At 44.6% G+C, this 58511-nt stretch overlaps 1 protein-coding gene and 2 pseudogenes across 3 annotated transcripts; 1 reads left to right on the plus strand and 2 right to left on the minus strand.

Annotated features, from left to right (window-relative positions):
• Positions 1–2141: 2141 nt before the first annotated feature.
• Positions 2142–2343, minus strand: LOC124076617 (small nucleolar RNA U3; annotated as a pseudogene).
• Positions 2344–12879: 10536 nt separating this feature from the next.
• Igf2bp1 (insulin like growth factor 2 mRNA binding protein 1) lies at positions 12880–51197 on the minus strand. Of its 3 annotated transcripts, none has more exons than XM_046420544.1 (15): positions 51023–51197; positions 49798–49858; positions 26398–26446; positions 25913–25964; positions 23604–23667; positions 21180–21461; positions 20222–20356; positions 19327–19449; positions 18688–18823; positions 17527–17649; positions 17013–17129; positions 15962–16036; positions 15095–15226; positions 14474–14587; positions 12880–13135 (listed from the first exon to the last, which is right to left on the minus strand). In XM_046420544.1, the coding sequence occupies exons 1-15, from the start codon at positions 51195–51197 to the stop codon at positions 13043–13045; spliced, it is 1731 nt and encodes a 576-aa protein (XP_046276500.1). In that variant the 3' UTR covers positions 12880–13042. The 3 variants fall into 3 exon arrangements, with proteins under 3 accessions (XP_046276500.1, XP_046276499.1, XP_046276502.1); XM_046420543.1 differs by having other exon boundaries at positions 17013–17132; XM_046420546.1 differs by lacking the exons at positions 20222–20356; positions 21180–21461 and having other exon boundaries at positions 17013–17132.
• Positions 44401–44515, plus strand: LOC124076619 (U4 spliceosomal RNA; annotated as a pseudogene).
• Positions 51198–58511: the final 7314 nt, after the last annotated feature.

Below are 58511 nucleotides of genomic sequence, written 5' to 3' on the forward strand. Positions count from 1 at the left end.
TGATGAGGGACATGGAATGACTCTTGGATTCCTTATTGGACTGCTCAGATTGTATATTTTCGTGATACTGGAGATTGAATCCAGGGGCACTCTATCACTGAGCCACATTTCAGACCCATTTTAAGTTTCTGAGGTTGGCCTCTTTCTGAGGCTGATCTTCCTACTTTGCCTCCAGAGTCATTGTTATAACAGGCATATGCCACCACTCCCAGCCTTCCTGTCTTTTGTCTTTAATTCTGTTTCCCTAGAGAACTATAAATTCACTAGATGTTTATAATACTTTATTGTTCATTTTAATATTACATTTTTAGCTCCTCAATAATTATTAAGATGCTTTCTTGGTTACATTTTCCAGAATTCACCAATTTGCTGCAATTTTCTTCTTCAAAGCATTAGTTCTTGGATTTATTTGTTAATACTATTGTCTTTCAGTTTCCTTCTTTTTTTTTTTTTTTTTTTTTTTGGTGGTGCTGGGGATTGAACCCAGGCCTTTGGGCATGCAAGGCAAGCACTCTACCAACTGAGCTATATCCCCAGCCGTCAGTTCCCTTCTTTTGCAAGGAGTGGAGGTAGAGGTGGAGCTAGGGGAGTTGGACAATAGGCCTCGTGCTTGCCAGGCAAACCCTCAACCACTGAGCAGCTTTCTCAAGCCCCTTATGGTTTTATCTTTAACATTTTTTTTTACCTTATTTCCCATAGACCAAATTCATCAAGTCAAATGACCAAAGTTGAATGCTTGTACCTTATTTTTCTTTAACAAAAGCATTTTAAAGTTACAAAGCTAGGAAGGAAGTCTTATGCAGAATGTTTTAATTATGTGTCTTCAGTTATTGTTATTGATTTGTTGGGGGTTGGGGGATGTTGTTGTTGTTGTTTTGGTACTGGAGATTGAACCCAGGGGTGCTTTATCACTAAGCTACATCCCCAACACTTTTTATTTTTTTATTTTGCCAAGTTAGTGAGGCTGGCCTTGAACTTGTGATTCTCCTGTCTCCAGCTCTAAGATTACAGGTGTAGGTCACTGCACCTGGTTTGGTTTGCATATTAAAGATAAAACTCAATGCTGTAAGAAAGGAAATAAGAAGTATGCTTCAGGGATGGGGGTGGTATTGAGGCCATTTGTAAAATGGGTTTGTTCTGGAGATGAAATGAGTTAATGCATGAAAACTTCTAGAACAATTACCGGCACTTAGTAAAATACACTTGGGAATTCAGTTCCCATTTTTCATGAGCCTCTTCATCTGTGTGTTCAAAATTGAACCCATTAGAGCTGTGGTTGTGGCTCAGTGATAGAGCGCTTGCCTAGCCTGTGGGAGGCACTGGGCTCAACCCTGAGGTCCTAAGCCATGCTCTTCCTCCAGGCTCTCTCCTCTGGCCAGCCACAGCACACTGCTCACTGGTCCCTAGGTACCTTTCTTTCAATGCATGCACCTCCTCCACCTTCAGACTCTGTGCTAAATTCCGCCATTACAGAGACAAATCCCTGCCTTCTACTTCTAAAACGCTGCCCACTTCCAGCTCTCACAGCCCACCGGCCCACGTGGTGAGCCACTCCCCCCTTTCTGTGCAGCTTGGCACAGGCAAAGGTTTCCTTGGCTGCTTTTCCCTGAGACTCCCAGCTCCTCGTTGCCTCACGAACCACATCTCTGGGATGGCATCCACTGCTTGGCGCATTAGGTCTTCAAACCATATCAGAGGAAGGCCAGAAGGAAGAGAAGACAGAGCAAAAGCAACTTAGGAAGGCTGTTCCCTGGTGCTGATGTTCACAAGGTAGGAGACAGTCAGGCTAAGCTGCTGCTGTGGCAGGGTAAGGACAGATGCCAGCATCAACAAATGGGCTTCTTCTGGTCCCTGGAGGGCTTTCCCCACTGCATGGCAGCCAGTGACATTGTTGACTTCTTCCTGGCCCACACCAAGTGGCTGATTCCAGTAAGGAAATTGGGGCACAACGGGATCCTTTTTTTTTTATTCATTATTGCTGGGGGTTTTTTTGGTTTTTTTTTGAGAAACAATACCTTTATTTTATTTATTTATTCTTATGTAGTGCTGAGGATCCAACCTGGGGCCTCAGGACCTCGCATGTGCTAGACAAGTGCTCTACTGCCCAGCCCCTCATTATTGCTGTCTTTTATAATAGAGGGACCACTCAGGAAATTCTCTCCCTCTTTTTCTTCCAAAGTGTGGAGAACCATTGATGTCTGTTGTGACAAAGAAACACCAAGAGCCAGCTTCATGCTCTGGAGGGAACACTTCACTTCCTCCGGAGAGTTTTCCAGAACTCTACGTGACCAAAGAAACCTCTCTAGTAACAAACTATGGAAATGATCCCTATATAATCAGCTGGGTCACTTTATCAGCCACTGCTCGGGGCTTCCTCTATTTCCAGAGCACATTCATGAATCACTTATCTTGATAAAGAAGTTTACTGGTCTGGTGACTGACCTTCCCTATAATACTCTCCACTTTAGTCATTCTCCAATTTCTTGGGAACAGGGGAGGATGTTTCCCTCTAGTCTCTGTTGAGATCGTCCCTTGTCCACCCTCAAGGTAAAACAGTCTGCCAAGAGTTGGGAGCACATCTTGCCCTTGTTTATCTTAGGACCCACACAAATGACTCAAGGACAGACAACGACCCATACTCCCTCCTATGACCTTTATAGGACAATCACAAGTCCCCTTCTCATTTCTCTTCCCTTTGCAGACTATTTCACCGGATGACAAAACCTACCAGTGGGGTCAAGCTCCAATGGGAAATTAGGTCATCAGACTGAATCTAGCCGCAGGACCTGACCAGGAAGCCCTGGACAAAGCATTCCACAGCTTCCAGAACAGACTGCACCATTTTCAGATCAGGTTTAAGCTGACTCTCCTTGTTCAACACCTGAAGCCTCAGTCTCACAGTTAAAGGATTGAAAAACCATAGAAAGGAGCGATAGGTAATGAACCCCAGGAAGTAGCCCAGGCAGTAGAAACAAAACCAAACAAAAGTAATAACATTAAAAAATAAAGGATGTTTCAAGTGGTACTGCGTATAATGACAAAGTGATAGAGGGAACAACCTGTGGGAAGAACAAATAAAACAGGACAGCGACCAATGGGTGAACTGGAACTTGGCTGTTGGAAGCTGGGACCTGGAGCAGGGGTATGTGGAACTGGAAGTTCCCCTTGTTGGTGAAAGGAGGATTTCAGATCCTGCGAGAACGTCCTTGCCAGATTTAAATGTAAACAGTGAAGGATGAACATTATAAGTGGGATGAGCTGAATTAGGATCACAGCCTTAGCCACCCAGGGGAGAATATACGAAGAAGGCAGCTGGGGAGCCAAAAAGTAGTCCCTCAGGATCAAGTTGGCAGAAGGCAGAGCCATAGGACACTTAGCAAGTCCCCAGTTCAGCCCAAGTCCCATAACGTAGGGCTTAGGTCCACTTCCTCCTCCCTGTTGACTACATTCTGTCATCTTCATGGTGACTACTGAATTGAGGCTAGAAGACAGGTTGATCTCATTCACCAAGGATGGTTCTGGGATCCCCAATAGAAGTACACATACCTGGGTGTTATGTCTGAACTTCATTTCCTGAATAATAAACCTACAGCAGAAACTGGGAGTTTGAAATCCTGTCTCACATAACACCAATGAAGCTTTCTCTTGCAGAGACACTGGCTAGATGAACTGTTACAGGTATAAGTTCTAGAATCTAAGTATGTGACTTTGGTAACATAATCTCTCTAACCATCAACTCCTGTCTACAAAAAGGGGATAGTTGTGTGGGACTGATAATTTTATGGCACTGTAAGTGCCTGGCATGTGTGAGGCCTGGGTTTGGTCCCCAGCACCACAGGGAGAAAATATTTAAGACTGTCGAGGATTAAATAAATAACCCATCCTGAAAGCTCTTACACATGAGTGTGGGGCACAAATATTTGTCTTGATCAGTACTGGCTGCCATCAGGGAAGCAATGCAAGGTTCCATTCTCAAATTTAAGACATCATAATTATTTTCGTTTGGAGGCGGGGTACCAGGGTTTGAACTCTGGGGCACTCAGCCATTGAACCACATCCGCAGTCCTATTTTGTATTTTATTTAGAGACAGGGTCTCACTGAGTTGCTTAGCACCTCATTGTTGCTGAGGCTGGCTTTGACCTGCGATCCTCCTGTCTCAGCCTCCTGAACCACTGGGATTACAGGTGTGCACCACTGTGCCTGGCCCATCTTAAATTATTTCTTAAACAAGGCAGGAAATAAGTGTTCATCACCTACACAAAGAGATCAAGAGATGTAAATCAGTCAGATGCCTCTGGGCACACCTGTAATCCCAGTGACTCTGGAAGCTGAGGCAGGAGGATCATGAGTTCAAAGCCAGCCTCAGCAACTTAGTGAGGTCCCATCTCAAAATAAAATATAGAAAAGGGGGAGAAGGGATATGGCTCAGTGGTAAAGTGCCCTTGGTTTAAATCCCCAGTACAAACAACAACAAAAAAGAGGTGGAAGTCTATGACCCAGCTATAGCATTTCTTGGTATTTACCCTGAAGAATTAAAGTTATCCTGCTACAGTGACCCATGCATACCCATGCTTACAGCAGCACAATCCACAATAGCCAAATGATGGAACTGGCCTAAGTGACCATCAATGGAAAATGTGTTATATATACACAATGGAGTTTTATTCAGCCATTAAAAAAAAAATGAAATTATGGCATTTGCAGGAAAATGGAACAAAATAAGTCCAACTCAGGGTTAAGGGTGGTATGCTTTCTCTCATTTGTGGAAGCTGGAGAGGAAAATGAAAAAACAAAGGTGGAGGTAAATTTAAAAATAAAAAGGGAGATCAGTAGAGGAGAGGGACTAAGGGTTGGGAGATAGGGAGGGAGGAGGAAGTGCAGAGGGAGTGACATTGGTCAAGTTCTATAGCTATATTGAGTGCATGTAACAAACCCCATCAATATGTACACCTATAATGCACCCATAAAAATGTGGAGAAAAAAAATGTAAGTCATTTGCAACTCCAAGTCTAATCCATGATCTTAATACATGCACATTCACATTCAAACTTCTCAAACAAGCTCAGTGGCAAAGCACATGCTTACCACACAAGGTCATGGGTTTGATCCCCAGGACCAGAGGATAATCTTTTTAAAAAACAAAACTAGGGTTAAGGAGCAGGGGAGCAGGGGAAAAGAGAAGAAACAAGAAAAAGACAAACTGTATATTGCCATTGCAGCAAATATTTTCCACTGTTCCCTGTGGAAAGATTTTCACAGGTCTGCCTAATATCCAGGGCTGCCACAAAAACCTACACAAGAGACATAGTTCTTAAACTGTCCGGCATGCTTAGTCCACCAATAGATAACCTGGAACGTCTCTTTAAGCATGCCATTGCCTAGCATTATCTGGTCATTTATTAAAAGACAGATGTCCTATAAAGACTGAATGGGGGGGGCCCTGGGGATGTGGCTCAAGCGGTAGCGCGCTCGCCTGGCATGCGTGCGGCCGGGTTCGATCCTCAGCACCACATACAAAGATGTTGTGTCTGCCGAAACCTAAAAAATTCTCTTATTAAAAAAAAAAAAAAAGACTGAATCGGGTGAGCCAAGTGGGAATCCAGGTTATCACACGATGCTCTTTTTTCACCAACCTGACCTTCAAAGAGTTGGCATGATCAGAATACATCATTCCCTTTCCTGGATTATAAGGAAAACAAGATCGTTTGCACAGTTCTTATTAGTGGAAGTCCAGATAGTGGTCTCTTCACTTCCAGAGAGGTGACTGATCTGCACAGCAGCTTTACAACATCTTTTCCTCGTGGAGTCCTTATTTTGAACATCTGACCTTCCAATATGCAGAGCAAGATTAAAGCCAGGGAACCATTTACAACCCACTCGCTCCTTGCTGGACACAGTAGTGCACATCCATAACTCCAGTGACTCAGGAGGCTGAAAAAGGAGAATCACAAGTCCACACCAGCCTCAACAATTGAGAGATGGTTTCAAAAACTTAAAAAGGATCGAAGAAAGGCTGGTCTTGGTGGTGCACGCCTGTAATCCCAGTGGCTCAGGAGGCTGAGACAGGAAGATCAAGTTCAAAGCCAGCCTTAGTGATTCAGCAAGGCCCTAATCAACTCAGTGAGACCCTGTCTCTAAATAAAATTGTGTGAAGCACTAGGTTTGATCCTCGGCACATAAATAAAGTCATTGTGTCCATCCACATCTAAAAATGTTAGCTGGAAGATATAGCTCATTGGAGAGTGCCCCCCCTGTTCAATCCAAAGTACTGCAGAAATAAAAACACTTGTCTCCCTTGTCCTGCAAATGTAAGAAAAAAAACACCTGCCTTTCATCTGGGAACCTCAGACACCTGTGAAGTTGACCCTTGAAGGTCTGAGCATCTCAGATCCCGGACCCAGAAACCCTCCCTGAGACACAGACACACTTGGCTTTCAATATAAGTTTCCTTTTATTTTGAAATTGAAACAGCGGAATAAATTGGGTTGTGGCTAAAACAACCTTCACGGGGGAAGAAAACTGGAGCGCTTATCCATCAAAAGAACAAACTCCAGAAGTCTGAAGCCAGCTGCCTCCCCCCACCCCCCACAGAGTGAGGAACAGAGATTATGGGGTGGGAGGAAGGGTACAATCAAATTCAAGGTGGTGATGGCTGGCAGAGTTCCAGTAAAGTACAATTTTCAAAGTCGCCACAATTACAGAATAAGGTAGCACTCATTTACAAAAAAAAAAAAGTCACAAGCAGTAGCCCTCCAGCACCTCCCCTGATTTGCATTCATTCAATTTCAGTTTTCTACATAATGTCTCAGGACTGTATACCAATCCACTGTCTCAGCACAGGGGGTGCAATGTTTTCTGATTTGGGGGACCAGGATAAAGATTCTGGAGAAAGGGGAGAACCCAAAGGGTAGTAGAGGATGTTTGTTATGCTAACTCATAATCTAGTGAAATTCATTTCAAATATCATTAGGTAGCAGTAGCTTACATAAAATTAGAGAAATGTTACAAGTAGTACCCAAGCCCTGGTAAGGGAAAATAATGAGACTAAGACTTGAGTACCCCAACACAGGGGCTTTTGATTGGGGGCGGGGGTAAAGTCAATTGGCCGGGGAGGGTAGTAAGAACACAGGTAAGTGTCATTGGCAGGAACAGATGAGGGATGCAGCAAGCCCAAGGGTAGGCTGGAAAGCTGTACCTGTGAATCAGCTAAATCAGTGAAGAAGATTGCCAAAGAGTGAAATTTATGAGGGAAAAAAGGAGAAAAAAAGCTTGGCAAGTTAAAACAATCCAGAAGTCACTGGAAAATGTCCCCTCTTAAAATTTTTTTTTTAATTTTTTATTTTTTGGAAAGTATTTTTAAGGTAATATTTTTGTTTTCCTTTGGAAAAAGAAATCTTCCCCCCCCCCCTAACCTAAGCAAGTGGAGTTGCCACTACCTACTTTCTCTATTGTTTTGCTAAGAGGTAGATAAAACAAAAGTGAAACGGGGCTTCTATGAGGAGGTCCATTAGAGGGTGGGGAGGGGCTGGGTCGCCCAGAGGAGCTCCCAGACTACGAAACGGGAGTCCAGTGGACCAGGCCTTCAGACTCTCCCGGGGGTGAGGGGTCCTGCTCCACCTCAACTCCTTCCAGAGCCAAGTATCCCCTTGAAGATGGAGAAGGGGGGTCCACGGAGGTGGGAAAGTCTCAAAGAAACCCTGTGGAAGGGGTCTCAGCTCTGGCTTCCCCAGGCGTCGTGACGGACAGGTTGCCAGGCCAAGCCTGAGCTCACCTCCAGCCAGCCCCCTGTGGAGGAGTCCCTCACCATCTGGTCCAACAAAGCGAATGCAGGTGAGAGGAACAAGCTGGAGGAAAGGGGTGAAGCACCAGCAAGGAAGGCAGAAAGCGGGGACCTAATGGCCAGCCCTGCCAACCCGACCAATGAGTGGGGATGCTGGCAGGCCTGCCTGACCCCCAAGACCAACTTTGTGGCACAAGCCTCAACTCACTTGGGCTGGGACTCATACCCTCATGCACGAGTCCCTGCCCTTAGTTCCAATCTTACTGTAAAGGATTGAGGTAGTTAATCCATTTATACTCGTAGCATTCATCACCTGTGATCACTCAGAACACGCTCACGAAGAGCTTCCTGCTATTTCACTTAAGGAAAAAAAAAATTCTTTCTTTTGTCTTGTCAGTCCGGATTCAACCATACTAAGACACCAGTACTGGTGCCATCACACTGTGACCCAAGGAGGTCCACAGGGCGAGATTCAGGGCTGGGGCTGTTGCCCACCCCTCAACCCATCTCAGGCCATGAGGCCTTTTCTCTGCCCTGTACCCCCACTGAGTCAGTGTCCAAAGGAAAGAAACGGAAGTTTCAGCTGGTGTTAACTCTACGTCTGAATATAAGGAACATTCTGCATCTAAACCATCGAGTATTTGGAAGAGAAATGGCTTTTTACGTCCCCTGGCATCAGTGAGGATTTTTTTTTTTCTTTTCTTCAATCTTCCTGCAATCATGTGTCAGGCTGTGCGGTTTTTCCTTCTATTAGTTTTCAACAGGCAAAACAGTCGCATGGTTTGAATGGCAGAGCCAGGAGGATCTCCCCGCGAACACTTCAGGGGAAAGAAAGGGGGAGACCCCGCCCCGAGAGGTGGCAGGAAGGGTGGCCTAGAGGTGCTGGCTTCCTCAGCTCCCTCTGGGCTCGGTGAGGTAGTTTGTAGCACTGCTGGTTCCCAGATTGGCAGGTTATTTTATGTCTGGGGTGGGAGGAGGGGAAGGCACCCTGGAGAGCTAACTGAGGCCCCTCCTCACTGCCAGTCTGCCAGGCCTGACGGGAACTCCACGGTGCTATCTCTGCAGTGGGGACAGGGGACGAGAGCAGTCCCACAAACAGGAGCCCTAAACATCCCTTTTCCCCAAAGTGCAACCAGGAGCCAAAGAACCCCCTTTCTCAGCTCCCTACCCCTTGGCAAGCACCACTCCCAAGTCCCCTCAGAAGGGAGGGGACTCTGTCTTTAGCTCACACAGTTTCCAGGCCCCTCCCCCTCAGACAGCACGGGGAGATGTCGAAAGATGGCTACTGCTTTGATTCAGAAATGGCCTCTCTCAGCCTGTCTGTCTGTCTTTGGCACAGAGGAAAATGGACATAGAACCAACTGGAGCCCCCACGCTCCAGCGTCCTCTGGGTTTCACCTGTGTGGTCTTTTCTGCCAACAGCAAGGCATAAATAAGAGAATGGCTCCCAACTTCCCCCCAGAAGCGTGGAGCTCAGGAAAAAAGGGAAAAAAAGAAAAACATGGAGAAGGACTGGGAGGAGGGGAGCAAATAGTAAACGGGGGCTATAACTCCCTGTCCCAAAGAATGGCTCTCTCCTACCCAGACCCCTCCTAGGAGCCAAGTTCACAACCCAAACTACAAAAGGCAACGGGACCCTAGAGGGGATTAAAGCCATCAGCATGTAACTGGCAGATGCAGCTTCAAAGTTAAGTCAGTGAATCAAACCATTTTGGTTTTCTATGTTTTTCAAAGAATTTAAAAAATATATCCTAAAGAGATGGTCCTTTCATAAAAATATACATGTTGCGCACACACAAGTTAGAGCACAGAAACGTCTTTTTAAAAAGTCGCTTTTTCTCAAAACCATCCAGATATCCCGAGTGCTTCTCAGGATAGCTTGTTGTCTTCCCAAGGATTGGGGGAAAGGAGGTGCCCTAAGACCTGATCTTCAGGTCACAGAAGGGCACGCCAAGATGCTGCCTCCAGCGAAACCTCAACCCCCTAGCCAAATTCCTTTTGCTTTCTGGTAGCCTAACTTCCACAATTTTCCTGCTGGGCAAACATCAGCGATGAGTGGAGGCTTGCCTAATCCAAGTAAGTTTTCTGGTCCCCTGCCACACTTCCTGGTCTCTTCTGGGAGCTCAACCAGCCAAGCCAAAGGAAAAGGACTCGAACTTCCAAGGTATGAAGGGAGCAGGCCCCCCCAAGGAACTGAACACTGCAACAATCACATTTCAGGTACTGTGGGATTTTTTCTTTTTCCTGATGATCATTTGAACCAGATATCAAAGCATGCTTGCTGCTAGAAATCAGCTTTAAATCACTAAATGGCCGAAGTCTGAATCTTATCTGCTTCATTTGGGGACAAAGAATACAGAGCCAGAGATGGAAAGCTGGGAGACCCTTTTTGTGGTTGGGACAGGTGGGAGGCTTAATTCTGTAATCCTGATCTCATCCCTAAATGCTTTCTTGCTTCTCTTCTTTGGGCCTAGAGTTCTGGGGGCTATGAAAGGATTTCATGTTGACAAAGTGATCAGACCTTAGCAAGGCAGAAAATTGTTCCAATCACCTGTGTCCGTTTCCCCTGTCTCTCTTGGCTACCCACCACCCTAAATCAAGTATTCCCTAAGTATATGGGTCCACTTTTTGAATCAATCAGATCAATCTAAAGATAGGGAGTGGGGGTGGGATAGCCATCTGAGGATCTGTTTGCCCCTTGGTCTATGAACATACTCTAAGAAGAATAGCAAGTTGGGATGGAAATGAATCAACAATCAAAAAAAAAAAAATTAAAAAAAAATTGTATATGACAAACCAGGTGGACCTCTCTGAGGGTGAGAGGGTGGCCTTGTCTTTCTCCCATGAACGGAATCTTGGCTCCCATATTTTTAGACAGAGAAATATAGATTTTTTTAAAAGGGTTTTTTTTTTCGTTTTTTTAATCTTTTTCTCTTTTTTTTTTCTTTTTTTTTTAAGTTATTTTTCTCTCCTCGATAAAACGGAGGCAATATTTTAAAATATCACAACAGTACCACAGGTGGGAAAACCGGCTGGGAGGCTGTCTAACCGAAGGCAGGAAGAGAGGAGCCCAAAGGCTTGCAGGTAGGTGGAAACTGCTGTTTTGCCCCAAGGGACCCAGGGCTCTTCGAGGCCTTTGAATCCTGTCAGGCAGGATATTTCAGCAGGGGATCCCAAGTCAGAGATCAGAGCTGGGCAAGGCTCTGGACTCTGCTCCTTGGGGCTGTCCAACCAGGGCCCTTCCGTCTCCACTCCCAGCCTCCTACCAAGGGTCCAGTCCCTGCCGCCTTTCCCACAGGGCCTGTTCTCCATAGGGAGTTGCTAAAGGTTACTGGCTCATGTTGTAAGAAATTATGAAACATAACTTTCTCATTTTTCTCTTTCATTAAAAAAATAAAATATTCAAGACTATCAGCTTCTCTTTTGCTTTGCTTTTCTTTTTTATATAAAATATCAGCAAGCCGCAAAGAAAAAAAATCAAAAAAATAATTAAAAAATGGGGTTCAGGGGAACAAAAAGGAAAATAATTGCTGAGGTAACTTCATACCTTGAGGTAGTTTACTTCGCACACGGCATTGCCTGACTCCACCCACGCGTCATGGTTGTCCTGTTGTCACTGTTGTTGCAATGTCGGAAGGAGGGAAACTCCGTGCACGGAATTCTCCACATGCAGAGAGGCCTTCCTTCCTTCCCAGCACACTTGATAGTATTGTCCAGGGTAGCTAAAGTGCATCACCTGGCTAATCTGAACTGACAATCAATATAGTATTTCGAGGGGAGGCCTAACCTCATTCAACTGATGGCTGCTGTTCTCCAAAAGGGCTAAACTTCCAACGGGATCTTTTTGAGCCTGGTAAATTAATAAATTATGCTTATTTATCCCTTTTGTAAATTATGCTGCTGGTATTCTGAATTTTGTTTTTAGGCACACCTTTCATCATAATAATTCATGGAGTCAGAAGCCGTCAGTTAAATACTCCTCTAGAATAAAACAGAAGCAAATAATCTCCAATTTCCTGATTTTACCAGATGATGGACTTTAACTTTTATCGGGAGCTCAAGGTTGGGTTCCAAGTCCCACCACCATCACTAAGGAAAGAGTGCTGTGGTGGGCAGTGTCCCACAACCCTTGCCTCTGGGAACCAGCCCTTATGGGAGCACATAGGCTGGGGTGAGGGCACCTTTGGGCCACTCAAGTCCTCCATGAAACTGAGACTTTATCAAGGGGAGTTCATGTCCCCTTCCCAGTGCTCATATCCAATCATTAAAATAGACTTTAAAAAAATATATAAAAATCCGCCTGAGAGTGATGGGAATCAGGGACAGTGGTAAGGCGCTACCCTGCTGAGTGTTCAGTGCCACCCATGTGCACCTGGACATGATGGGGGACCCATAGGGTTTGGAGGATGTAAATGTGGGGGAGGCCCAACAGCCTGAGGGGGAATTTCAATTGTGCCAAATTTTTAAGATGGTGATCTGGAATAGACCAGTCACAAGAGAATTTTTCTTTTTTTTCCTTTCATTATGGTACCGGGGATGGAACTACACAGGCTAGGCAACTGCTCTACCATTGAGCTGCATCCCCAGCCCAAGGGTACTTCCTTTTAAACGTGGATTACTATGTTTTTAATAATCTCTTTCCCTGCCCCTACCCCTTCTTTAATTCTTTGCTGTTCCCTATTGGTTGGTTAGGGAGGGTTTGGAATCAAGCTACAGATGAAGATGTGTCTTCTCTACAGTCAATACAAAGTAATGCATTAGTTCCCATTTTCCTGGTAGTAGTTAAAACAGTGTAACTATAGGAAGAGGTGGTGTAAGGGCATGAGAATGGAAGTATATTTTAATCAATTAACCAAGAAGGGGAAAGAAAGAAAGATTTTTGGGTCAAGAAACAAACCATCCTTTGAGGTTTTTATAAACCTGCAGGAAACTTTATTTCTCTTCCCCACTGGAGACTGAACCATCCTCTTGGTGGGATTTGTAGAACTTCCTTAAACAATCCACGTTTAAAAGCACCCTGAGCTAGAATTTGAATGGTGACACCCCAAGGTGTGGTGGGCCTGGCTGGGCTGGTCAGTCAGGGGTTTGGGACGGAGAGATCAGGATTCCTCCACAGAACATCCTTTTCAAGCAAGTGGGCAAACCTGATCTCCAGCCCAGCCCCGAGGTCCCTGATTCCCACTCATTCTCAGGCCTGCCGGGAGAGTGCACTCCCCAGTTCTGCCCGGCATCCTGAAGCAAACGGGATTGGAAGGCGCTGGTCACTTCCTCCGTGCTTGGGCTTGGTTGCTCTGTCCCTTCTGGTGCTGTTGCTTAACTTGGGCCAGGATGTCTCGGATCTTCCGCTGAGCCATCTGCAGCAAGAACAGGCAAGCGAGTGTGATGAGGATCAATAAGGGGAGAAGTTCCAGGACTTATTAGAATATGTATAAGAAGACTGAGGATCTAGGTAACCTTAAGTTTCTCTGCCTCCAAGTGAACCTCCTCTGGGCAAAACAGAAAGTAAGCGGGGACAGAGAGGGTGAGCACAGAAGGGAGCAGAGACACAGCAGAAATCTATTAATCGGAATTTAGAACTTGACAAAGTTAACACTTTGTCATGATATTGAACCTAGAAATGGAACAACTTGAGCTTCGACCCAGAAGTACATTCCTGGTGTCCAGAGTCATAAATTAGCAGACACCATCACAAATCCAATAGTCATATAATGCCAGAGGGAGCGGACATAGTGCCCAGCTGTGGCTTAATAAAAAAAAAAAAAAAAGTCAAATAAATACACTCCATTGTGAACTGGACTGGATTGAAATACCAAAGGATTTCCCCTACCTTTAGTGTATCCTACTTATAAGTTTCCTCCTTTAGAATAAAGTTTTGCAAGAGAAATCTACTGCAAGATGGAATTCATGTCTACAAATGTATCAGAATGTTTCCTTTCCATAAATTGAGTGCTTGGTTTCTTGGTTAAGAGAAAAAAATGTGGAATTCACTAGTAAATTCAGATTCAGAGTTCAGATTCCATCAGGCTTGGCCTCAAGCAGATCAACTGAAACTGCTATAATATTTAATACACCCTGGTGGTATACATCCTTAGATCTACCCTCATTTCCTTGTTGGTAAAATCAAACTGTTAAAGGGATTAAATCAGTCAATATACAAAAACCATGATACAATGCTGGGTGTGTATCATAAGTACCCACAAATTTTAGCTATTATTCCTGTGGTCCTTACCAATACTTCTCCCAGGATTATAACAGAGTAGGCTGCTAATCCAGGTAACAGAGCAGAGAGGCTATGTGGGGCCTGAACTCGGTTTTCAGTGCTGCACCAACTATGCTCAGAGGTAAGGGGACAGTTTTGCCTTGGATTGTGACAACCTGCTGGAACTGTGTTCAGTGGTCTCAGAGTCCTTACTCTTAGGGCTAACACACAGAGCATTTCAGATTTTTTGAACTACGCTGTCAGTCACCCTTTCCTTGCCTTGTTGAGGCCCCAGTTTGAAGTTTGAAGCTGAGATTGGCCTTGTTTCTAGGCTCTGATGTCAACCCCAGACCAGGGAAGAGCAGGGATGAGGAGCTCCAAGAAAAGGATGGGAGGGTGGAAGATCAGGAACCAGGGAGGAAGGGGTCATGGCCATCATTTCTCTGGTTCCGGCCCCTGCAGCCCTTCGGAGATCGGGGAGCACCGGATGTACCTGGCTGGCATAGAAATGCCCGATGATCTTAACAATAACTTGATCATTTTCATCAGGCGTCTGGTCCCTCGGCACTACCACCTCAGCAGCTGTCAGATTCTGCAACTCATTCACCTGGGGGTGGCCAGAAAAGAGCTCAGGATGCTATCAAGAAAGCATGAGTGGGGAGCTGGGGTGTAGTTCAGAGATAGAGGACTTGCCTAGCATGCACAAGACCCTGGGTTCCATCACCAGCACCATACACACATAAAAGCATGGGTGGGACTGGAGCAAGACTACCACCAGGGAGTCAGGCATTGAACTTGGGGAAATAGAACTGGAGCAAGAGATAAGAGATATGGGCTGAGGTTGTGGCTCAGCCACAGAGCGCTCGCCTAGTGCGTGAGAGACCCTGGGTTCGATCCTCAGCACCACATAAAAAAAAGGTATTGAGAACTACAACTAAAAAATAAATATTCAAAAAGAGATAAGAGGTACTAACAGGGAGTCAGGCATAGAACTTCAAGCAGAAGGGCAAGTGGGCATCCTGCAATTGAGCAAAACGGGAATAGGAGGCCAGAGAGGCCCTGTTGGATTTGGACTCCAAAGCCCAAAGCCTTCAACATGGCCCTAAGGGCTCACCGTTTTGCCGCCTTTGCCAATGACACGGCCAGCGGCCGAGGCTGGCACCCGGATATGTGTCTCCAGCTTTACTTCTTCCTTAGGACCAAAGAAGTTTTCTTCCTTGAGTTTTCCATATATTCTCCCCTGAGCCTGGGGAGAGGAGGTCATTGTTAATCAGCAGGTCATATATCTGTGACTAAAGTGAAGAGTGGTAAACACCGAATTTAACCCCACATTCCACTCCAGTCCGTCCTTTTCCGCTCTTTTGGCAGGTGGTGTGAAAGGCCCCATTCGGAAACCAGTCAAGGTCCCCTCCGCCTAGCTCCAACACTGCAGGTCCTGGAGCATTATTACGAATTGTGAGTAACTGAATAAATGTCTAGGAGGATTATAACTCACCAGCTCCAAAGCAGACCTATAAGACCTGGGAGGACTGCATTTATTTGGATGTGGCAAGACTAGCACATCAAGGCCTTTAATGGCAAATCATCAAGTCAAGCAGAGGGCAGCCCTTCCTGGCCCTAGAAAGCTGTCCCAGTTCTCCATCCTCATGTAGGTCAGGTTAAGCTATCTGGCCTTCTGATCACAAGCTCAACAACCTACAGATATGGTGGACACTAGGGAATTGGCATCGAATGCCAAGACCTCAGATTTCGTTCTCTATAATTCCTGTATGAACCTGCAGGAACTGGAGGGGAAGTAGAAGTCGACATGAAAAAGAAGTTCAATTCCACTTTGAAAGAGGCATCCTGCTGGAAAGAGTGAAAGATGTGACAAGAATATGACAGCTATCAGAAGCTGCACCAGGCTTTCTCCTGCACACATCAGGTTCCCAACCTCAATTCCCCCTGTAAATCAGTTTGGAAAAACAATATAAATCCAAACCTTGAATTGGGCCTCTGGGGGTCCGGTGATGATAACCATTCGAACTTTGGAGTCAGGTGTTTCCGGTGGAGCGATCTAAAAAACCAAATAGCAAAGAGAGACTTTCTAGAGGGAGACTCCTACCATCTCTACATCCTCCCGATCCCTTCCCTACCACACTCACTTCCACTGTCCATGCTGAGAACTGGGAAAGGGAAGAACCTGAAGCCCAAGTCACTGCCCAGGTGCACCCAAACTGTGACAAGGACACAGGTGGTCAGTTACAAGGTCCTGCTCGGTGACATTTTCTCATTAAGTTTTCCTGGCCCTCCCCACTCAGCCTGTAGTGGAGTTTCACTGTAAACTGCTGAGGCAGAGACACAAGGTGAGATGACCAATGGCAGAAGGGCAGTGACTGCACCTCCACAGGGGAACAATCACAGCTTCTCCCCAAAGATTCAAAGACCACTCATCACTTGGAATTTGGGCTTGTGAAATTAACAGCACCTTTGCTTCATGAGGACACATTCTCCTTCTCTCCCCTCTACTCCAGATCCAAGGAAGGTAAAAGACAAATAAAATTCACTTAGTGTTACTGTAGCACAGAGTGAGCCGGGGGTTCTAACTGTATGGTTTCCTTGTGTACTGATGAGAAAAGGGAGGCTCCCTGTGGGGCTACTTCCACACTGAAGTCCTGCTCCTATCCAGTCTGAAAACCCAGAAGCACTGAATGCAGGCCACAAAGGACACAGCAAGTAATGAAAACTGTGGGAGGTTGTGGCTCAGTGGAAGAGCGCTCGCCTGGCATGCATGAGGCACTGGGTTCGATCCTCAGCACCACATAAAAATAAAACAAAATAAAGACATGCTGTCCAGATACAACTACAAAAAATAAAAATAAAAAAATAAAGTTATTGTGTCCATCTACAACTAAAAAAAAATGCAAAGAAGATTGCAGTGGGGGGAGGGGGGCTGGCAGCACAGGTCCCTAACTAGAGATGCAGATTTCTCCAAAGCATATGGGAATCTGGAACAAACATCCCAGGAACTGGAGGAACACAGAGCAAATCACCTTGATGGAGGCACTGGCAAATCTGGAAAGTTGCTTGATGTGCTGTCCCTTCTTGCCGATGATGGCACCCACCGCCTGGGCAGGAATGAACACCTGCACCATCTCCTGCTCTGGAGCCTGCTGTAGGACAAGGACTTCTTACCAAGGGCCTGAGGGAAGGACCCAGGGGGTTCCTCCATTCCTCTGCCTTGCAGCCTCAAGGAAGAGGAAGTGCAGGTACCCAGCAGTACCCCTATGTTGCTGATGCATGCATGAGCTTTTAGCTCATCCTAAGCCCAGCAGGCCCAAAGGTAAGAGGCTGAGTAAGAGTGAGGAAAAGTGTTGAGCATCCGGGTAGCAAGCTCTGCTGGGCTTGGCACAGTTAGCATTCTGGAGTCAGAGCCCAAGGCTGGGAGCAATGCAGAGGAGGGCCATCTCAGAGACCTCCCATCCTTCTCCTGAGCACAGGGAGTTGGGCCTCTTAAGGTAGACCACCCACAAGACTGGGATCCCTGAGATAAGACCTTCCACTTACCATAAAGGAGCTGTAGGGAGCAGCACCAGTAACACTGCTGGGAGGTGGTGGGACTGCACTGGACGAGGCTGGGAAAAGCCCGACGGCAGCCAAGTTAAGGCCAGGGATGAGGTGAGACTGCAGCTGGGGAAAGAAGGTAGGGAGCAGGTCAGCTGAGAGAGCCCAGTGGTCCCTTGCCTGTGGCCCTGGCTGGTAAAGGTCAAACAACCCCAGAGGAAGTGGGCCAAAACCTTGAGAACTACATGCTTTTACATAAAAACCTGCCTGGCCTCGTGGTTTTCCTGTATTCTCACACTACACAGCTGTGGAATTGTTATTGAGGTCATGTCCTCACTGGACTAAGAGCCAGCACCTCCAACCTGAAGAGCCAACCAGCCCTGGATGTCAGTGGCCCTTCCTCTATGGTGGGTTCATCCACTCTAGTGGAAGACAGACCAGACTCATAATGCAGTAATCTAATGTTCAGCAGGGCAACAGAGCTCCCTCTGACTTCTAGAACTCAGTGGTTCCATCATATACCACTTCCACCCACATTTTCTTTTTTCTCTGTACTGGGGATTTAACCCAGGGGCAATGAACCACAAAGCTACATTCTCCGCCTCTTTTTAAAATTTTGACAAGTAGAGCATCCCTAAGTTGCTGAGGCTGCTCTTGAACTTGTGATCCTCCTGACTCAGCATCCCAAGTCACTGGGACTATAGGCCACTGCACCTGCCTGCACTCTCCTTTTGAAAATCAGATGAAAAATATAAAACCCTCTCTCCACTAAAGTGCACATAACCACAAAGTTTATAGGAGGTTCACAGCCACTCAGCCCAAGACTGAATCTCAACTATAGGAATCTATAACACTCAAGACTGGATTCTCCACACAAATCGAGGAAACAGATGAAAAGTCCCTGTTAATTAAATGTGGTGAAGTTATTTCTGAGGCTGAAAATGTTGCTCAGTGGTAGAGTGCTTGCTTCAGGTTCTGCCTTTCCTCGCCTGGATTTCATTCCCAGCATTGCAGGGGGGAAAAAAAAAGCCATTTCTGATGAGTTCATGTCCAAAAAACAGAAAAGTGATGCTCCAAGGCCTTACAGCACAGGGTGCATGTGACTATCACCTTCCTGTCCATGGCCAGGAAAGGGAACACAAAGGAGCAAGACCTAATACTCACGCTCATGGCGGCCACGTCATTCTCATAAGCCTCCCGAACTTTCTTCATGATTTCCTGCTCAGCCCTGCAGCAGTTCTCAATGGCCCCCTTCACGGTGATGGTTCTCTCCGGGTTGTAGAGGGTGAGGTCCTGCAGCCTGGAGAAAAAACAGGGTGGTCTCAGGCTTTCACTAGCAGCCCAGGACCTGGCAAGGGATGAGACCCAGAGACCATCCAAGTCCCAGGTCCCCCACTTCTGTAATCGGTGTGACTTATGGCAAGTAATTCTCCATTTCCAGCCTTTGGGGCCCTGATTTTGTAGCCAGGTCAGAGACAGAGGTACAGAGAGATGAGATTGCTCCACTGATACCCTTCTGCCAGAGTGGAGCCAATCCTGGGCAGGTTCCAGTCACCAGCCAACCCCAGCCAAGCCTAGAACCTGGCCCCAACCTATTAAGTCTCCAACATGGCTGGAGGCAATGGTTTTTTAGAAGATAGCAGTTACACTGCCCACAGGCTAGTAACTGAAGGAATGAGGAGACTTGGTACTTGCATAAAGGTAATCCACCCCTTAACTTGTTCTTCCAGGGAGGCTGCCCACCACAACTTCTTATGGGGACAGCAAGCCTCCCCATAAACAGGAAAGTGGGGGCTGCCTTACGAGGAGATGGTGATTTTCGTCTCTGTGTCCTGCTCCACCTTCTTCAGGTTCCGCCCTTCCTTGCCAATGAGACGTCCCACAAAGTTATTATGGGCCAGGATCTTTAGTGGGACTTCATCAGCCCTGGGGAAGAAACAGAGGACAAGAGTTCTTTTGGTGGTGGTCATCATGCCATCCCCAATATGGGGCTTATAGGACAAGCCACAAGACAAAAAGTGTTGGAAGGTTATAAAAATCAGCAGGTCAGTGGTTGCTTAGGAATAGAGAATTGGAAGAGGAGGACAGAGCGCAAAGGAACTTGGGGGCAAAGGCTTTATGTTAACTGTGATGATGGTTTTAATTGGTATAATACATATAAATAATAAAACTCAAAACTGTATACTTTAAAAATAGATAATATCATTAAGTGCTAGAGTTGGCTCAGCGGTAGAGTGCTTGCCTAGCATGTGCACGACACTGGGTTCGATCCTCAGCACCGCATAAAAATAGATAAATAAAATTTATAAAGCAGGGCTGGAGGCTGGCATGGTGGCACACACCTGTAATCCCAGCAATGCAGGAGGCTGAGAGGCAGGAGGATCAAAGCCAGCCTCAGCAATTCAGCAAGGCTCTTAACAACTCAGAGAGACCCTATCTCTAAATAAAATATAAAATAGGGCTGAGGATGTGGCTCAGTGGTGGAGTGCCCCTAAATTCAATACACAGTACAAAAAAAAAGTGTTGCTGGAAACTGAAGATTTGGACTCAGTGACAGAGCACTTGTCTGACATGTGTGAGGAGGCCTCCTTGGGTTCTAACCATAGTACCACCAAAAAGAAAGTTACGGGGACAAGAAAGTGTGTGTGAGCAGGAGTAAGTTAGCATTCTCTGAAGGCAAGAAAAGCTGGAGCCTTACGTTTTGGTGTCCTTTGCCTCCTTATGCATGATCTCCAAAATCATCTTACAGGCTGAGGAGCAGCCTTCGGGGGTTGAGTGGACGCTGATGGCCTTTTCCGCTGCACCTGCATTCTCCTTCCTATGCACATCAATCCTGAGGACCACAAGGACAAAGCCAGTTAGTTTTCCCCAGTGACAGTGGTCCTTAGGCTTCCCCACCTCAATCCACCAAAAGCAAAGAACATGCTCTTCTTCCAACAAGGCCAGTCAGGTACAGAACTGAGAAGGGCCAGGGAAATGGTCAGGCTGTTATTCTGACTCTCTCAGCAGGTGGCGAGGGACAAGTATGTCATCTACAACACTGATGCCAGGGTAGGGTTATCAGGCCAGGCTTGTAAAGCTGCATTTCCCCTTGAATTCTGTATGTCCCCCTTGAAGCAATGATAAGATACATTGTACCAACAAAAAGTAAGGAAAAACAGGATTTATTATGATTAAGGGAATAATGTGACCTTTTCTTTCCCACAGAGCACACCGATCAGCTATAAAAACTAGAGAAAGGTGGTAATTTATGGGTATGTGAGATGGGGAATAATTATAGCCCATATCATATGGCTCTATCTTTAGCCAGGTTTGACTAAGCCTGTGGCCACCAAGTGGTCATGAAAGCATAAGCATCAAAGAGCTACTGACTCATTACACTGGCATTTGTTTGAGACTTTCTGTGAAACTATATAGAACCCCTTCTTACTAAGAGTACAGGGCCCAGTCACTACCACCAGTGGTATACCCCAGATCCCTTGTCCCCTGCCATCTGCCCACCGCAACCCAGGAGGCAGAAGTGGAAGCAAGTGACCCCTAAGTATCCCAAGCAACTTTAAGAGTAAAATGTTGATGCCCCAGGGTGCTTCCAGGAGGTCTCCCAAGGAAAGAGGGAGTTCCCGCACCTAGCCTCTGTCCCCAGCAAACAGACTCACTTAGACTGCGTTTGTTTTGTGATGTTACGGATAGTGGCACCCTCCTTGCCGATGATGGCACCCACATATTGGGTGGGCACCAGGAGCCGAAGGGGGATGTCCACCTGCTGCTGCTTGGCTGGGGCCCCTGTTGCCACAGGAGAGCCCTGGCGGGGCTGACCACGGGAGCCAAAGCCTCCTCGGCGCCCATTCTCAGGACCCTGAGCTATCTGCTCATCAGGAATGTAGGAGACCTTCAAGGCATGATTCTCCAATTGGTGGCCGTTCAGCTTCATGATGGCTCTGGGAACAGAGGGGAAATCCACTGGTCACTCCAACCTATTGCCAATCACACTAGGAGCCTTCCTTGTTCAATAGCATTCTACCCAGTTACAACATGGAACACAGCGAGGAAAGGGAGGTAACCACCTCCTACCACCCCCATCTACTGTTTAAGAAAGCCTTCAGCTTACATGGTAGAAGACATCAAAAGAATAAATATAGAGATGCCTAATGACATTTGATGGGATGGCCTTCCATTTATATCATCAGAGAAGTGGCTTCCAGTACAAGGGAACATACAGTCTTAGGAGGAAAACCAAGTCATAGGTCTAAAAAAGAACCACATATGTGAAGTGACTTGACAAAGCTGACACCCGCAGTTTCTGGATGGGACTCCTACCAGAGGATGAAGAAACCAAGTACTAACTACTACAAAACCTTGTTATTATAGATGATGAAGCCAAGGCTTAAAAATGTGTTAATCCTGTCCTGGCTTATCCCAATGATAAGTGAAGATACTCAAATGAGTTAAGACACTACTGGTTTGTGCACTAGGTAATTTCTAACCTAGTCCACACCCTACCTAGTCTAGACCTAAGTCTCATCAGCTGCAAAGTGGAGGTTGTTGCCTGCCCTGTCTATCTTATAACTGTGATGCATTCAGAGTTAATTTGTATATAAAGTGCAAGCGATGGTCCAAATTCGTCTTTTTGTCTATGTATATCAAATTACCCTGGTACCATTCTTTATAAAGACTATTTTCCCACTGAATTTTTATAGCATCTCTTTTTTAAAAAAGTGACTGGTTGATTCTCAACCTAAATGTTTATTTCTAGATTCCACTGATCTATGTCTGTTCTCCTGCACATAACTCATTGATTTGATTATTGCAGCTTTGAAGTAAGTTTTAAAATGTGTAAGTTCAAGCTCAAGACTGCCATGGTTATTTTGGGTCTCTTGCTCAATTTAATATCAGCTTTTCAATTTCAGTCAAAATGATATGTCTTACAGGATGCATGTGAGAATCACATGTGAAAGCACATGATAAAATAAGAGGCTTTTTTTTACACCAAGTCTGCCACCTTCCGTAGTTAAGAAAATTTGGTGTAAAACCCAGTAGTAGAAATCACATTTTGGGGGCTGGGGATGTGGCTCAAGCGGTAGCGCACTCGCCTGGCATGCATGCGGCCCGGGTTCGATCCTCAGCACCACATACAAAGATGTTGTGTCTGCCGAGAACTAAAAAATAAATATTAAAAAATTCTCTCTCTCTCTCTTTCTTAAAAAAAAAAAATCTCCCTCTCTCTCTCACACTTTCTGTAAAAAAAAAAAAAAAAAAAGAAATCACATTTTGATGTCAATCTATGATGAAGATGCTTTTCTTAAGTATATTAACAGTATAGAATATTTGTGATTTTCTGGTAAAAGGTAACCCAAGACACAGGTCTTACTGAGTTGCTTAGAACCTTGCTATGTTGCTGAAGCTGACTTTGAACCCACGATTCTCCTGCTTCAGCCTCCCAAGTTGCTGGGATTATATAGAAGTGTGCCACCACACCCAGATGTGATACCACCATCCTGACACACAAAACCTCAGCTTGTTAGCAGTTTAAAAAAAAAATGAGATCTGTAACAATGGTTACAGAGAAGCGTAACTGCTCAACCATGCTAAGGAGTTAGAAATTGTGGTTGTGAAGGGACTGAAAAAATTCTACAAAAAAGCTTTAAGGAGGCAGCCTCCTGACCATCAGGACAATCAAATGTGAGGTAGGATATCACTGTCACAATCTTTTGAGTCCAGCATTTCCCCTATTCACCACTTGGTGACGCCTCCAACACAAAGAATCCCACATTTCCCTGGAAACCAGTAACCTAATCAGAGCCAAGGGCTTCTCCCAGACTGCCCACCTTTCCTGGAGGGCTTTAGGTTCCTTCCTTCTATGTATTTTTGTGATCAATCCTAAAGACTGCCTGAACCTTTGAGATCCCTGAGGAGGTAATCTGAAGTCAATATTGAGAAACACAACGAAGACCCTAGCCTGCCTGGGATTTCCCACATAGCTAGCTGAACACTTTACCCAGACCTGTTGAACTGTCTAGTCAGAGGGATCAGATAACCACTGGCCCACAAAGACACCCCAGTCCCACTGCCAGGGCACTTACTGCCTGGTCTGCTCCCGGTTGGAATAGGTTACGTTCACCACTGCTGTCTCACTCTCAGTGTTCACTGCAAAGACAACAGGACAGGGTTATCAAGGTGATATCTGCAATCCCTACAGATAAACCCCCCCAGCCCAGTTTACCAGGTTTTGAGGTCAAGAAAACATCCAGCTAGCTACTGGAGGTTATGAAAGACTCCACTAAATGGTCAAGTTTCTGCCTGAGGCCCCTTCCACCAGAAATACTGGAAAGTTCAAACTAACTTTCTTGCATTCCTCCTCTCCGAAAAGCAGGAATACAAAGGGTCTGGCCCCCACATCTGTAGCTATATAGAATGGCAAACCTCCACCCCCAACATACACTCACACCTGGATCTGGGAGACAGATTTACCCGTGGAAAGTTAAACTAGTTAAAAATCAACGCAGAGAGTGAGATTAGCAATTCAAAGAAGTAAACATCCCAAGGTCTCTTAAGATATGGTTGGGGAACACCCAAATCCATTCTAGAATCCTACAAATCCCCAAGGACACACTCGAGGTATGAATATACAGCTACATGGATGAACAGGAGTGGATGTTGTAGGGTTTAGAAGAAAATCTGTCTGCATCTTTTCCAGGAGAAGATCTCCTGCCTGGAGTATTCTAATATCTTAGCAGTGAACTAGACACAGCGGGTCATCATAGCCTCAGAACACTGGCCATGAATCCCATCAAAGTCAATCTTTTGGCTTTCCTTTTCCCCCCATGCTTTTTTAACCTTCTGTCTTTTACACCAGTGCCTGTAACTTTGGTTCTTCTAAGGCCAGCTCATCCCAGTGTGGGGTACTGACTAGATAAATGAAGCCTCTGCCCTCTGGACCCTGATAAGGTCACAAAAGATCAGTGCAAATCCCTCTAAACCCCTCTGGCCTTCAGCAATGCTTTCCCAACTCAATGGTGAGTGACATTCTGACTTGACAAACAGAAAGGAACCTCTGCGTTCATGGAGTATACATTCCAGAGAGGCAAACAACAGTTATAATATAAACTAAGTGATTATAACCAGTTATAATCACTTTTAGCTTGCCCCTTTCCACAAAGAATACGGAAATCAATATTTAAATCTCAAAGTGACCAAAACCAGTATTTCTCTATCTAAACACCTCAAGATGCTGAATACGGTGGCACAAGCCTGCAATCCCAGTGACTTGGCATTTAAAAATCTACTTGGAAGGCTGGGACTGTGGCTCAGTGGTAGTGTACTTGCCTTGCATGTGTGAGGCTCTGGGTTCGATTCTCAGCACCAAGTATAAATAAATAAAATAAAGATCTTTCAACAACTAAGGGAAAAATATTTTTAAGGGGCTGGGATTGTGGCTCAGTGGTAGAGTGCTCGCCTAGCACGAGCAGGACCCGGGTTCGATCCTCAGCACCACATAAATATAAAGGCATTGTGTTGTGTCCATCTACACCTAAAAAATAAATATTAAAAAATATTTTTTAAAAATCTACTTGGAGCCAAGCACATGCCTGAACAGATATATATGAGATGAAAATGACCAAAGACATGTAGCTATAAGAGCTTCTGAAGAGAAATGACCAATTAACAATTTCAGCCATAACCCAAAAATGGAGAAAACTACAAAATAAACGTGGGGGGTGAGGGGTAGGGAGGTACTGGGCATTGTGGTAAGGACACTTTACCACTGAGCCTCATCCCCAGCCCTTTTTATTTTTCATTTTGAGACAGGGTCTCACTAAGGTGCTTAGAGCCTCACTAAACTGCAGAGAATGCCCTGAAACTTGTGATCCTCCTGCTTCAGCCTCCCAACAAGAAGCTGGAATTACAGGCATGGGCCACCTGTGAAAGTTAAAAAAAAACTTTTAAAATAAAAAGGCTGCAAGCCAGGCAAGGTGGTACACTTTTATAACCCCAGAAACTCAGGAGGCTAGGCAGATGATCACAAGTTTGAGACCAGCCTCAGAAACTCAGCAAGATCCAATCTCAAAATAAAAATTAAACAAGACCCAGTCTCAAAAATTAAAAAGAGGTATAGCTGGGTAGTAAAGTGCCCTTGGGTTCAATCCCAAAAAACCCCAGCAGAAAATAGATTAGATAAATAGAAGACAGAAGAGACAGAAGAAAAAACCTGGGTCCAGGAATAAACGGTAGAGCTAAAAGGGGGCTTGGTGTCTAGTCCCCATGCCAGCCAATCTCCCTCTACATCCCATTCTATCTGGATCTTCCTGGTGTCCTTATTTTATCACGGAATGGCAATCAGAGCAGGTCCCCAACTCCTCAGACACCCACCTCTCACCCTGACCCATCTTACCTTGCTCACAGTTCTCTACTGTTCCATACTGAGCCAGCAGACTATCCAGTACCTAGGAACATGGAGAAGGTGAGAAGACACAGAGAAGGGTGAGAATCCAAGTCAGGATCCCACTCTCCCCAAAACGCCAGGGCACAGGCAGAGCCACAGACAAGGACTGGGTATTACTGCCTTGTAGACTAACAATGATGGTGGCAGAGAGTATCTTTGAAGAGTTGTACTGAAGCTCTGCCTTGAAAGCTTTTTTGGGAAGCACATCCAGCTACCTGGGGCCCTATCAACTCCTACCATCACCAAGTTTAAAGAACACCCTTCCCACCTTCTTAATGTCTCTAGCCTTAGAAATAGCCCAAAGGTTGGAATCCAAGATGAAGGAGACCCAACCAACCCCAGACCCAGGAGACTCCTCCTTTCAATTCAAGCCAACCCAGACATGCCACCACCTGACCCCACCTCATTCCACCAACAGCTTTCCAACCACTTACTTCCCATCGGAGCTGAGGTGGAATATTTCGTATCTGGATTTTTCGACTCCTGAAATAAAACAGAAATGAGTCAGAGAAAGCTCTGGGAAAGACCCTGTGAACTAGTAGTAGTTTCTAATCTTTGTCCTAGTTTTTAACCTCGCTCCTTCTGGTCACCAAAATGAAATCTTACAGTAACTTTTCAGTAATGCAGCTTTGGAGATGGGGTTGTCTCAAATTAGACCAAATTACACCACAGACAGCCTGGGAACAGTGGTGCATTCCTGTACTCCCAGGGGCTCAGGAGGCTGAGGCAGAAGGATCACAGGTTCAAGTCTAACCTCAGCAATTTAGTGAGACCATCAGCAAACTTAGCAAGTCCCGTTCTCAAAATAAAAAATAAAAAGTTTGAGGATGTGTTCACTGGTTAAGTGTCCCTGATGCAGAATCAAATGCTGGGAGCAGTTAGGTAACAAAATTCCCTAAAAAGTCACAACTGTTTTGTTACTACTTAGTGTTCTCACTCCATTCTTGTCACCACAACCAGCTACTACAATGCCATGCTAAATAAGACAAATTTAATTAATCTAACAACTCTCTAAATGGTACCTACTTCATGCTCTATTTTATTCAAGAGGCTTGGGGCACAGAAATGAACCAAACACAAAATGCTTGGCCTGAGGTGCTCACCAGGTTCTAGGGGAGACAATATATGCAAACAAATTACAGCAGATAATAACCAGGTTAAGCCCTTGGCAAGGATATGGATTTAAACCACTTATTAGCACTGATGTTGAAAAGATTATTTAACTTCTTTGAGGCCCAGTTTCCTCCCCTGTAAAGCAGGGATAATACCTATTCACAGGTGGTAGGTGGTGTTAGATATTTGTAAAGAGCTTAGCAAAAGGTTTGAAGTAAGCACTTATGCTGTAACAATAGATGCATCTGTGAATACTAAGGTGGCTGCGCTGCCAGGCCTTAGTACCACCTTCCCCCTTCTCCCAGTTCCCTCTCCTAAACAATGGTTCCCCCTCCATCACATCTTTCAAATTCCTCTTTAAAATGTCCATTTTCCCTGAGGAAAGCTTTCAGGTTCAGGGTTGAATCCCAGGGCAATTGCTCACCACTCAAATCAATACCCTAATCTCTGAGTTTGAGACATTTAAATTGGCTTGATGTGTTAGTCAATTGTCATTTAGGTCTTTGGATATCATCGATCATAAAGTCTTAGTTCAAGAACAAGGTCCAACAAAATAGTCGCAGTTTGGAGGAAAGCTGGACTAGAAAGCCAGAGTCCAGTTCAAGCCCCTAAACTGACTCCATTGGGATGTTGGTTGACTCAGCCTCAAGCCCCGGTATCCTGCAGGATGTGCAATGGGGGCCAGCTCTTGTTCAGCTGAGAAAGGGATGCTAAAATTCTAATTGTAAATTGTGTCCACTTTGGCTATCCTGGTCCTGCTTACACCATTCACCAGTCTCCCCAGATACAAAGTGCAAACAGAAGGCTCTCTTCTCTAAGATCCCTTCTAACTCTGCAATTCTGATAGGAAATTTTTATCCACAAAATATACTAATGAACATCCCTTTCTGAAATGAAATAACTTGTGGAAATAGAAGAGATTCTTTGTGGCATTCTACTTTGGTTAGTTCATGAACTTGACTTAATTACAGCAAGACAAAACAGTGAAGATCAGAAACAAATGCGGTTCCATATTCTCAGATTCTATCAGGCCAACCTGTGATTCAATCCATTGGCCAAGAGGAAGCCCCACATCTGCCCAAGTGAGCAATTTCCAGTAAGTCTTTGGATGACCAGATGGACAGACTATTTTCAAGCTGTCAAGAGAACTGGATAAATAAAATGACTACACCATTTTAGGATGGAGAGAACTGATTTAGCTTAACAAAATAACAGGGACATCCCAGACCCATGATGCCTCTCTTAACAGTATAGACTCCGGGATGAAGGGCAAGGAGTTGAGGACTGCCTGCCTGGGTGTTCAAGCCAATAAGGACCTAATGTAACCCAACTGCAGGAGCCTAATTTGAAGTAAGCTCTTTCAAGACTGTCCCTTGCTATAAGCTAAGGCCAAAGGTCAACACTTCCCTCTTCAAACTGTTTTAGAAACTTTTTTTTTTCAGGGCAGGGAGGGGGAACAGGAGGGGTGGTAGTAGTGAAATCAAATCTCTTCTGGGATGTTAATCCATATCCTGAAAGCAATGGCAGGCAGTTTGTCTGGAATGTCTGGAATGTTCCAGGAGAGGGAGGGGGAGGAGGGCAGGGCCACCCAGCCAATGAAAGAAAAGATATCCTGGCAGCCCTCCCCCACCCCTCTAGGGCACATACCCCACCCACCCTGGGAACCCACTCCAGGCCCCCCCCAGGCCTCTTTTCAGCAAAGCCCCCAGCCCCATACAACACAGCTAGGAGGGCCTGGAAGAGCTGAGGCCATGAAGAAACTTTATCTTCTGGGCCCTTTGCCTGGTTTCTATTAAGTTTGATGCTACCTAATTTATTTCAGCCCCAAAGCTCATGGGGCAATGCTGAAAGTTGTAACCTGCATTCCCTTGCACTGGACCTTTTAGGTGACTCATTCATTCCAGAAACAAGTACAGAAGCCCCAGGATAGACTGGGTCAAAGCAGGGTGCTGAGGGCCTGGGGGATCCTCATGGTGGAAAAGAAGCACCATAAGTCACTTTTTCACTCCACCTGCGTTTTCTCCTGTAGAAACACTGGCAAGGCCTTTGTAAGGACTAAATAGAGAAAACTGAATGAAGCAGGGTGCTCATCCATATTCCAGTCCCCAGATGGCTACAGGTATCCAGACCAGAATGGAAAAGGGTCAGCAAGTAGTGCTGACAAAGAGTTAATGGTTGAGAGGGATGACAACCATTGATTAAAAAAAAAAAAAAAAAAACAACTTCTGAAATGATGGGAAAATAGTGGAAAACACTACTGCCTAAAGCCCCACTCCTGCTCCTCCACCTCCCAGGCCAATGGACCCCTCCCTCTCCAGGAACCAGTATCTGCCAGGGCAAGATGAGCTCCTTCTATACTAGAGAGATAACAGGCCCCCTACCCGGAGAACCATCTCTGTACCTGGAGTGCCTAAACTGCAACACCCATTATTCAACAAAAGAAAACTCCCGACGGTTCATCAACTGCACCAACCACCAGGAGCTGAAAATCTGTTGAATGAAAGAATGAAGCTTCCTGTCCCAAGAAGGCAGAAGACTGCACCAGCCCAAAGGCTGAACTGCATGCCCACAGCCTGCCACTTGCAGTGCCCTCCGCCTGCCCTGCCCATCAGGACACTTAAAAGGCCCTAGAGGGCTATTCACCAAATACATAGCAATTAGAGAACCCACTTCTCAAATGCTACTGGGCCACCATGACACAGTGGTCCTTCTTTTTGGAAAACACAGAGACAATAGAGAATGTCACTGCAACATATGGCTACATAGGAAAGCAAGGGATTTGGGAAGCTCAGGAGCCGGTGCCCAGGAAGGGAATGTAAGTGGGAGCTCTACTATCACTCATCTAGTTATCACTCATCTAGTATCACTCATCTGGACTTCAGGGAAAGGGTCACAATTAGGGAAGAGCCTGATTAAATTTTATAACAGAGATCTAACATTTGAGAAGCACTTACCACCTGCCAGACCCTAAGATTATATATTATATAATCCTCCCACTACCCATGAAGGTGGTACCAGTGCTTCTGTTTGAGAGACCAGGGCCAAGATTAAGAGGCTGAATATTTCAACCAAGTCGCACAGCCACTAAAAGAGCCAGGATTTGAACCCCACATCTGTCTGTTCCAGGCTCTTTGCACTGACCCTGTGCTACATTTTTGATGGCATAAAAGAAACAAAAAGCCTTTTGCTATAGTTCCATCATGTTAGGCTTGAAGACCAATTATTAATACTAAGAGTTCACACACTGAAAAGTAGGGCAGCCACAAGGGTGCTGTTTTCCAATAAACCAAAATATCCCACCTAAGACTCATTAAGCTGTTAACTTCTTTTCCCAGCTGTGTATTTCCACACTTTATTGAAAAGTGATTTAATGGCATATCCTAAGCTTATTAGTTCGGTGACATGTTATTCTCTAAAATCACATTATGATTTGGGAAGTTCTTTGTCTCTGCCAACCTGTTCCTACCTCTTTATACCCCCCCCATCTCACAGGGTAAGGTGCCACCTGCTGTGTGATGGCCTGCCCTTCCTAGTCTGAGGAGCTCCTTGAAACCAGGGTGGCAACAGCAGGTTTTAGAATCCTATCAAGTTTGCGCCCCAATTCCCAGAAGCCCTTGTTCTGAGTCAAGCCTGGACTTTCATCTCCCATGGGGAAGTAGGATTAAACTGGGATATTCAGATTAGATCCTTCACCTCCACCTTCCACAAGGCCATGCTTCTGCCTCAACATATGGTCTTGGGCAAGTCAAGCCTTCAACTCACTGAACCTCAGTTTCTTACATCTAGAAAACAAGGAATAGAATTATTCTATCTCCCGAGGTCTTCTGTCCCTCGGCAAGTATCAACCCTGTCTATCAACAGGAGAACTTTCCTGGGGTTGTGGCTGAGTGGTAGAGCACTGCCTAGCACGGGTGAGGCACTGGGTCTGATCCTCAGCACCACATAAAGATAAATAAAGGTATTGTGTCCACATACAACTAAAAATATATTTAAAAAAAAAAAAAAAACATGCTGGGGATGTGGCTCAAGCCGTAGCGCGCTCACCTGGCATGCGAGCAGCCCTGAGTTCGATCCTCAGCACCACATACAAATAAAAAAAATAAAGATGCTGTGTCCGCCAAAAACTAAAAACAATAAATATTTTAAAAATAAATAAATAAATAAATTTAAATTAAAAAAAACAGGAGAACTTTCTCAATTTGAGATTATCTGTGCCTTAATGGTCTGAATAATTAATTGACTGTTCACTTTCTTTCTTTTGTCACCAGGGATTGAACCCAGGGTTGCATAGCCATTGAGTCACATGCCCAGCCCATTTTTAAAAAATAAACAATTTATTTACTGCTTTGGTTACTTGGATTGAACTCGGGGTACTCGACCACTAAGCAATATCCCCAGCCCTTTTTTTTTTATATATTTTATTTAGAGGCAAGGTCTCATTGATTTGCTTAGTGCCTCGCTGTTGCTGAGGCTGGCTTTGAACTCGTGATCCTCCTGCCTCAGCCTCTGGCCACTAGGACTGCAGGCATGCGCCACCACCTCCACTCTTTTCACTCCCACCAGAAAAATTAAAACCATTTTCACATAATTTCAAGACTTTAAGGGTTAATGAAAACCTTGGGATCCATCCAAGGTTAAGACACACATTCACACCTACAGGTAGGGCTTCGTGTAAATGATGTCCAAGTCTCAGACAAGCCTTATAGTGAGGGAGGATGTAAGAGGCAATTAAAAAATAATAAAGGTGAGGAGGCCTTGGGTATGGCTCAGTGGCAGAGCTCTTGCCTAGCACGCAACAGTCTAGAGTACCACAAATAGTAGTAGTAATAATAATAATAATAAAAGCTACACTGTGAGTAAGTTTGGTGTTACACTAGGATGTTGCAAGAGTGAGAAAAAAAAAAAAAAGATGTTCCAAAACTGCAGGAACACACCACTCACCTACCTAACCGGTACCAATTTCTATTGGGTCAAGAAGCTGGCTACCATGGCTTCTCTCCCAGTCTCTGGAACAAGTCCAGCTGCTGGGGCTATCCATTCCACAGAGGTTATCTTGGTATCTACCACACTCCAGGCCTATGCTATCCATCATGGTAGCCACTAACCACATGTGGCCTTGGAGCACTTACAATGTGGCTAGTTTAACTGAAGAACAATTTTAAATTTTATGTCAAGAATTTATACAATTTTTTCAATTGTGAATTTTATGTATCTCCAATAAAACACTTTGATTTTGTGATGGGCTAAGTGTAAAAAAAATACACACTGGATTCCTAAAACTTGAATACTCCCCTCCCAAGATAAAGAAAAAAAAATCTCGTTAGCCACTATTTATATTGGTTGTATTTTGAGGGTACTAGGGTTTTAATCCAGGGGTGCTTTACCACCTGGGTACATCCCCAGGCTTTTTTGAGACATGACAGTATCTCATCAAGTTAGTGGGGGTCTGAGTGTCTGCTAATTTGCAGACATGGGCCTCTAACTTAGGACCCTCTTCATCACCCTGGATTACAGGTTTGTGCCATAGTGGCCAGCAGAAATAATTTTTCGATATGCTGTCTTTAAAATTTCTTCAAGAGTAATTTCAGCCAAGTGCGGTGGCCACATGTCTGTAATGCCAGTGGCTCAGGAGTCTGAGGCAGGAGGATCAAGAGTTCAAAGCCAGGTCTGGGGATATAGCTCAGTTGGTAGAGTGCTTGACTCATATGCACAAGGCCCTGGGTTCAATCCACACTACCACAAAAAAAAAAAAAAAAAAAAAAACAAGAATTCAAAACCAGCCCTCGGTAAGTTAGCTAGGCTCTCAGCAACTCAGCAAGACACTGTCTCAAAACAAAAAAGTCTGGGGATGTGACTTAGCGGTTAAGTTCCCCTGAGTTCAATCCCTGGAACCAAAGAAGTATTTTCACCTGTTTCATTTTCAGTATGACTGGAAATTAAAACTCATGTGCGAGGGCTAGGGATACAACTCAGTTGATAGAGTGCTTGCTGCACATCCACAAGACTCTGGGTTGGATCCCTAGCAACACACACACACACACATACAAAAAAAAAAACCACCTCTGTGTGGCTCATGTGTACTGCACAGTGCTGGGCACTGTCTGCATGCTGAGCACAGAGCGACAAGGATCCTGCTTCCCTGCAGTTTCAGTCCCATAGGAACCCCAGTGTGAACAGGGAGGGATAAAACAAGGCTGACTGGGAGAGGGCTGTCCATTGGGTGCCTGCCCTCAGAAACAGTGATTCTGCAGGCTCTTCCAACAAAAGGGTCCCAGTGAGGTTGATGTGGGCGTGGAAGGGTCCTCACAAAGCTGGAGCCCTTCAGGCTGCATCTCCAAGCTGGAAGTTGTCCTAAAGGACCCAGCTCTGCTTTTTTCTAAAGATCACCACTGCACTGACTCAGTCCTTCCTCCCCACCCTTCCCATCCCTATATACAGGATGGAGAAGTGGCACACACAAACAACAAAAAGAACTTGCCCAGGAAAACTTCTGAAGGGGGCGAGCCTGGCACGCTCCAGGCAGGGCTCTAGTTGAGAAAGGGGGCGGGGCTGCGGAGGGAGGAGAAGCTGGCCCCATGCCCAGGGCTCTGTGCCAGGCTGATCCAGAGGCAGGGCAGCCAGACAGGCGGGGACGGCGGATGGCTGGCGCTAAGGGCTAGAAGTTGGAAAACAGGGACCTACTAGGTGATGTGGGACTAACAGATTAGGTTCTGACACTAGGAAGAACATCAGTATGGAGGGACTGGAAGGCAGGGACACCACTGGAATGTAACTGTGGCACTGAGCATGTGGTCCTTTTAAATGAAGGGTGGCATATCCAGAGTCTCACATGTCCCCTGATTCCTGTACTAACTCTGGGAAAAAGAAAGTAGGAAAAGCACATCTCCAGGACCTCCTCTGGGTCTCTTTCGGAGGGGTCTTCTAACAGTGTGTAATAATATTTCAAAGGAGAAAGGGAGATTGCCCAGCTTCTTACATGACCACAGACACACCACACACACTACCCCTTCACCTATCACCAAGAATTTCCAGTTGAAAAGAATCAGATTCATAGTTTGAGGCTGGAAAGCAGGAAGCCCACACGCCTGATCTAAAGTCATCCTTTATTTCATGGGAGAAAAGGAGCCTGAGAAAAGGAAAAAAGCTTTGCCAATTTGGAAGTAGAACTAGAACTCACTCTCCAGGCTCGTCTGTGTTCATTTTACCAAAGCACACTGCTTTCCCTCGGAAGAGGAGGAGTGTTGATACAGCAGAAGCTCATAGAGCCTGACGTCAGGAGCAGGAAAAATGCCCATATTCTGTATGGCTAAATGCGTGCCAACTGGCATTTACTGCATGCGGCTCTAATTTGGGCAAAAGATTTAATTTGCAGAAGAGCTAACTACCCTATAATACGGCTGGATGGCTGTCAGAGATCTGTTAAGAGGGGAAAAGGGTAGTCACCAGAAGTTCTTATCTTGCACACAATGCCAGCTAGGTCTAAGGTAGACAAGGAAGCCAAGGAGTAGGCTGAGGGAGAGGTGCTAAGGTGTTGACTAGGGTAGAGAGCAAGCGGCAGCCATGAATACTTAGCTCAATTCACTCATCTCAGGAATAAATGGGTTGACAAGAAAGCCTGAAGACTTTTTTTTTTCCTTGCCCATCTGGGCAGTGCCAGAGGAAGCCAAAACAGAAGCTCTGGGACAACCGATCTGTTTCCAGACAAATCCTGAGTCTGCCTGGGCCAACTGGTGTCCCCTCCCCCTCTTCCTCTCTGCCTAGAATCTTACTCTTTAACCTCAGAGCAGCTCCTGCAGGGGACTGGCCGTGTGGAGTTACACAGTGGGAAGAGGGAACCAAGAGAATGAAAAATCTGAGGTGTGATAAATGTGCGGGAGAAACCATCAGGGGGGAAAGAAACTTAAGTATGTGGACATGGCGAAAAAGAGGTGACCAGTGTAGCCAGGCCTTTCTGGTGGAGGCAGAAATGGTGCCCTGGAGGATGCTGCTCCCCATCCTTCTCAGACTGGCAGTGGGGAGTATCCGGGATTTTCCCTGGGGGTAGGGAAGCTTAATAAGCTGAGAAAGGGAAAGACCACATCACCAGAGATGCTGGGTGAGCTCTCATCCCAGTGCAGATGTCAGCATCTCCCCAGGAAGCCGAAGAGCCAAATGGTCAGGCAGTCTGGGGCCCAGAGACCTGTCTAAGGATGGAGCTGCCACTGAGTGGATGGTGACATGGGAGATGCCTTGGAAATGGAGAGGAGGAATCTCTCCTCAGGAAGAGCAGCACGTGTGGAGAGCACAGCTCATGGTGAGGAATTTGAGGGGAAATCAGAAGAAAGGAAAAGGAAACCAGCTCACTTTTTGCAACTGGTGACTTGGGCCTGCCAAAAAGACCCTCTTAAGAATGAACTTCGTGTTTGGAAGAAGTGTTCCCTGTATGTGGATGGGAGTGTGTCCTGGTGTACATTAAATAGTAACAATTTAATTCATCCTATTAGTGGAAGGGAGCTCTGGTTGCCTCCCCTCCAGGTGCCAACAGAGACCTGTAGCTGGTGGGACACTTCAGGTAGCCAGGTGTCTGTTTCTTCCTGGTGGAGCAGTTCTGGCAGGGATGTACATCTGATTTCTGCCTGGCTTGGGGTAGGAGGAAATTTTTTTTTTTTTGCTTTTCTTCCTGGTTCAGGGTTCTGAGCGGCAGGTTTGACAACGCCTTCCAAGATGGTTCTCAACGCCCTCGGCCAGGAGAAGGCGCAGGGCTCCCGCAGCCTGAAGGACCTGGGCCCGACCCAGCCTTCCCCGAGGGTTGGAAAGCCCAGCAGTCTGGGCCACGAAGAGAAAGAGGTGCCTGGGAAGGGCGGCAGCAGCTGAGGGTGGGGGAGGGCTGGCAGCAGCTGGGGGGGAGGAGGGGAGTCCTGAGAGCCCGCAATTGAGAAGGTCTGAGCAGCTGAGAGGCCAGGCCTGTGCCCCATGGGGGCGGACCCTCCCCCAGCCCCTCTCACCTAACCAGGGAAAGCTGAGCGCTCACTCTCCCACCCCAGCCTCTGGGTGGGCTTCAGCTGCGGAGCGCCATGAGGAGGCAAAGGATGTCCCCCAAACGCCCCGCCCCCCCCCCCCGTTAATCTAGAATGTTCTCCAGCCAAATCACCCTCGGTGTCCGAGAAGCTCCAAGCTGGTCCGGCGGGCCCCGCGGGCCCTAGGCTACCAGCGCAGGGCCCAGAGGGGGAGGGGACCTGCGCCAGGGGCTGCTGGGTGGGGGTGGGGACCAGGACTTTGCCCTTTGTGTGTGTCGGTCTCTCTCTCCCTCTCTCTCCCCACCGGCAGAAATCCGACCCCATCGGTGAGCCAGGCAGCCAGCGAGGGACAGGCTCCCCCTCCGGGGTCCTTTAGTAAATCCAGACCCGACCTCCCTGTGGTCAGGGCTGTGACTGAGGTGGTCCTGTGGGGGGAGGGGGCTTTCCGCCTGCAAACAGGCCTGCAAGCATTTAAGTGGGAACCGGTTGGGGGTAGGGAGCCGGGAAGAGGCTGGAAGTGGGGCCGCAGAAGCTGGAGGGGAGAAAATGGCCCGGGAGGCGGCATTCCTTAGAGACCTCGGCTGGGCTGCGGGAGGAGGCAAGACCCGGCTGGGGAGGCCTCCCACTGAGAAGGCAGGAACCGGGGCCTGGGAGTGGGATAGGGAGGAGTGCTGAACTTAGGGGCCTTCCAGGAGAGGCCAGGTCCCCATGGCCAACCGGGAAGGCTCCCAAGCAGAGTAGATAGAATAACCTTATCTGCCAGCCCTTTTGGAGTGTCATCAATTCATAATGTTATTTAATAACGCACCTAGGCATGGTACTTCAAAGTTAACAAAGTGCCTCTTTACCAGTTCTTTCTTTCTATGAACCTGGATCAACAAAAAGATGCTGGTCTGAGGCTCTCAAGCACCAAGGACGGCAGAATATTTATTTATTATTTCAATTCTGCAGGTCCAAAAGAGGTCAAGTGACTAGCCCGAGGTGACACTAGCCAGCAAGTGTCATTACATTGTGCAGCCTACTCCTGCTTGCCAGAGAATATTTTAAGTGAGTTATTGCTCAACATGTATCTCCAAGCCGCTCTGGAGGCTGAGGCAGGAGCCTGGTGAGTTCAATGCCAGCCTTAGCAACTCAGTGAGGCCCTAAGAAACTTAGGGAGACCTTGTCTCAAAATAAAATATACAAAAAGGGGGCTGGGGATGTGGCTCAAGCGGTAGCGTGCTCGCCTGGTGTGCCTGCGGCCCGGGTTCGATCCTCAGCGCCACATACAAACAAAGATGTTGTGTCCGCCAAAAACTAAAATAAATAAATAAATAAATATTAAAAAAAAAATATATACAAAAAGGGTGGGCATGTGGCTCAGTCCTTAAGTGCCCTTGTATTAAATCTAGGTACAAAAAAAAAAAAGATACGGTATCAACTATGACTTGTGATTCTGCAATCCCTGTAACAAATGTCACCTCTTTGTCCCTGCAGGGGGGCAGGGGAGAAGAGAGGGAAGCCATCTCAATCCTGGCCCTCTTCTCCAAGCTCCTATTTCCCCCTGAGTTGAAACCAAACAAAACAGGAGAGGCAGGAATTAGCCAAAAGTTCCAGCCTTGGTGCCTTGTGAAGTGTGAAGGTTCTTTCTTAGAACCCAAAATACTCATTCAGCTTATTTCGTGAGGTTTCTGGAGATGGCAAGGATCCAGGTGAAGAAACAGAAACCTGGGAAAAAACAATGACAATAGATCCACAAAGGACACGGCTGGGGGGAGAGAGGGCTGGGCTGAGACTGACATCTGCCCGTACAACCCACTCAGGTCTTTCCCTCCACTTGCTTCAGCTCCCTCTCTGTGGCTCTCACACTCCAATATAGAATCCCCTTTCCAATTTTAGGGGCCCAGACAAGGGGAGAGAATTCTTGGATCCATTATCTCACTTGAGATGCCCTAAAAATCCCAACAGGGATGCAATGCAAAGCCAGTGTTCCACGACTGAGAAGGAAAGGAAGCACAGAGCAAGCAGTCGTGTGATTTCATGTGGGTTTGTATTTATATTTGCAAAGCTTATGGCCCCCCAACAATGTCAAAGTAAACCTTGTGAGGACCACCTGGCCCCACCCCTAAGAGAGCTCAGCCTTAAAGACAGAAATGCCAAAGTTGAATCTAGCCCTACTCATTCTTGTACCACTAGGCTTCATATTATTCTATATTATGAAAATAATGCCTTTGGGGTTCTTGTATGGCTTCAATGAAATAAGAGTTCTTAGAGTAGATAATATAAGTTTCCTATAATTATAGAAAGACCATCTTTTGACCTTCCTTGCTTCTCATAGTGCTTAGGAGCAAAGCAGATAGATTGATATTCAATGAAGGAAATTAACAGGGTGACTGCCCTACCTACCTACCTATAACTTATCCCTGAGATAAGTTACTGAATGCTGCCCCACCCTCATAAATTATTTTTGCCACAAATCCCACCCTCTCCATTTGTCCATCAAGCTCTCCTTAATTCAATCCTCTTTTCTGCCTATGCTCCAAAACCTAGTTTAGCTACCACCTCCCTCTCCTCTTAGTCCTGAGATGGCATACTCCTATTATTATAATCCCCCAGGCCTCCATGCTGTCCCACAGCTTTCCTGGATCTAAACTGGTAACACTGGAGGGCAGGAAGGCTCTCTCTTAACCCCCATGCCTGCCTTCTCCACCCAAAACAGGAGATATAATACTACTAAATATAAATTAAATAATTGAAATATTCAATTCAGGGGAGGGTGTCAGGTAAATATTCCCACATTGCATGAGCATGGTGGCACACATCTATAATCCCAGCAGCTCGGGAGGCAGAGGCAGGAGGATCATAAATTCACAGGCAGCCTCAGGACCTTAGTAAGGCCCTAAGCAACTCAGTGAGACCCTGTCTCTACATAAAATATAAAATAGGGCTGGGGATGTGGCTCAGTGGTTGAGTGCCCCTGAGTGCAATCCCTAGTACCAAAAAAAAAAAAAAAAGCTGAGGATGTGGCTCAGGGGTTAAGTGCCCTGGGTTCAAGCCTTGGTACCAAAAACACTGTCTAGGATGAAGTGTCGCTTCCATGTGGGTAAAAGCAAAACCAGCAATGGTTTTGAAACAGTGATTTGTTTGTGAGGTGCAATGATGCAAGCCTGTTGTCCCAGCTACTAGAGACTGAGGCTGAAGGATCACCTGAGCCCAAGAGTTCAAGACCAATGTGGGTAAGTAACATTGCAAGATTCCCATATTTCAAGAGAAAAAAATGGCAAAGAAAAAAAGAGTACTTGATAAATTATAGTTCTTTTCATATCCATTGTAAGACCAAGGTCTTCACTTATTCCCCGTGTATTTCTAGTTTGTAGCAAAGGGAATGCCGTACATAGTAGATTCCAAATAGATAAGCATTGGATAAATGCATATGCTCGTGGATGATTAGAGGTTCCAATATTTGCAGCAATTCGCAAGCCATCACAAAGTACCATCTTCGAGGATGCCTGCAGGTTTGTTTTCTGTGGGGTTTTGTTTTTATTGTTTGGTATAGGAATTGAACCCAAGGGCATTTAACCACTCAGCCACATCCCTCCAGCCCTTTTAAAAAATATATTTTATTTAGAGACAGGGTCTTACTATGCCATGTCTTGCTGAACCTGGCTTTGAACTCATGATCCTCCTTACTCAGCTACCTTAGAATTGACTTCTGAGTTTGCACCACTGCGCCTCACAAGTCACTACCATCTTGCTAAATATTTTCTCACATGCATTTTTTAAAGTATTAGTTGTAGATGGTTTATCTATTTTTTATGTGGGGCTGAGCATTGAACCCAGTGCCTCACACGTGCCAGGCAAGTACTCTACCACTGAGCTACAACCCCAGCCCTCACGTGGATTTTTGTTGTAATTTTTTTAATATTATTTAATGGCCAATGGTTGAGTAGCAAATGCACTCCGCAGACCCCGATCAGGCAAAAGATGCTGACTTTTTTTTTTCTTAGAAGAGGAGAGAAGGAGCTTGAACTAGATAGGTGGCATTCCTCTTCTAGTCAGAGGTTGAAAGGAAACTACTCATTTAAGATGGCCAGAGAAAAAGGCAAGGGTAGAAAGTGAAACAAAGATCATCTCTCCGAGATACGGGTTTGTGAAGATCATTCTCCCTGGCCTCCAGAGCTCAGGACTCCCTCCACTCCAAAAAGCCAGCAGCAGCAAAATGGTAATAAACAGAGGAAAAGCCTCTAGATAAGTTAGCTTCTGACGGCTAGATCTTCCTTTTTTTCATGTGAAATAAAAAGTTGCTGAATGGACACCTAAGAGTGAATACTGGCTTGGTGCCGCGGCCCAGACCTGCAATACCACTCGGGAAGCTGAGACTGGAGATCACAAGTTCAAGGCCAACTGGGACAACCTAGCAAGACCCTCTCTCAAAATAAGAAATAAAAAGAGCCAGGGATGTAGCTGAGTGGTAGAGTGCTTGCCTAGCACATGCAAGATGCTGGTATAACAAGTGTGCACAAACACAGGGCACAGGGCACCCCTTCCTGCTGCCTCCAGTCACCATCCTAGTACAGCCAGTCCTTGCTCAGAATACACTGGCTGCAGACACCAGCAGCCACAGCTCTGTGAAGAACATCTTTGCCCTTTAATTTAGGGCTCCATCTCCAAATCCTGCCCAAACAACTGGTGTCTATTACATTTGGACTTCTCCTCCCAACCAACTTAGAGACCTCGAAAAGGAAGAATAAATATTCTAACGTTGAATAGACAAGCCTCAAAAGGTTTCTTTTACCCAGCAACCCCCATTTCAGTTCCTGTCTCCCCTCATTTTCTCCTTCTCAACAGAAACTAATGGGAAGTAGATGAGCCCCAAGCAATCTCAAATGCAACATACATCACTCTGCATAAACTAATTGTAAAACCCTTTATAGTAACTGATTAAAGTCACAAGCCTGTTAAAGGGCCAGAAACCACATCCGTATTGGAGACCATTCCCCTTCTCCATCCCAAGTAAGAGAAGATTCGATTAATCCCTGGCTGGGTCCTGGGCATCAGTATGAACACATGCATATTCCCACAATGTCCAGGGTATGGTGTGTGTGTTTTGAGGAGGGCTGATTGAAAAGAGGAAGTGGTCACAAAGTTGGGTTCTGAATACGTCTTTGGGAGCTGTTTCCAGACTAGCATAGCAGACCTGGGAGAAAGGAAAAACCTCTACAAAGGCAAAGGAAGGAAGGAACTCACCTCCTGGGCCTCCAAGAATCCAATATATTCATCTCCCACCTGGTATCCTCTCAAACCCCAAAAGGACTCAATTCTTAATACACTTTCCACATTTGCAGATCCAGGTGGACTCCCACAGTGTCCCTTTTCTAATGCATCTGTGATAGTGGTTGAAAAGGTGAAATTTCAGCTAGGAACCTGGCCCAGGTTCAGAGAATCAACAATCAAAAAGGCTCATTTCTCCTAATGAAGAACCTAGGATTCCCACCATGCTTGCCCCATCTCCCCAAGCCTGTCTCAGATTGATGGGCAACAGTACTGACAGGTTCATGATCCAGAGGTTTCTCTAGTGAGCTTCCTCTCTCTCCCCAAAGATAGCTTTTGCTTTTCCTTTCAGCACAGGGGCAGAGTTTTAAAGGAACCCTACACAGATCCCCTTCAACATGTTACTAAAATATACTCCAAATGCACATAAATATACTTAAACACCCCAACACAGTGCCTGATATGTACCACACACTGCCACACTCTCATGAACCATTTTCAAATGTCAATATAATTGATCATTTCTGATTCTCTTGGAATTACCCTCAGCTCTACAAGGCAGAGCAGAGAACTGCAAAGCTTGAGGACAAAGACTGGACAAAACAGGAGACAATGAAGTCAACATCCAAAGCAAAAGAATATGATCATTATAATAGCTATTGCATATTACTGTTAGGATCACTTATAGAAGTAGAGCTCTAGCTTTTAAAAAACTATATCCTGGGACTAAGAACAGATAGAGTGGTAGAGCACTGGTTTCCGAGCAACCACGAGGGCTAAGTAACACCAAATAAACAACAAAAACAACTTTATATACAGGTATCCTGGGAGAAAAAACCTGTACAGGTATGGAGGATGAAAGATCTAAGATGGCCCTAAGTCTCTGATATTATAGAGCTTCCTCCCTCCTTGAGCCTTAAGAATTTAATGGTGGCACATGCCTGTAATCCCAGTAGCTTGGGAGGCTGAGGCAGGAGGAGCTCAAATTCAAAGCCAGCCTCAAAATATTGGGGAGAACCTGTCTCAAAAATAAATTTTAAAAAATGGGTTTGGAATGTGGCTCAGTGGTTAAGCATCCCTGGGTTCAATCCCTAATATCCCACTCAAAAAAAAAAAAAAAAAAAGAATTACTATCCAATCAAATTTTCATTTATTTCCCACTTAAAGTGGCTAAAATAACCGCGGTGAAGAGCTGGCCTACTGAGGGGAGCTTGCTCTGGGCTGGAGGCAGTGACCTTAGAGCTCCCACTGGTTGAGCCAGGTCTGCCCTGGAGGTCTCCCTCTCTCTCTAACCCACAGGGGTGTGGTGTTGGCCATTGATATCTGTGTTTCTGAACCCTGCCTGTGCTGATTAACACACACTGGCCCACTCAGGTAGAGGTGGCATCATTCATGCAGGAAATAAGCAAATTAAAGCTCACAGGTTCTTTATATTTTAAAAAATAAAAAAAAAATTAAGTGGCCAAAATATCTTGATAGTTTGTAACTTAATTTGCAATGAAAAAAAATTGAAAATTCCCCTTAACCCTCTTAAGACAATGTGGAAGATTAACTACAATGCATAGAATCAACATGGTAGAAGAAAAGAACACTGAAATATTCACCCACTTCTAGTGCCTCTGCTGTTATTTTCTTCTCCCACAACCCTAGTCCAAACTGAGCAAAATTCCCAGCCATCTCTTATCAGACCGTCCCTTTTATGCCTTCCAGTTACCAAAATGCCCCTTGTCTAATAAGATTTGTCCCAAGGAGTCTTGATATCTGGACAATCCAGCCAAAAATTCGTTTAATCATCCTGCTGTTTGCTCTGTATTTCATTCAAAAGCAGTTTACTAATGACTAGCACACTGCTGCTGGGAGCTGGACTTCTGCAACAGGACTGCATTTCTCATGGTGTTTGTCTGCATAGTTAGATCTCAGGGTAGAGCAATGAGGTTTTTTACTATATTAAAATCATATAGTCCAGGGCACACTCCTGTAACCCCAGCAACTTGTGAAGCTGGGGTAGGAGGATTTCAAATTCAAGGTCAGCCTCAGCAATTTAGTGAGACCCTGTCTCAAAATCAGAAATAAAAAAAAAGGGCTGTAATGAGCTGGGCATGGTGACACATGCATGTAATCCTAGCGGCTAAGGATGCTGAGGCAGGACGATCCTGAGTTCAAAGCCAACCTCAGCAACAGCAAGGTGCTAAGCAACTCAGTGAGACCCTGTCTCTAAAAAAAAATATAATAGGGCTTGGGGGGGGGGGTCTCAGTGGTCCAGTGCCCCTAAATTCAATCTCCAGTACCAAAAAAAAAGAAAAATAACCTCCTACTTTTCATCATGATTTAACCATAACCAACATTTATAATTTTTTTAGTTGTAGATGGACATAATACCTTTATTTTGTTTATTTTTTGTAGTGCTGAGGATCCCAGCGCCTCACAGGTGTGAGGCAAGCGCTCTGCTGCTGAGCCCCTACCTCAGCTCCATTACCAATATTTTGTTATCAGCGGTTTGTGTTTAGAGTAATAGCTCATTCTAGGCTGTTCTATTTACTGAAAATCTACTGTAGTTAGGTAGAAAACAAAGTCTTACAAAGCTGGCTATATAACACTTCAAAACCAGAACACCCTTTCTCACCTACTAACAAGTAAATATTCCCCCTTGATCAAAGCCTCAAAAATCAATTTTTTTTACTAGAAAGAACAGTTATTGAACATCTTCCTGATGGCAGTCCATACATGTTCACTTATAGGATCATTTCTAACCAAATCAAGCTTCATCAATAACCAATCAGGTGTGCATTTTCTTGGGTGTATGTTTTTTTGAAATTCCTTTCTTTGGGAGAAAAAGTGGAAGTGGGTGAGGAGCAAGTTTTTTTCTAATAACATGAAGTCCAACATGAGTTTGAGAATGGGGCTGAGACACCAAGTAAAATCCTCAAAGCCTCACCCGTGGCCAACTGGAGGACAGGCATTGCAATCATGTTTTCTCCAATTTCTAGATGATGAGGTCCAGGACAACTTTTCCCCCTGATTTGTTCAAAATCCACACACATTTTATATAAGCAGTGCTTAAGGTTAAAACTCACTCTAAGCTTTGTGCAGTGGCAGTATCATAGCTGATGATGTTTATCCCAGGCATGATTATTACTAATCAAAAACTCTTCCCAATACCCAGCCATGACAGCTTGAAATACAGTCAGTACTGACCAAAAACAAAAAACAAACTTGCTCTACCCTAACATGTTAACCACACTTTGAACTGTTACACAAAACTTCTCATTACTATTACTCCCTATATTATTGCTTCCTATCAGTGTTCAGGACAGATTATCTGCCTGCAGACTTGGGAGGCTGAGGCAAGAGAATCACAAGTTCAAAGCCAGCCTCAGCAACTTATGGAAACCCTGTCTTGAAAAAGTAAGAAAGGGCTGGGAATATAGTTCAGCAGTAAAGCACTCTTGGGTTCAATCCCCAGTACCAGAAATAATATTTTTAAAAAAAAAAATATTAAATTATTTGAATTGACAACTGTTAACTCTTAAAAGTTTGATTCCCCAGATCTAGAGACCTCTCTGGTACCCAGACACAACAGCAACTACCTTCATCTCCATTTTCTTCCACTTTTGTGCTCCTTTACCCACTCAATTCCTCTGTCCTCTGCCTCTATTTCACTTCACAATGAAGCTCCTGGCCTCTTGCCTTAGAATGAAAGAAAAGTCTCCGAAGGGGTCTATACCCCTGCAGCAGGACTTGGGGAAGTCACGGCAAAGGCTAAGGCACGCTGGAGCCTGGCGGGCCGTGGGAAGCAAGTCCTCAAAGATGCACGCCGCGGATGTCCTCTGCCCGCGGATGTCCTCTGCCCGGGAGGAAGGCAAGGCGGGAGGCCCCTCAGCCAAGCCGACCGCGATTGCGGGGCTGGGGCAGTTGCTGGGATGGGCGGAGAAGGGTTAGGGCACGGGAGCGCGGGCGGCGGGAGATCTCCAGGAAGCCCTCCAGCGCCGCTGCCACTATCCTCTCCCTCTGTTTTTTATTTTAAAGGGGAAGGGAAAGCAGTCAACCCCAAAAGCAAAAAGCCTTTCCCTGCGCTAAATCAATCAACCACGGTCTCCTGAACCTGGTGTCTGGGAGCCTCCAGCAGCTCCTCTGGAGGCGAGGGGGTAATCCACCCCATCCTCAGTGTCTGCCAGGCAGTAGGTCTGTCTATTTCTTTCTCCAGTTCCCACCCCTACAACACCCCATCACAAAATTTAATTTTGAATTTTGGAGAAGTCATTAGCCACATTTAAAAATTTTTTTAAAAGGATGGGGAGTAAAAAAGACTGAATTTTAATTTAATTTTAAATTCTAACAGTTGGAAAAATGAGTTCCTCAAACTTTTCCTTTGGTTCATTTATTTATTCTAAGACACCACCACTAACACAGAGATGATCAATAATTTCTTCAACTCAAAAATCTCTAAAATTTCTAAAAATATCATTTGCTTTGTCTCCCCCTTTGCACTCAATAAAATGAAATCTAAAATTAAAAAAAAATTTAAAGCCTATACTCACTAGCCTACCTCAATACTATCTTTGTCAACTAGCTCTTACCCATTAAAATATAGAATAACCTTTTAAGTCTTAAAAGAACCCACACACATAGAACAGATTAAAATGATATATATTAAAGTAATTTTAGAAGATTAGAACGCTCAGAAACTTTGAATCAAGATTCTTCCCATTGCTAATGTTATATTTAATCTCTGAAACATGATTATAAGAAAGAATGTTTTACTTTTTCCACCAAGAGCTATGTCATACCTACACATTTGGAATAGTTAACTCTGAATAAGTTAATAATGGGAATTGCAATTCTTTCCCTTCATTACTACAGTCCTCCATCTGAGAAACCATCAGAGTAAAATATCATCTTTCTAATTTGGGTCAGAAAATCAGGGGTTATGGAAACTTCCAAGAGACAATCAAATACCACTGCTCTTAGGAATGTCTCATCTTGAAATACTGAGCAACTAACACACTAAGGATTTTTCTAGCAAAGAAAAACTACACATTCATAAACTGAGTTAATTTCTAGGAGGAAATTAAAAATGAGGGCGAACCCAATTCCCACCTTTACTCCAGTAGTGCAGGAAAATTTAAGACTCATTTCTCATTTATTTAAAGAAAGAAAACCAGAACCTAATCGGAAACCTTTTTACTAAAAGAATCAAATTGTTTCAGTTTTAAACTTGTTGAATATTAGCCACGTGTATTTTTCCCCTATAAGTTGTTAACTTTCTTTTTGATTTGAAGGCTAACTCACATTACAATCATTAAAGCAAAAGTGAATGGAATAAAAATTTAATCCAGCTCTTGTATCTTGCAAACTCCTTTCATTTTAGCCCCTAACTACAAGTTGTCATGTTGTTATTGTTTTAATTTTATTAAATGTGAAACTATTCCTAAAGGTAAAAATTTTAGTTTGAGACCATTCAGCGACCCAAGTATTTCTTCAGAGCCTCTAAAATTCATTAAATAAATTGAATTTTTTTTCAATATACAAGACAACCCTTCAGATTTTTAAACCTGTAACATCAGAAAATTCAGCTGTAAAATAGGAAACAAGTTAGAACACATTGAGGGTTACCATGCTTTTATGAATGGGTATGAGACTAATATTCATTTTAATAGTTAAAAATGAGGAAAGAAACATTAACCTGACTAAAGAAACCAAATTAGGACTATTTAACTTCAATATATTTCACCTTGAAAAAACACTTGTGCATCTTTTTTTTTAACAGTAACACCTTTTATTTTGATGACACCCGTTGACAGTAAATATGCCATCCTTAGGTCACAGTCCTATAGGAAAAGGCATATAAATAGTGGCAAGAACAAAAGTTGAATTCCCTCAAAAAATAATTTCCTGAAGTAAACAAGTCTCATTAAAATTGTAGCCCTTCACCTCAACTTCTTTCATGTCTCTCAAAAGAAAACACATACACAAACTCTCCACAACTATTTTTTAAATGTCTTGAGTTTTTCTATTTTTGTACCAACATTTGACAGCAAATATATATCAAAATTCAACAAAAAGCCAAAATTGTTAACCAAAACCCAATACAGGCAAAACAAGGGTTTGAGAAAAGGGCAGAGAAACTTAATGTCATTTTTTTTAAAATTCAAATTAATTGCTCTTTTCAGTTTAAGATATTGTTTAAATTACATGAAAAAGATTCAACGTAAATACAAAATATCAACACTTTTAAATCAAAACTGACTTCCTCTTCTTTAAAACCTATAGAGGTACATTTAAGTTGTTGGGGTTTTATGAGTCTCAGAAATTTAAATCATAATTCATTTAGTACTGAGTGTTATCTGAGAAAACACTTTATCTTAGATAATAAAAAACAAGTATATGTACACATATGTATACATAGTATATATGTGCAGTTGTTCATTTTGCTTAGAATGTCATAATTAAATAATTTCTCTTCTGTACTGAGATTGAAAGTCAGTAACCCACCCAAATGAAGGAATACTTTCAGACTAAAGACACATATCACAACATGCTTCCTCAAAGAACAGAAAACGAGAAAGCACACCGACTTCATGAAAACAAACTTTTTTAAAATCTGGGACTTGAAAAATTGATTCATGCTAGAAAAATGAAGTCCCTCTCACCACCACTATCTCCCCAGCCCCCCCCCAAAAGACAATTGTCTCAATGTTTGGACTCAAAAATTATTTCAGAAAGGGGGGGAACACACAAAAGATCTAATTGAATATGGGTATGGAAAGGCAGATTTTTACCCAGTCTTCTCACAAACCTCCTCCCCATTCCAACTCAAAGAGCCCTTAGCAATGCATTTTGGAGGGAACAAGAAGGAGCCTAGAAATAAAAGCAAGCAGATGGCTTGAGAAAAAAGATTCATAAATATAGGGCACCATGAAAATTAAAATATAAATGTTTTGAGTTCCATTTCATCACATTTTGCTATTTCAAGCTTTTCACTTCATTCTCTTTAAAATGTAAACCATCCTCTAGCAAAAAAACAAAAAAGGTCCATATATTTCAAAATCCCAGTCATTAGGGATATTTCTCAGCAATATTCAGCTTTCAATTCAAATATCCATAATCAATAAATCTACTAGTGTCTATGTGTTTGCATCTTATTCTCATATTCAGAAAGTTTCAAAATATTGAGACTTCTTCCAATTTTATTGCCTCTTTACTCCTAACTGTAATTGCCCTCCCAATAACAGTATTTCAAGCATTTGAGGATAAATCACAAGCTGTACAAACACAGTAACAAGCCATATTGATCATCTATAGATATAATAGTTGCAAGTAAAATATCTTAAGCTAAACCAATGCACAGATTCTAGCATTAAACTTTCTAGATCCTTGAACTACCCCCCTCAAAAAAAACCCAGCCACCCTCTTGTCTTCTCTTACCCAGGAAAAGTCCAGAGACTATGCAAACTTCCAGTTTTGAAATGGGGGTTGGGGGGAATAAAGATTTACTGGGGGTTGCTTCCAACCAACCACACAAGAGAAAACTCTGTACTGTCAATATGTTTAAAGTCTGATGTGAGAAAAGTAGAAAGACTGCCCTACAATCCCAGCCAGAGTGCAACATACAATTTCAGAATTCGAAATATCTGAAATCCAACATGAATTTTTATAAAGCACTTTAAGAGATACCCCATTTTGCTGGGGAGAGGGGATAGTGGGTACTGGAACACACCACAACACACACACAACCATTCATCCACGGAGTTCTAGACCCTCCAAAGAGCCCCAGCTCACAGCCTGAACACAAAGCTCTCACCCCAGATGGTCCCCTTGTAACAATGGGCTGAAGGAGTGGGGGTGGGGGGGCCTCGAAAAGGATAGTACAGCAAAAGCATATTCTGTGAAAAATCCAGTTGGGGAGAAAGGCGATCTAAGATCTGAGGGACTGTGGGAGGGGGTCTATGGGGGAAAAAAAAATGTTTTGCCTCTTACAGAAATATAAATAAAGCACAAGCATAAGAGGATTCTTGGGGGAGAGTAGGAGAGGCTCATTCCACATCCTCTAGGGAGTAGAAAAGAAGTACCCCCCTCAATCCACTTAAGAATTATGGTGTGGGAAGGTGAGAAAAAACAGAAAATGAGGCCTGCTAGGAAGTTGTAGAAATCGCCTTCGCCATGAATCTAAACTCTTCACAGATTTAAAGCTTCCCAACAAACATGGCCCCACACTTTGAACAAACTCCACAAGGTTTTTCTCCCCTATTGATTTTTCCCCCTTTATTTCTACAAGTAACATCTTTAGCTCACCCCCAGCCCCAACTTTTTTTTTAAAACAAGCTGTAAACCACCCATTACAAGATCTTGGCCTATCTTCCCTCCCAGCCCCCAACATCCGGAGTTGGGGGTGGGAAGGCCAGTAATGGTTTTCCACTGGAGACATTTACGAACCCCTGAACTGTCTCTCAGCCCCCCATTAGAATTTTTCCCTACCTTTGTTTTTTGGGAACGGAGTGTTCAATCTCCAGGCGTTTTCCTTGCAATTCGACTTTGCCTAAAGATTAAAAAAAATAGAGACCTGAACGTTAGAGTGAAGTGGGGGTGCGGGTGGAGGACACACACTTAGGTATTTCAAGAGTTACTGGGATTGGAGACCTACATAGGAATCTAGGCAGTGGCTTCCGCAATCCAATGGGAAAAGATTGGACTTGGAATGGTGGAATCTATAAATTCGTTGTTATGTTTTCTTAATTTTAATCTGTTTTGCTTAATCACAAAAGCTACTTGAGAGGGTCGTTCGGAGAGCCTGATTCCGGAAATGTGCGAGGGCATTTGTGTGAAGAGTGCTGCCTCCATGGCTCCCAGATGTGGGGAGTAGGTGCCAGGAGAAAAGGGCTCCCCGTTTCCCGTAATGGGGGGGGGGTGCAGAATGAAACTTTAATTTTCTTTTGAGGCATGGGAGAAGGGCTTCAGGCGGTGGGTCGTCACCTGTCGGGGCTGGTCCGCAAGCAAAGAACCTGAAGGAGACCAGCGGGGCCCCGCGGGGAGGGTCCCTTGCGGCCACAGCGCGCGCCTCTTGGCCCAGCCTCGGCGTCTCGGGAAGCAGCATGGCGACCCGGCGCCGCCGCCGCCGCCGCGCCACCCCGCTCACGCCCCACTTTCAAATCAAAATGGCTCAAGCCCCAAGCCCTGCGCGGGAGGCGGGAGCCCCTTCCTCCCATGCCCTGCCGGAGGGCTGCAGTTCCCACCCAAAGAGGGGGAAACCCGAGACGGTGTGGGGACCCCCTTCACGACTGGAAAGGCCCAGGATTGAGGAATGGGAGCTGGGGGTGTTCAAGTTGGGGGGCCATCCAGCGACGCACAGGGAGGGGCTGGCCGTGGAAATAACGCCCAGGCTGGGTCGTTTGAGCCCCTAAAGCCACCACCCCCACTACTGCGAACAGGGGCTCCCGCCCCGTCGGTGGGGAGTAAAGGGAACCCCCTCCCCATCTTCCCATCTCCCGCTGGAAGAGGGGCAAGGAAATCCCTAATGTTTCTGCTCCGGGGTGTGGTTGGGTGAAGGGACGGGGGCGTCGGAGGTCGGTAGAGTGTGGATACTGAAGTCGAGCCCCACAGGCCCAGGGAAAAGTAGAGTTAGCAGGCAAGGAAAGAGGAGGTGAGGGTCCCCGTTGTTCCGGATTTCGATGTGTTTTTTCCGGGGAGGTGGCTACGCTCTTACCCGAGAAAGTTTCGATGGCCTTCATCGCCCAGTGCTCGTCGGGGCAGTCCACGAAAGCGTAGCCGGATTTGACCAAGAACTGGCCGCTGTAGGAGATCTTGTGCTCCGCAAATACTTTCTCCAAGTCCGCGGGGGTCACGCTCTCGTTGAGGTTACCGATGTAAAGCTTGTTCATGGTTGCGGTGTCGGGGCAGGACGCGGTCCGGGTAAGGCCGTACCGGCAGGCGCTGGCGGCAAACCTCCTAGGCCCAGAGGCGGGGAGGCCGGCGGCAGGAGCCGCAAACTTTCTTTGCACCCCACTCCAGAAGTTGTCCGGAGCCCAGGGCAGGAAGGGCGGCCTGAGGGCGCGCGGAGATTGCCGGAGAGTTCGGGGAAAGCTGGAGAGAAGTGCCCGTGGTGCGCTAGGAGACGGACGACGCAGCGCGGATCCTTCCCTTCGGTCCGAAACCCCTCCGAGCGGGCTGGTGTGTCACGTTTCTCCACGGCCGCCCTGGCGCCGCCTCCAAATAAAATCGACTTGAAAAAAAAATGGAGCGGAAAAAAAAAGGCTAAGCCACGTGGTGACAGCCCCCACCCACCCTGCAGGGGAAGACCCCCGACGCCGCAGGGCTTCTGGGACCTCCAAATCCGCCAAACCCCACAACCTTTCTTCTTGGAGGGAGGGGTCATTTAACTCACCCCCAGGGTAAAGTGGGACGTTGGGTGCGGAGTCCCCTAAGGTCTCTTCGCCCCCTCCCCTTTTGCAAAAACCTGGCCCCTGGAGAAGCGCCCCGCCCCCACCCCTCCCCCTACCCGGGGCAGAGCTGGGGTAGGGGGTCAAGCTCCAAATCTCTTCTTAGAGTAAAATGTACGGTAATTTTTTATTCATTTTGGGTGGCTGGGTTGCCCACCCCACCCGGGTTAACTGCTAGCGACTGACAGGCGGGGGACGGCCGAGATAGACAAAGAGAAGCCAAGGACTCTGGGGTCTTCAGGAGGGGGTCGCACGAGCCAGCGATTTAAAAAGGCGCCTTTTCCCTTGATATTTAAGTAGGGATCTCCACGTTTCCCGACCAACCCACTGTCTCTGGGGGTCTAGGACTGGGGGATTTTGCAAGCGCGGCACTGGGAACCTGGGAACATTGGGGATCGTGGTTGGGAACGACAGATCGCAGGAAATCGTGTTTCAGGATCCCCACGAAAGAATGAGTGGCCTACACCCCCAATCCAGCTGTTACATTAACATTCTGGGGTTCTGGGGAAAATCGCAGCCCGAGATGACCCCAGGAGCGAGGCAGGGTGAGAGAAGGTAGAGGGGTGGTCGCTTGGGCTAACACGAGCCATCCAAAGGGGGAGGTCTTAGAGGAGGACCGGGTGAAGATTCAAATGGTCCCCCTTCCCCTCCCTGATGCAGGGGCAGACAGGTGGAGTACCCGGCGCCCGCTCCATCCCGGACAACAAGAGCAGCTCTCTGAGCGCAGGGTTTGGGTCTCCGAACTTTGTTTGGGGTGCAGAATTCGTGAAGGCGGGAGAGGGGCGGAGGGCCGGGGCCGAGCTCGAAGCCCCGCCTACGTCCCCAGGTCAGACCCGCGGGGGGAGGGCGTAATTTCCGCTCCGCGCTCGGGGAAACGAGGGGTGGGAGCTTAGAGGAGGGGGCGGCGGCCCCTCCCCCGTCTGTTCCAGAGGAGGGTAAAGCGGATCCGCCCTGATCCCCTCCCTCGGCTTTGACCAACTCGTTCCGGATCCTTAGTCTCCTGGAGCCCGAGGGAAAGACCCGACTGGGCAAGGGGCGACACGTGGGCGGTCGCACCCGGTCTGGGTGGTGGGGGAGGGGGCAGCTCGCCGCGCGCTTCGGAGTCCCGGATACTCAGCGGAGCGCGGGACGCGCGCTGCACGCGCAAATCGGGGATCCCCGGCAAAGCGGCAAGGGAGGCCGAGGAGTTTCTAGCATCGGGAATAGGGATGGCCCCAGGGGGTGACGGAGAGCCCTGCCGGGGGATCCCCAGTATCCCCTCATCCAGCCAATCTGTAGAAGAGGGGCGTCGACCCCCAGGAATGCCGGAGTCCCCTGAACTGGGCGGGTGCTGGGTCTTACTCAGATTTGCAGGAGGGAGAATAATTCTGTTTGGGGCAGGCATGCTGTGAGGACAGGTGAGGAACGGGGTCACTCTTGTTTCCCCGTCCCGACCCTATTGTCTCAGTCGCCTGCAGCCCGGGCCGACTGTGTAACACGTGTTGACTACACCGATATGAATGCCTTGAATTTTTTTATTGTTATTATTTTTCGTTTGCAGGGTCAGTGAGGCAACTCCCACTTCGGTCCCCCGCCCTTCTGCCGGATGATTTTACGCCGCTTAAAAGTCGAGAGTTGAAAGACAACATCCAGCACCTTTGTCCCCCTCCCATTTTTCCCTGCGCGCTGAAAAGAAATGGGGGTGGGACGTGGGCGGAGGACTGCTTCCAACTCGGTTTCTCTATCTCCTTCACCACCTTCAATACCCACCCTCCCAAATGAGCGTTTTGTTCTAGCCAGACACGTGTTTGTCGAATTTTTATTTTTGTGGAATTTTTTCTTCCCATGAGGCAATAAGGACAAAAATACTATAAGCTGTTGGTTGCTGTGAAGAAAAGAATGTTTTTTGTCCAAGAAGGTGGAAGACTTCTGTGTCTCAGCTCCCACACCTCCTCGGACCCTCCCCCTTGGATCCCGATTCTTAATGTTTAGTCAGCTCTTGATCACAAAAACAATTTTAAAACAAACAAAACCAATTAGCTGAAAATGGTGCCTACCACATAGTAGGCCCTCAATAAACACTTTCTGAATGAAAAGCAACGAGAAAAGCAAAGAGAATTCAGAAAAATTAGTCCGGGGGTGGGGGTAGGCAGAGATGGGAGTTCTCTTGGCCAGAAAATATGGGTCTGTTTGCCTGGGGACTTTTCTTGGTGATGTGTGTGAATTTTTTAAAGAGCTACCGACATCTCCTTGGCCTTTTCCTAAATAGTTGTTCCAATCTCCTTAACTCTTTCTTTTTTTTTTTTTCCCTGTTGCATTGGGAAACAAAGAAGATGCCCTAAGGAGAGCATCCTAGTTCCCAGGAACTTTAAGTGCTATTTCATTCATTTGGTTTGAATCTTTAGGTGTTGATAAAAACACCTCTCAGATTTTCTCCCCAGGGAAACACATCTCCTACTATATCTCTTTCTTCCTAAAACAAAGGCAAGTTACACCCCACCAAAAAAAAAAAAAAAAAACTCTCCATCTAGACCTGCAAATAGCAGCCCACCAATTACTGTCCTAGAGTTAAAAAGAAACAATTAAAAAATAATAATAATTGAGTTCAGATCACTTTTAGATTGACTTTTCCATTTAAAACATTATAATGAAAATATAGCCCAAATTTTAGCTGAAACCACTTAGTTTTTTAAATATATTTAAAAGTAGAGAAGAAAATATAAAGTGACTTAAACTGCTTAAAAATCCTTATTTACTTAACAATGTAGCAATTATTAGTCTATTGAAACTGATTGATTCTTTTTTTTAATCAGCTGTTTCACTGAATTCTAATCCTCTCCAACCTCCCCCCACCCCACACCCAGGGGCTTCTGTTTGTATAGTTGAAAGCTGTAAAAGCTGCAAGAACACAAGAGAGGAGGCTATTAGGGTGAGAGACAGGTCTTGGTCCCCACATCAGTTTTGCCTCAGTGACCTGGCTATTTCAGGCTGGGATGGGGGATACTAAATGGTGTTTATTGGTGCTTCATCTCTCCCTCTGCCTGAGCCCAGCATTAAAATTAACCTAAAGGAAAGGTTATTTCTTGTCAAGACTCACATCCTAGATTGGGGTAGAAATGAGTAGCTTAGAGTACCTTTCCCTTCCAGCTTCCTTTCTTGTTTTTTGTTTGTTTTGTTTTGTTTTTTCTTTTCTTTCTTTTGTTTATATTAAAGACAGCTAGCAAACATTGTATTTGTTTTCTATTTTTTTCTACCTTACCTTTCTGGATTGAGATGGAGGATTGAGATGAATCCTCAATGCAGAGTTTAATTTTAGTTTGTGTAAGAGCTGCCAAAAAAAAAATTAAATAATAATTATTTAATAATTATTATTATTTTTTACTATACTCTCCCCTCTTTTTTTGTTTAGTTATTGATAGACATTTATTTTATTTATTTTTATGTGGTGCTGAGGATCAAACCCAGTGCCTCATACATGCTAGGCAAGTACTCTACCACTGAGCCACAACCCCAGCCCTCCCCCTCTCTTATTGCTGGGCTCCTCTTCCTCCTCCTCCTTCATCTTTCCTAGAGAAGTGTTTGGTCTACTTATGGAATTCAACTCCCTTCTGAATTCAGAAACACTGAAACTTGACTCCATTCTAAAGATAGGATTCTGATCCATTCTCCTCCAATGTGAACATACAAATAAATGCAGATTATATATATATATATATATATATATATATATATATATATATATATATATATATCATGTGTGAGGCACTGGGTTCAATCTTCAGGACCACATAAAAATAAATAAAGGTATTATGTTTATCTACAACTAAAAAACTTAATTAAAAAGAACAAAACAGCTTTTTTTTTTTTTTTTTTTTTTTTTTTTTTTTTTTTTAATATTTATTTATTTATTTTAGTTTTCGGCGGACACAACATCTTTGTTTGTATGTGGTGCTGAGGATCGAACCCAGGCCGCACGCATGCCAGGCGAGCGCGCTACCGCTTGAGCCACATCCCCAGCCCAACAAAACAGCTTTTTAAAAATATTTTTTTAGTTGTAGATGGACACAATATCTTGGGGCTGGGGATGTGGCTCAAGTGGTAGCACGCTTGCCTGGCATGCGCAGGGCACTGGGTTCGATCCTCAGCACCACATAAAAATAAAACAAAGATGTTGTGTCCACCAAAAACTGAAAAATAGTTATTAAAAATTTTCTCTCTCTCTTCTCTCTCTTTTAAAAAAAAAACTTAATTAAAAAGAATAAAACAGTTTTTTTAAATATTTTTTTTAGTTGTAGATGGACACAATATCTTTTATTTTGTTTATTTTTTTTTTATTTTTTTAATGTGGTGCCAAGGATGGAACCCAGTGCCTCACACATGTGAGGCAAGCACTCAACCACTGAGCTACAACCCCAGTCTAAAACAGCTTTAAAAAAAAAAAAATTGGAAATAGAAAATTTTAAAAATCAACAATCTCCACTACTGTCATATAAAATTGATTGTATTCATAAATGTTTCCATCATTTGTTCATTTATAGTAGTTTTACATTTTGTCATCTTATTTTTCTATCTTAATTTTTTACTTGCTATTGTACCACAGCACTTTCCAATGCTGCCTCAGTTTTTTCATAACTCATTTTCATTCAGTATAACAGATGTAATTCATTAATCATTGTTTTTAGATATGTACATTACATCCAATTTTTAACTTTTATAAATAGTGCAGAACAACTTTTTTCCTCCTTTGGATTAATTCCTTTGGTTGAGAATATGTATTGTATTTTCAATTTAACATTTATCAGTGACTTTTTTTGTTTAAAAAATTTAGCATATTTTATGACAGAACAAAAAAAATGGAAAGCAGAGGAAAATACATTAGAATAAAATTTTTATTTTATATTTCTAATTAATCATAATCAATTTTGAAATAAAAATGGTTGCTGTAAAATACAGAAACAGAAAAAATCACATTAGTGAACAACTTTGACTTCAAAGGTTTGGGGGTTTTGTTTGTTTATTTGGGGGGTTATTTGATTTATTTTTGGTTGTTTGCTTGTTTTTTCATTGTTACTACCTTGGAATGTTTTGTTTCTTCCTGCAATTTGAAGTCTTAGTGTGGTTCTCTTAAATGCCTATAAACTTTGAGAATGTGTAAATTAGTCCCAGTTTAAAAGCACATGCAGCATTTTCTCCAGTCAAATCAATAAGGATAATTATGTGTTTAGGACGTCTCACAAAATGTAAGAGAATCATAACTAGAAAAGAAGATATTCCTTCTTCAAGTTATCATTTATTCAGAAAGGATTCAATGTGTTTCAAGCCTTAAAAATAAGTGTATTACTGAGATAAAAGACTCAAGGGGAAAGGTAACTTTAAAAGATAATCGTTTGTTTTTCTGAGGGTCACACACCATATGTGACAAAACCTCTCAATTTTTTGTTTTGGCTTAGGTTTACAATGTAGAAACTTTAAGGCTAGGAAGGACAAAATTTATTCTGTTAATTTTTTTAAATGGACATTTCCAAATTCATTTTGTGAGTAAATCAGACTACTCCACTCAGTCCCTATTGAAAAATGTAGAATAGTCAAGAACATTCTCCACATTACACTAACACTGCCTTTTCCATTTTATTTAACTCTAAAATCATTTGATTAAACGATAATGAACAATTTTATTTAGTTCTTACAGCACAAAATGTCAAATAGATCACTAGTTCATTTGAGGGAAACTGTACAATTCAAGAAAAGACAAATGTTTTTCAAAAATAAAACAAAATATAAAAAGCAACAAAAAATTATTACCTAAATATTATTTAAGATGGAACTACAAATAAAATAATTTTGTACTTGAAATGAACATGTCTTCTTAGTATTTGAATTATTTTAATTCATAATGAATAATTTATAACATCAAACCACATTAACTTAATTCCAGTTTATCTACACAACACATGTGCCTAAGAATTTTTTCTGACTTTTTGAAAAGAAAATTATTTCTGTTAGCTCTTTAAATTTTTTACTCCTGTTAAAATTCATTGATTTTACTCTTGTTTCTAGTTAGAATTTTTTTTTTCCAGGCTGCCAAAAATATTCAGAGTTCTTAAGGAAAAAAAAAAGTGTTGCTAAGGCTTCTTACTTTCTAATTTTTAATAAATTAATACAAATATTGTTTCACAAGTATTTCATACCACACACACATACACACAAAAAAAAATCATTAAAACCTTCAGTCTCTCTTCATATACAAACCAGTTTTACAAACAAAAGAGGCTCAACCTAATAATAGTATGTTATTTTTTTTTTTAAACTGGTTGTTTGACTAAAGGTGGATAGAATTCTTAAAGTGATTTCTGGTTTTCACTAGTTAATCTAGAATTTGTTTCCATTCATCCACCTCTCCCATTAACACTTCAAAATTTTTAAGAACTTCTATTATAACAAATTAATTTCCACTCTTAAACATAACCTGAAAATAGTTGCTCAGCACTTACATGATAAATTACTGAGTACTTTTTTATGACTTTCTTTTCGTTTCTAAAGCATGTCTATAAGGTGTGTAGGAAACAAATATGAGAGTTATTTCTAAATTGCTTTCAAATGAGGTTCCTAATCCCACTCTTTCCCTTCCTCTTCCTCCCAGCCCCTCCCCTTGCCCCTCCTCTCTCTCTCCCCCCCACCTCCTTTTGTTCCTCCATTTTTCTTCCTGCTCCCGACACTGTCAATTCCTCTCCTCCTCCCCCTTTACCTTTATCCTCTTCCAAATTTTTCTTTTTTCTT

Source organism: Marmota monax, unplaced genomic scaffold, assembly GCF_021218885.2.
Source record: "Marmota monax isolate L192 unplaced genomic scaffold, Marmota_monax_Labrador192_F-V1.1 WCK01_AAM20220418_F8-fsc00064, whole genome shotgun sequence".
Classification (NCBI taxonomy): Eukaryota; Metazoa; Chordata; class Mammalia; order Rodentia; family Sciuridae; genus Marmota; species Marmota monax.

Excerpts from the sequence above, each read along its gene's own strand:
- Igf2bp1 (XM_046420543.1), bottom strand. The coding sequence starts at position 51,197 with ATGAACAAGCTTTACATCGGTAACCTCAACGAGAGCGTGACCCCCGCG. Across the intron at positions 25,965-26,397 it reads CACCTCAGCTCCGATGGGAA|GTACTGGATAGTCTGCTGGC; the intron begins GTAAGTGGTTGG and ends CCATGTTCCTAG. Across the intron at positions 19,450-20,221 it reads GAGGCAAAGGACACCAAAAC|GGCTGATGAAGTCCCACTAA; the intron begins GTAAGGCTCCAG and ends TTTCTTCCCCAG.